This window comes from Pteropus medius, unplaced genomic scaffold (assembly GCF_902729225.1).
Source record: "Pteropus medius unplaced genomic scaffold, Ma_sr-lr_union100, whole genome shotgun sequence".
NCBI classification, from domain to species: domain Eukaryota; kingdom Metazoa; phylum Chordata; class Mammalia; order Chiroptera; family Pteropodidae; genus Pteropus; species Pteropus medius.
The window spans coordinates 7,223,464-7,290,585 of NW_024349799.1; the positions used below are offsets into that span (position 1 = coordinate 7,223,464).

At 50.1% G+C, this 67,122-nt stretch overlaps 3 protein-coding genes, 1 long non-coding RNA gene, 1 other non-coding gene and 3 pseudogenes across 24 annotated transcripts in view; 5 read left to right on the forward strand and 3 right to left on the reverse strand.

Annotated features, from left to right (window-relative positions):
* The window catches only part of GGNBP2 (gametogenetin binding protein 2), a 31,063-nt gene extending 30,801 nt beyond the window's left edge, over positions 1–262 (forward strand). For 9 of the 11 annotated variants that reach the window (XM_039885876.1, XM_039885877.1, XM_039885871.1 and 6 more), the window contains one exon: positions 1–262. This exon is cut by the window's left edge and continues 385 nt beyond it. The gene's annotated coding sequence lies outside the window, so the exon portion shown is untranslated. The other 2 variants (XM_039885881.1, XM_039885879.1) reach the window with 1 other exon arrangement.
* A 2,080-nt stretch (positions 263–2,342) lies between these two features.
* DHRS11 (dehydrogenase/reductase 11) lies at positions 2,343–10,756 on the forward strand. 3 transcript variants are annotated; one of them, XM_039885889.1, is made up of 7 exons: positions 2,343–2,717; positions 5,515–5,724; positions 8,079–8,173; positions 8,849–8,978; positions 9,587–9,679; positions 9,892–9,957; positions 10,082–10,756. In XM_039885889.1, exons 1-7 carry the CDS (start codon positions 2,358–2,360, stop codon positions 10,121–10,123), a joined length of 996 nt encoding a protein of 331 aa, XP_039741823.1. In that variant the 5' UTR covers positions 2,343–2,357; the 3' UTR covers positions 10,124–10,756. The 3 variants fall into 3 exon arrangements, with proteins under 3 accessions (XP_039741823.1, XP_039741824.1, XP_039741822.1); XM_039885890.1 differs by lacking the exon at positions 9,587–9,679; XM_039885888.1 differs by lacking the exon at positions 10,082–10,756 and having other exon boundaries at positions 9,892–10,047.
* A 764-nt stretch (positions 10,757–11,520) lies between these two features.
* On the forward strand, positions 11,521–17,722 carry MRM1 (mitochondrial rRNA methyltransferase 1). 8 transcript variants are annotated; one of them, XR_005658004.1, is made up of 7 exons: positions 11,522–12,328; positions 12,523–12,616; positions 14,257–14,389; positions 14,488–14,607; positions 14,817–14,973; positions 15,552–15,882; positions 16,644–16,759. XR_005658004.1 is itself a non-coding variant. In XM_039885886.1 (7 exons), the coding sequence occupies exons 1-7, from the start codon at positions 11,766–11,768 to the stop codon at positions 16,659–16,661; spliced, it is 1,119 nt and encodes a 372-aa protein (XP_039741820.1). In that variant the 5' UTR covers positions 11,526–11,765; the 3' UTR covers positions 16,662–17,722. The 8 variants fall into 8 exon arrangements, 4 of the variants coding, with proteins under 4 accessions (XP_039741820.1, XP_039741818.1, XP_039741819.1 ...); XR_005658003.1 differs by having other exon boundaries at positions 11,523–12,328; positions 16,640–16,806; XR_005658005.1 differs by having other exon boundaries at positions 11,523–12,328; positions 15,564–15,882; positions 16,640–16,806.
* Positions 17,723–18,390: 668 nt separating this feature from the next.
* On the reverse strand, positions 18,391–18,509 carry LOC120621212 (uncharacterized; annotated as a pseudogene).
* Positions 18,510–28,827: 10,318 nt separating this feature from the next.
* Positions 28,828–28,965, reverse strand: LOC120621320 (uncharacterized; annotated as a pseudogene).
* A 9,318-nt stretch (positions 28,966–38,283) lies between these two features.
* On the reverse strand, positions 38,284–38,402 carry LOC120621203 (uncharacterized; annotated as a pseudogene).
* Positions 38,403–57,690: 19,288 nt separating this feature from the next.
* LOC120621155 (uncharacterized) lies at positions 57,691–59,463 on the forward strand. The gene is made up of 3 exons (XR_005658090.1): positions 57,691–57,880; positions 58,271–58,401; positions 59,104–59,463. It is a non-coding gene; the product is annotated as an uncharacterized LOC120621155 (long non-coding RNA).
* Positions 58,921–59,055, forward strand: LOC120621369 (small nucleolar RNA SNORA70). Its single transcript, XR_005658135.1, has one exon. It is a non-coding gene; the product is annotated as a small nucleolar RNA SNORA70 (small nucleolar RNA).
* Positions 59,464–67,122: the final 7,659 nt, after the last annotated feature.

The following is a 67,122-nucleotide window of genomic DNA, read 5'->3' on the forward strand; positions in this document are numbered from 1 at the left end:
TGTCTTTAGTTGCGTGGCTGCGCAGGCCTGCCATATGATTTAAGCCATCTCTTTTCATTAAATGTTTCTCTTCCTGTGAGACTTACTAAAGCAACTTAGTGGCAAAAGTAATGTTGTACTTATACTTCTGTACAGAAATGACAATGAGCTGAATATATGGTTTTACAAAGTAGACATCCACCTGCGAAATGTTTGGATGTAATGTTAAAGCGCAATGTGCAAAATTTAAAATAAAGAATATTTATTAATATGCATAGTAAAATTTGGTGTACATGTTTCTACTTAATGTGTGGCAGTGTTTTAATATTTGCCACTTGTGGACTTGGTACTTGGCCAGTATTGATGTTAGAGAGGATGAAGAGCAAATGAGGATAGAGATACAGATCGTTGAAGACAAAATTCTTAACCTTGATCAGAATTGACAACCGAGAAAAGCAATTTCCAGTCTTCTGTTTGGCTAGAATAAATTTACTGTGATACCTTTAAATACTGGCTAGCATCTTACATTCCCATGAGACTTAATTGCTATTATTGAAAGTTCTCTGCTGCATAACACAAAGCACCTTAAATTTAGAGGTTCATGTTGAATTAGAAGAATAAAAACAAAACCTGGCAGAATTTCAAGCAAGGGTTGTCTGATAAGTAATTGCTCAGTGGGTAGAACTGGGATCAGAAGGCTGCACTGAGAGCTAACCACATTTTGGTCTGTGTAAGTGCATGTTCCTTATCTGGTTTCCAATAAAGTCACTATGGCATTACACTTTACTGCTTTCACAAGCTGTCTGTGAGTTACTGAAGGAGAGATTCCCCCAGGAGTAGCATTTGGCTGCCATTTAAAAGGTTGAGTCAATAGTTCAATAAACATATGTGTTTAGAGCTTTGTGTCTGCATGTTGATTAAATACTTGGTGGGCAGCAGACAGATTGCAGGACAGTCAGTATTCTCTGTGCAGATAGAGTGAGTTTTGTGGGCTTTCCACAGCTTAATCAGATTTCTCATCAGATTTCAAGTGTGGGAACAACAGAAGCTTAGTGAGATTTAATTTTTTTTTATAGTTGGTGGCATTTCTTTGATTTACCCCCTGGCCAGAAGAGTTGTCTTTTCAAATCTAAGTGTATAGGGTTTGGGGCAGAGGCGAAATGAGTCATTCCTCTCTGACCCTTGTTGGCTTTCATCCTGGAATCCAGAAAAAATGAATAAGGGCCTCCCACAGCCCTTGGCTCTGGGCCCAGTCACCTCTCCATTACCTGTTGCAGTCAAGTTTTCTCTGGAGATCCCTAAAAGCAAGGGCTGGTTTTGTTTTGTTTTACTCTGCCTCTGGGGCCAAACACAGGAATCCTTGTTGATTAAATAAGCCAGCCCCATTCGCTGCTTATTTCATTGCTTTCAGTGGAGCAATTCCAGTGGTTAATGCAGAGATGGTTTTTCTTTGGAAGGATGGCTATGTTAGGAATGCAGAAGTGAGGCAGGTTTCAGTGCTTCGATGAAGTATATCCTAAGTGATCAGAGAGCAAAGTGAGCAAGCCCCATAACCCAGGAAGAGGCAAAAGGGAGAGTGGAGTGAAGGCAGATGAGGAACACATCTTGTAGTCTGAAACTGAACAGAGGTCTAAACCATGCTTTCACCCCTTAGTATAGTCATCTATAAAATGAATTAATAGGTATTTCATAGGGCTGTTGTGCATATATTAGTTAATATATTTAAAGTGCTTAAAAGTACCTGTCGCATAGTCAGGGCTCAACGTTATCTAATGCTTTCATCATTGGAATTCATCATGATATTGCTCTAATGAGAGTGAGAGGGTCTAGGACTCTTGGAGACAGGCCATTGGGATAGAATTCCCCAATACACAAGTACTTGTGGTGTTTCCATTTTTAACTATCAGTTCTAGGTTAGTAGAGTTGAGAGCCCCTCCCAAGGTCACCCAGAGTTGATGGCTGAGGCAGGCCGTTTTCTCTAGGCTGAATCCTTCCTATCATCCACCCTTTGGTTTAGGAGGACGTTGGAGTCACCTTAAGTGCCCTTAATTTCTCTTCCTGGCCTTAGGGGTCAGGAAGAGGTAAGGGCTACTTAGAGGCAAGAGTACGTGCATCCTCGGGCCTGGAGCAATACCCCGCTGAACCCCGTTTTCCCCGCCCCAAGAGGAAGAGCTCACCAGAGGAAGGCCCACAAGCTTCCATGACCCTCCCACACCTGCCGGCGCTGCTGAAAGACAGTTCCCTGCGCCGGGGGCGGGGCGGGGCGGGGCGGAGCCGGAAGGAGCGGGACGAGTCCGCGCGGCGAGCGCAGGGGGCGGGACGGCCGGGCGCCGGGCGCCGGGGGCGGGACGGCGGGGCTGCGGCCTTCCTCTGGCGGGATGTGGCAGGTCCCGGAGGATAGGAGGGTGGAGTCCCGGCCTGAGGCCGGCCAGGTTGGAGGCGGGTCCAGGCGTGTCACGGACAGGGGCCGAGCGGCGGCGGAGGCTGCGGCGGCTGTGTCGAGAGGGCGGCCAAGCCCCTGCGACCTAGGGCAGAGTTCCGCTACCTTAGTGCCCAGCTCGCGGAACGAGGTGGGCGGGCGGCTCGGGACCATGGCCAGGGCCGGCATGGAGCGGTGGCGTGACCGGCTAGCACTGGTGACGGGGGCCTCGGGGGGCATCGGCGCGGCCGTGGCCCGGGCCCTGGTCCAGCAGGGGCTGAAGGTGGTGGGTTGTGCCCGCACTGTGGGCAATATAGAGGTAAGGTCTGGTCGGGGAGCGGGTCGCTCTGGGAGCCGTCGTTTCCGCTGGGGTAGGGTCCAGGTGGGGGAGGGGGAGTGGCCGGAGTCGCGCTGTGACGCTTCGCTCACTTGCCTGCCACCCCAGGGCCATTTGCAACGGGCTCAAGGGCAGGAGATGTGGATGCCTAGTAGGGGAGGCCTTCACCTTCGCTATTTTAAGTCCAGTCTTGTACGGAGCCTTTTCTCCGTACAGCCCCTGTTCTAGGGTACCAACTTTTTGACTTTTTTTTAAAACGTAGTCAATTTTATTCTCCTTAAACTACAAAATAGAGTCTTTGATTGTCCAAATTTTCGACTCCTGGGCATCTTCTCCTCTCCTACCTGCCTGCCCTGGTAGGCTGAGGAGAAGGGAACCAGAGATCAGGGGCTAGCTAGGCAGCCAGGGAGAAGGAAAGAAAGTCTTCTGGCTTCGGTGGCTAAGCTCGCTGCTGGATTACTTCCTCTCCTCCCCAGACCTAGCCCACAAAGCCAAGCAAAGTGGCTGGCCAGCCAGATGAGCAGAAGCTAGAGGTTTTGATGGTGATCATTTCCCAGCCAAGTCTGATGATGGGGAACTTTTTCTGAAGAGGCTAGTCCCTTTCCCCACCAAGTCTGAGGGGTAATCCCTACCCAGTGGGCCTAAGGGATTGACGATGGGATATTCACAGGTAGACCTTTCTCTAATTTCACTGTCCTAGATGAGACTGAGTAGGTGGAACAGGGCATTGAACATGTGAACTCTGAGGGGACAAAGCAATGTGGAACTGGAACTCCTGGTTTTTCCTCTTAAGGTGGGGCTGGGTTTGGGAGCAGAGTTGTGAGCAACAAGAGCTCAGAGACAAATGAAATGAAGTTGGCCATGTTGGAGCATGGAGGAAGAAGAGGAGATTTTTCCATGATAGGTCATTGGATTTGCCTGGCAAGGTCACTCTCAGGGGCTGGGCTAGTGCTTAACTGTGGGCATTGCCTCCACCATTGCTCAAAGTCCCCCAGCAGGGATAGAGTACGGAGTCCTTGGGTGGGGACAGAGGGAGAAGGTGTACAGGAAGGAGAACTGTTCCCTCCCCTGTTGCTGACGACCAAAGGTATACTTTATAGCCTCCTAGATAGTCCCAAGGTCACCTGGCTACACCTTTGCCCCACTCTGCCCCTCCCTGCTTTCTACCCTGAGGATCTCAGGAGGTTTGGAGCCTAGATGATCAGGCCAGGGATTAGAACACTGGATTCCCTAATTCTAAAGCCACTCTTGCCTTCTCTTCCTACTCCCTCACCCCAAACTAGTCAGGAAAAGGGGCTCCTGAGCCCCAAGGGAACCCTCATGCTGATCACGTAGCCCTATGATGACTCTTTTAATGAGAGGAGAATGCCTCCACTGTGAGGGGACCAACATGATTTCAGGCCATTTTTGAGGACAGATGAGGATAGGCAGGGAAGGCAGTGACAGGGAGAAATATATTCTCAGTCACTCCATCCTGGCTTTCCTGCAGGGGGTTTGAATCTGGCAGAGGAAGGGAAAAGTTGCCTGCCAGGGGTGGGGTGAAGTCCAGGTTTCTTTGACCACAGTCTGCTCTTACTGACTGATATTAAAACTGTTTTGAGTTTTGGCCTCCTACGGAGAGAATCTCTATTTCCTGATGTGGTCGTGAGTAGGCAAAATTGGGTGAAGGGGGTGCTTCTGAGTCCCAGAGGGCTATACCTTTTAAACTCCCAGAGAGTTAAAGAAGAAAAGAATTTCCTAGGTCACTTGATCCAGCCCCTTATTCCCAGCTTGGTTTGGGGGGAGGAAGGGCTCCAGGCCAGGGCAGCTGGCCAAGTTGGCTTTCCTCTAGGGCATCCCACACCCCTCAGCTCTCTCCCTCCCACACATGTAGTCACCTTCACGAGGCTTAGATGCCCAGTCACTGGCCTCCAAGGCTACATAGCTGTTTCTTCCTGCTTCTGAATGTCAGCTTTCCTCACAGCCATCTCTCAGTGGCTCTGCTTTCTCAGGTCTTTCTCTCTCAAGACTCTTTAGTGTGTTGGGGGCCTTGGTGATGTACAGGGGGTTGCCAGTGCCACCTGCCACCTGACTTACCTCGGTCTCCAGAGAAACTTTTGGGTGGAGGGTGGCACACCATGGGACTGAGAGAAAGAATATGTCCTGACTTCCTGATCCTTCCTATGGGTAGGGCGAGGGGAGATTGGCAGTTAAACTCGATTGAAAAGTATGAGAGTTCTCAGTGTGAGAACTATGAGCCACTGCAATTTGTGGAGGATGATAGTTCACATATCACCCCTTCTATAAGGCACTAGATGAGGTGATAGCAGAGAAGTACTTAAGAAGAGATGGGAGAGAACCAGCTCAGTGACTCCTGGCACTGGTGGAAGAAGCATGGGGTGGAGTGAGAGGTGCGTCTTACCTATGAGCAGAGAAGGTGTTCCTATTGAAGGAGAGGCAGACAAGAAATATCATTCCATTCCAGGATCCCTGGTCCCCTTCTTTGGCCCCCTCAGAGCCTCAGCCCCTTCTCAGAACTGAAGACTCGAGTTCATCTGTAAGGTTCCTTCATTGAAAATCTCAGCTTTCCCCTCCCTCACTCAGGGAGTGCTCTTATCCCCTGGACTTTGACCAAAGAGGACAAACTTTGGGGGATGGGCAGTCCCAATATCTATGTGACTGAAAGGTGGCCGCCAAAGGAGAGTTCTATGAGTGGTGACAGCGGAGGGAGGTTGTCTCTGGTTGGGGAGGTGTGGGAGTGAGCAGCTCACTCCAGTTAGACTCCTGTTGGGTTTCATAGGAGCTGGCTGCTGAATGTAAGAGTGCAGGCTACCCCGGGACTTTGATCCCCTTCAGATGTGACCTGTCAAATGAAGAGGACATCCTCTCCATGTTCTCGGCTATCCGCTGTCAGCACGGCGGTGTGGACATCTGCATCAACAACGCTGGTTTGGCCCGGCCTGACACCCTGCTCTCAGGCAGCACCAGCGGTTGGAAGGACATGTTCAATGTAAGGGCTGCAGGCCTGGAATGGGAGGCTGGGAGGAGAGCAGGGAGCCAGGGGCCTGTGAACCAGAACGCTGCTCAGGATAGGACATCTAGCAAGAGGGAGCTTTGGATTCCTACCTGGGGCACCTTGATTGTCCCCTTGCTTCTTTCCCTACCAGAGAGATAATGAGTAGACGAATGGCCATATCTCTTCCATTCTTCTTTGAGGCCCTGGGTGCAGTTCTTAAAGTTTAGGCTTATTTCTCTCTGTTGGAAGAAAGATTATTCGGGGGGAGAACTGCTGTTTATTGACTGTCCCCACATGTCAGCACTGTGCAGAGCACTTAGGAACATGGTCTTTTGGGAAGAAAAGGAACCAGGAGACAGAAGATGTTCTCACCCAGCCCTGCCAGTTACTATGTGGCTTCAGGCAGGTAGTTACCCTCTCTGCACTTCATTCTGGTCATATTTAATTGGGATGAACACACCTATACCATCAATATCTGGGGTCACAAACTCCCATGTCCCCTGGGGCCAAGTAGGTACGTGACTGAGGCTGGTCTGGTGGGATCTGCAGCAAGGGAGAGCACACGGCCATGTACAGCGGCATCCACTATGGAAGTCTAGCATCGTTGCTATAGGACAGTGTGGCCATGTGGCCAGACTTTATGATTTTTTTGGGAGAGATGGGGAGCTTGGGTTTTATGTGCTACCCCTCCCATTCACCAAAACCTCATCTCCATGAGAGGAAGGATTTTTTTCCTCTTACACCTCAGCCTGTAACTACTCAAGATATTTTTTTGAATGAATGAAACAATACAAGTTGGAAATGAATTTAAAATGTTTTAAAACTATGTGTGAACCAAACACAGTCTGCAGGACATAGGTTTTCAACTTCTAGACTGTATTATGAAGCAATATTAGGGTCTGAAAGTATCTGAGAAGTTGAAAGCAGTGTGTAAATGGGATACGTCTTTGCCCCCACAATCCTTTTCATATCTGCTCACAGTAGCTTTAGCACCTAACAGGTGCTTGGGCCAGGAAATGAACAATGAACACTGAAACAATCAGTGAAAACGAAGCACTATCCCTGCCTTCAGCCTTCTGGGATATCCAAGCTGTGGCCCTCATCTGCAGTAGGTGGGTCTCTAACCTGGACCTCAACTTGCCCATCTGTAAAATGAATTATATTAAATCCCTAAGGCCTCTTTCAGCTTGCCAAGTATGTGATTCTATTAGGGTCATCCTGTGAGGCATCTTCTCCACTCCCACCCCTAACTCCCAAGACCTAGGAGATTTCCTGACCCCAAGGAATCTGTTTCTCCTACACCAGCTGTCCTCAGGAGCAGACTTCTCTGCCCCACCCACCCACACTGCTAAGAGGACCAGAAAGAGGGCTAAAAGCCTCCTGTGTCCTGTCGTGAATGTTGAGGCAGGTTCGCACCGAGAGTGTTCTGTCCTGATGGCTAGCTTTGACACCTGATAAAGAGAAACATTTAATCTCCTAGCTGGTCCCTTCTCTTCTGGAGAGGCGAGACATGAGGACCTGCTGAAAGCTTTATCTCTGCTTGTCCTTCTGGGTGAGGTTAAGGGGTGGGGCTGGGCAGAAGCTTTAGAGAAGAGACACTTCTTCAGGGCTCTGTTCTATGAAGCATGAGGATTTGGGGTCACCCCTGTCAGAGTGAATAGGAGTGGGCTGGGCCAAGGAAGACAAGAAGTCCCTGAGCCCTTGGGAGGTCCTTAGCTATCCTGTGACAAGATACTCCACTCTCTAAATATTCTCTGTGCTTAGTCTTGTAGATGGAACAGAAGTTAAAGGAAAGAAGGTTAGGCCTTGTCTTCTCCACTGGTAATCTTAAGGGAGGGGACAGGAGAGGAACAGAGAGTAGCTGGGTAAGATGTCAAGGGGCTAGGGTCGGTGCTTGAGGAGAGAGATTTTTAAAGCCATTTTAGAAAGGATTTTAGGCTGTGTAAGAGAGGGCAGGGCCAGAGACTCTGGCCCAGAGAAGAGAAGGGTATCGGGAAGAAAAGCAGATGGTTCCCCAAGGCAGAGGTTCTGCTGTTTGCAGAGGAACCAACCAAAACAGGGAGGGTTCCTGGGTCATGGGTGGATTTGGGCGATTTCCATTCCTGTTTGCAGGAACTTGGAGGTCAGCCAGGGAGGAGCTGCCTCTGCTGTCATCTGGGGCTGGTAGCTTTAGGGGAAGGAGCACCTAAGGCAAGGTGTCCTGGGTCCATTGCTGGTCCCTGGTAGGATCTGAACACTGTTTTGGAATGTGCCTCCTCCCCACCACCCCTCCGGAGTGCTCTGTGGCTCCATCACCTGCTCAGATGGGCCCGAGCTGGAGACACCCCATTGCCCTCCCCGGCCTGCAGGTGAATGTGCTGGCCCTCAGCATCTGCACGCGGGAAGCCTACCAGTCCATGAAGGAGCGGAAGGTGGACGACGGGCACATCATTAACATCAACAGGTGAGGCAGATGACCAAGGGCTCAAGTGCAGATTACCACTCAGCCTCCAAGCTGGGCGATCTGCTGCAGCTCATTTGACCTCTTTGGACCTATTTCTTTGGTGGCAAATAGGGATTTAATATACTCAGTTAAAACCCAAATAACATAATTAGGGTGAGGGAAAGAACAGTGTGTGTCATGTGCCAGCCCCTAGTTGGCTAGAATGGGTGGCTCAGCCCCTTCTTTTTGCAGCTGAAGCTTGGGGGCTCTCCTGGCACTGAAGTTCTCCATTTGTCAGGCCCTGGAATGAACTCTACCTTGTGGTACAAAGAAAGACTACACAGTATCATTGGATAGCTCCTGGTCTGAGAGGGAGACATGGCCTCTGCCCCAGAGATCTCCTAATAGAACCATGGTGAAACATGCAGATGAAATTGAGAGATTTTTGACAGCCTGCGTGACCGGAAGAGTGGATTCTGTGGTCAGCAGAGGGAGGACTTCTAGAAGAATAGGGCGTTCCGGAGCTGCTTGAATAACAGAAGCTAAATTAGTGGGCCACAAAGATGGACTCTAGAGGTTCCCTTTTGAAGGCTTCTCTGTGGCATCTAGGTGGTGTGGTTGTCTGGTATAGCAAGGGGCATTGCTGATCTCTTGGGAGCATCACTCTCTTTTTTCCCCTTCTGTCCCTCTACCCAGCATGTCTGGCCACCGAGTGGCACCCCTGTCTGTGGCCCATTTCTATAGTGCTACCAAGTATGCCGTCACTGCACTGACAGAGGGACTGAGGCAAGAGCTTCGAGAGGCCCAGACCCACATCCGAGCCACGGTGAGGGTGTGGCCTGGCCCTGGTGGGGACTGGGTAGGCGTAGGCCCTCCCTAACCCCACCCATACTACCCAGGGAGCCCATGTCCAGGGTTATTGCCTAGAACCCTTGGGAGTGTGTACTGGGTACAGAGCTCCTGGACTCTGCCACTACTTGCATGGCCCTGCTCAGTACTTGAGCTTCCTCGATTCACTGACTTTGAGATGGGAGGAGGCTGGCCTGAATGGAACATTCAGGGAAAGAATGGTGGGGTGAGACTGAGGGAAGGCAAGGGATTATGGGAAGCTAGGTGCACAATGGCTGGAAGCCTTGGTCTTCCCCTTTGTAAAATGGAGATGATAATATCTATCAGGTTATGAGGTTTTTTTTTAGACGTTTTGTAAAACATATACCTGGCTTATGGTAAGGGCTCTGTAGATGGTAGATATCAAAGCTGCCAGTGGCAGCTCTGGAGGGAGGAGGCAGCTGATGGACATGGAGCAGCTATCACTTTGAAGCTGGGGCCTTGTGGCTTCCATACTTAACTTCCAATCTCCCCAAGGCCTGGCCTCTGATTGGGGTGGGGGTGGAGCAAAGCCAGCCCCTGAACAGGCCCTCTCTGTTGGCCCAGTGCATCTCTCCAGGAGTGGTGGAGACACAGTTCGCCTTCAAACTCCATGACAAGGACCCTGAGAAGGCAGCTGTCACCTATGAACACATAAAGGTGGGGCCTCCCTCTGGGCCTGGTGAAGCCACTCACTCTTAGGACAGAGGGAAGAGAACCTTGGCCTTCAGACCCCGCCCTTCTAGCTAGCCCGTCACCCCTCCTGGAGGGTTGGGGTGGGAATGGGGATGCTGGAGGGGACCTCAGTGGTGGGAAGGAACTTGGATTCATTCTTTTCTCATCTCGGGCGCCCTTTCTCCCGGTGCTCTCAGTGTCTGAAACCTGAAGATGTGGCAGAGGCTGTCATCTATGTCATCAGCACCCCGCCACATGTCCAGGTAAGTCTGGCCGTGGCTGTCCATGCCCTGGAGAAGCCCAACCATCCCCAGAGGAGGAGAGCAGGGAGGCCTTAAGGGTGTGGGAAGTGTGTCCTGGTTGCCTCAAGGCTTGTGCGTTCCACAGATCGGAGACATCCAAATGAGGCCCACGGAACAGGCGACCTAGTTTGCTGTGGGGAGCCCTGTCTTCCTTCCCCGACCCTCACGGCTTGGTTCCTGCCTCTGGATTGTAGGTGTTAATTTCTGGACTCCTGGATTCTACTTCCTCTCCCCACCCCCACCAGGGGTTAGAAAATTTGTTTCTTTCAGATTTTTTATCTTATCAAATTGTTTCCGCCACAAATGTGAAAAGTGGGCTGGAGAGAAGAGGTGGTGTCCCTAATTGTTTTACCCGTTAACTCAAAAGCAGTCACTCACGACAGGTTCTTGGTTCCCTTCTTGGGCTCCTTGACCTTTGTTTGCTGTCCTTGGTCTCTTCCCTTTGACCTGGGGAAGGTACTGTGGCCAAAAGGGGGGCTTCCCTCTATCTTCTCGAATCCCACCCCATGTTGCTCAGGGATGAGATGGCAGAGAGAACTCACCTATCTGAATCGCTATCAAGGACTATAGGCTTCCTCCTCTCCCTGTCTGACTACACCCACTGCCCCTTCTCTTCCCCCATCCCAGTTCTGTCCAATTGTGGCTTCTCAGCCCCCCGTGGGATCATCATTGTACTCAGACAATGTCAGCAAGATACCAGGGCCTGCCTCCCAATTGTTTTTCACCGTGATAATTAAAAAAGAAAAATCGCAACAACCTATCTTGGCTTCAGGAGTGTCCTTCTGTTCTCCTCCCTGCTCTGTGCTCAGGGGTGGTTGTTTCAGAATTTCTTCCAGGTGAGTGGGAAAGTGAGTGGATTTAGGGCCTCACTGCTGGAGCGTGAGTTTGGGTTGGGTTTTAAAAATGGGTAGGAGTTTCCCAGCCGGAAAAGAAGACAACAGGGCGTTCGTACAAGGCTCAGGGGCCCAAAAGAGCATGCAGTGTTGTGGGAACAGCACAGAACGTAGTGCGTGAGTGAGATGGGGCTGAAAAGGTGGCTCTTGCCTAGATCCTTGGGGGTCTGAGTGCTGAGCAAGGGGTCTGGCCATTACCTGTGGGCCAAGGGCATCAGTTGGCTTGTCAGCAGCCACAGGACAGGCACAGACTATCACTTAGAGAATCAGCGGCCACGAGATAGGAGGGTATTGGTAGGTCCTGGTTACTGGTGCTGAGGGTTTGACAAGACAGTGGAGGTTCAGAGGAGGGGCTGGATGCCATAGCTTCTGAGGAAAATAAGCTTCCGGTGGTGGACTGGAAGTGGGGAGGGAAGCACTACCACTGAACTGGTTGAACACATCCCCTTAAAGTGTCCTCTGCTGGTGCCTGAATGAATGCGACCCTCCAACCTCCTGGAACCTCCAAGCGCACAGAATGAAGCCTGGAGCAGGGTCAGCTCAGCGCTGATCACCGCGGTGCGGTGGAGGTCGCTGCTCAGTCAGGCCCGCAGGTGGCGCTGTAGGGACGACCCGGTGGCCGGGCCTGCGCAGTACGTCGCCGGGCAGGGGGCAGGACCGCTCGAACCCGGAAGCGGAGCAGCCCACGTGGGGTTCGGGAAGGGGCGATTACTCAATTCTAGGCTATGTTCGAGCAGGGAGTCTAGGCTGTTCGTTCCTCTGTCTAAGGAGGCAGGGTGGGGGCTGCTGTGGGGTCCCCTTAACCCGTGTTTGGGGCCGGGGAGTGGACCCCGTCGGCAGTGACCGCTTCTGAGGACGCAGCAGGGGCCATCGGCCATGGCGCTGCTCTCGGCCCTCCGGGGCGCGACCTGGCGTTGCTCCGGTCACCTCCTAGCGCGTCATTTTTCCCAAGCGGCGCGGCGCGGGGAGCAGCCCGGTGGGGAGTGGCTAAGTCACCTGAGACTGGATGACCTGGCGCCGACTCCGCGGTCCGCCGGGGGACGAGAACTTCTGTTTGGCCTGTTCCCGTGTCTCCTGGCTCTGCGGGCCGCCCGCCGCCGCGTGTCCCGGCTCCTGCTCCAGGCCGGCAGGTCCGGGCTGCAAGGGGAGCGGGCGGAGCTTCTCCGCGTGGCCGAGGCACGGGACATCCCTGTTCTGCGTCTCAGACGACAGAAGCTGGACGCTCTCTGCCGCTACCAGGTCCACCAGGGCGTCTGCATGGAGGTGAGCCCTCTGCGGCCCCGGCCCTGGACCGAGGCTGGGGAGGCGAGGCCAGGAGGCGACCCCCAGCAGCTGTGGCTCGTCCTCGAGGGGCTCCAGGATCCCCGGAACCTTGGGGCTGTGCTGCGCTCCGCTCACTTCCTCGGAGTGGATAAGCTCATCATCAGCCAGAGAAACAGGCACGGACGACCCTTATTTTCCATGTGCCCCAATTTCGAGGCACAGCCGAGTGCCTAACCATCTTGACCCTTTGGCGATCCCTCAGCAAAGCCTCTCTATCGCTAGAATTCTCATCTATAACCCTTGGGGGCCGGGAGGAGGGTAGGGCACGGAGCTTGAGATTACTCAGCCTCATGTGGGGCTAACTTTACAGCTGCCCGCTCACTCCGATAGTCAGCAAGGCCAGCGCGGGGGCTGTGGAGGTGATGGACGTGTTCTCCACTGATGACTTGGAAGGCTTTTTACAGGTAAGGGGGTGGGGGAAGTAAAGCAGAAATAAGCTAAGCTCAGCCTTCCCAAGGGCACTTAGCCAGCAGCAGATGGAGGAAGGGGAGAGAAGGGAGCTTGTTGGCATCACTTCCTACATCCTTCTAAAGAAGGATCCCAGAGTGTTTCAAATCACAAGTGGAGCAGAGTCTGAAGTTAAGGGCTTCATAGTGTCATTCGCTTTACTGCACTCTGTCCCCGGCCATACCTCTTTGCCCCTCCTGCGAATTTACCACAGTGCCTCATTGCCTACTAAGTAGGCCTTCGGTGTTTAGCTGATAGGAGGCCTGGGTTCTTTCAGTAGGGACACAGATTGAAAGGCTCTTTGAACAAGGACTAGTTCATGCCTTTCCTGTGTTCCCTCACACACAAAAAGCAAACAAACAAAAAAACAGAAAACATCCTCTCCCTCACCCCCCACGAAAACCCCAACTTCTGGGGACAAATCTAAGAAACCCCTCTCCTGGAGCGTGCTGGTGTCTTCGGCTGTGCTTCCTTTGATGGACACAAGGGGGAAGTATTGCCCTGCATTTGGCAGTTCCTGACCATACTCCTGTCTCAGTCCTTGAATCTGTTCTTGTATGTAGGCATTTCTTTTTTGTGTCATCCAGTCTCATGGCTTTAAATACCATCTATATTTGAATGATTCCCAAATGTATTTCTAGCCTGGATCTTGCTGCTTAACCCTAGGTTCATGTATCTAGTTGCCTACTCAGCAATTCTCTTTTGCTAATGGGCATTTCAAACCGAACATTTCCAAAGCAGGGCACCTGTTCCTCTTGCAGACTTACCAAGCTCAGTTGATGGCACCTCCATTCCTTCAATTGTTTAGGCCAAAAACCTTGGTGTCATCCTTGATTTTTACTGGTCTCACACTCTGTGTCTCACCCGTCAGCGCATCCTTTTGGTTTTACTGTGAAGTTATTTCCATATTCTCACCATTTCTTACCATCTCCACTGCTACCACTTTGGTCCAAGCCACCATCATCTACTGCCTGTATTATTGCAGAAAACTCCAAGGTGGTCTCCTTGGTTTTGCTGTTGGCTCTCAACACAACAGGCACAGTGATCCTGTTGAAACACAAGTCAGACCATGTTACTTTTCTGCTCAGAACCTTTCAAAGCCTTTGCATTTCTCTCCAAGTATAAGCCAGAGTCCTTCCAGGGGCCTTCGAGGTTCTACCTCATATGGCCCTTTGTTCCCTCTCCTGTCTCAGTGGCTCCCTTCCCACTGGACACCTTGCTGTTCTGCTGTTCCTCACACATGCCAGGTAAGAAGCCACCTCTCAGCCTTTGCACTTACTGGTCCCTGCCTAGAATATTATCCCCCAGATGTCTCCACGGTGCTCCCTCATCTCCTTCAGGTCTATTCAAAAGTCACTCCAGTGAGGCCCTCTCCAACTCCCCTTCTGTGATGCTGGGATTTTGGCCTGTTTGTTCACTGCCCTCTCTCCAGTGCCTATAACAGAGCTTGCCCATTCTAGGTGCTTAATAACTATTGACTGAATTGAATGGCTCAGTGAGGGAATGAGTCTGTATATAGCAAGATTGGGCTCCTTCTTGGCCAGAGCTCTGAGGAGAGTTAGTGAGCTAGAACATGATTTCTTCTTCCCCCTTCTAGGCCAAAGCCCAGCAGGGCTGGCTCGTGGCTGGCACAGTGGGCTGCCCTGGGCCTGAGATTTCCCAGTCCTCTGAGATCCCCATCACGAGTTGCTTGGAGTTCCTCTGGGACCGGCCTACTCTCCTTGTGCTTGGTAGGTAGATGTCCCTGCTTTTCCGTGCTCAGACATGCATTTCTTGAGCACCTGCATGTCCAGCTGGGACATCCCTAACCTGCCCTCATGCTCTACAGGGAGCGAGGGCTCAGGCCTGTCCCAGGAGGTGCAGGCCTCCTGCCAGCTTCTCCTTACCATCCTGCCTGGAAGACAGCTGCCTCCTGGACTGGAGTCTTTGAATGTCTCTGTGGCTGCGGGTGAGTCTGCTCTCCCCTTCTTGCCTCCTGATCACACATGTGTAGCTAGTTTATCCTAAACAAGTTTTTCAGTCTTTGTGTGTCTCAATTGCTTTTTGTGCCAAATGAGGAAAATACATCCATTTGAGGATAAAATGAGGAAGTGCCTGACACATGATCTTTCCTTTTCTCAGTTCTCTCTTTTCTCCCTGTCCTGTCTATCTGTACAGGAATTATTCTTCATTCCATTTGCAGCCAGAGGAAAGGTTTTGTGGGAGATGGGAAGAGAGAGCAAATTCACCAAGACTCCCAAGAGCCCTCAGCCACATCCGAAGGGCCCAGAGTGGCTCAGCACCCAGGACTGTCCTCAGAAAAAGAGAAAGAGAGGCAAGATGGGGGCTGACTTGGACTTTTCAATATGTGTGTGTGCTGGAGGGCAGGGGGTGGGTTGCATGTACATCCACGTGTTTGAATGTGCTGGAATCTCTTGCCTGACTGTGCACCCAGGCCCTGTTTATTAATCACTGTCTCTGGGGGCAGGAAGCTTTGAGGTGGTACCAGAGGAAGTTCCATTTCCTGTTTTGAGTTTGGACTTGGTGTTGGAGATGGCAGCCCATTAATTTCTAGAATGTGCTAGTTCAGAGAGTCTCTTTCCTCCTGGGTCCTGCCTGGATGTCAAGGAGAAGTTTAGGCATCAGAAGGGAATTGGGCAGCCCATTCCAGGGGTCCTAGTCCCCTTGAACCAGTGTGAGAATGTAGAGGGAGGCCTGGGGCTCTCTTGTGGACCAGATGGGTACAAATCCAGGCTCAAACCCTGCCCTACTGTGGGGGCCTTGAGCAGGTGGCTTCATTTTTATGTGCCTCAGGGCCCTCGTCTGCATCTCCCTCACTGGGCTGTTGTGAGGATCAAATAAAACATCACTTGGTGTCCAGCAGGCACTCAACCAGTGGACCATTCTGTCCAGTTCCTCCATTAGGTGGCAGCCTTGCTCTTTGGTCCACAGTCTCTTTGAGAAGCTCTCGCAGCCACCTGGGGGAGATTCCTGGCTGTGGCCCCCAGGAGGCAAGGGAAAGATTAGCCAACGCCCACCCCGACCCTACCCCGCCCACCTGTGGCCCTCCAGTCCCCCATGCCCGACCAGTGAGTCTTCGGTGGGTCCACTTCCACGGAAGGAACCAACGAACAGCCCTGGCCTTTGATTCTGGGAGGTGTGAGGACACGGTTGCTGCTACACCATCCATACTGATTTGGCGCTCCTCCCTCAGGGTCCCACAAACGGAGCAGAAGCCACCAGTGTAAGTAGTTTAGAGTCATCTCGGCTGCACATTGGAACTACCTGGCAAGCTTTAAGAAACAATTTACACTGAGACCCACTCCTAGAAAGGCCAATGAAATTGGTCCAGGTGCAGCCTGAACATCAAGATTTTTAAAGTCCCTTCCCCCCTTGCCCCTCCTCCCTCCGCCGCCAGATGGCTCTGATGTGCAGCCCAGGCTGAGAAGCCTGGAGCAAGATTTGTCAGTCTCAGTACTGTTGACACTCTGGGCTAGATAAGTCTCTGTTGTGGAGGCCACCCTGTGCATTGTAGGATGTTTAGCAGCATCCCTGGCCTCTACCCACAGATGCCAGTAGCACCCCCTTTCCCCCAGATGTGACAACCAAAAATCCCTCCAGATAAGGCCAAATGTCCCCTGGGGAACAGGCTCACCCTAGTTGAGAACCACTGCTCTGGAGCAAGAATCTGGAGGACGGCAATGCTAAGTTCGAATCCTGAATGCTGTGTGACTTTGGGCAAGTTCTTTGCCCTCCTGAGCCTCAGTCCCCTCCTCAGCGAAGGGATAATCCTGCCTTTCTGGGTTGCTGGGAGGATACAGAGGACAGTAGGAACTCGATGCTGCACACATAGTAGATGTTTGATAAATACCGCCCTTTTCTCTGTAACGTGGGTTTATCTTGGAATTCTAATGCCAATTTAGAACATTTGAATTTGGTTAAAAAGAGCCTAAGAATGTTTTAAAGTCAACGTTTTGTTTTGTTTTGTTTTTTTCCTCAAGAAAGGAAGAAACCCCTTCATAAACTCCATAGATCACCACCACATCAGTCTCACTTGGAGCTGTTTGTTCCTGACTGGCACACAGGCTCTGACTTCCACTGGCACGTGTCAACCTTTGGCGTACTACGCTGCTTCCTCCATCCCTGCCACACTCTTGGCTAAGAACCTAGTGTGGTTTTGAACCTTGGCTGCACCTTAGAGTCATGGGGGCAGGGAGGGGAATAGCTTTTAATATTCCAGATGCCCAGAGGCACCAGGCCGATGAAAGCAGGATCTCTGGAGAAGGAGCCAGGCGCAGGCATTTCTTAGAGCTCCCCAGATGCTGGTGTCCAGCCACGTTTGAGAATCACTGGCCCTGGAGCCACCCGCTCTTGTCCAAGAAATGTCCTCCAAATCATTCACACCCGTGCTTTTGAGAACATGCCTGAAAGCACACACCAGGCAACCTTTCATCCGTCCGTAAGGTTCTTTAGAAGATGCTGGTTCCAGCCCTGGCTCCACGGCTTCCTACCTAGATGGTGTCTCATCTATAGAATGGGGATACTGCCATTAATACCTGCTCCACCTACCCTCTCCACAACAGGGCAGTTGTAAAAATAAAACGAGAGCATATCAGTAAAAAGTGTCTGAAAACTAAAGGACTGTGCACCCAGGACTAGCACACAATAATCCAAACCTGGATGTGATGGTTCGGTTTATGTGTCAATTTGATTGGGCCATGGGGTGCCCCGATACTTGGTCAGACATTCTGGGGGTGTGTGCGAGGGTGTTTTGGATAAGGTTAACATTTACATTGGAAGACTGAGCAAAGCAGATTGCCCTCCCTAGTGTAGATGGGCCTCATTCAATCGTTTGAAGGCCTGAGTGGAATAAAAAGCCTGACTGGTAAGAATCCAGTCCTGCCTTTGGAACTAAAACAAGGGCTCATCCTGGGTCTCCAGTCTGCTGGCTTTCAGATGGGAACGCTATTTGCTCTCCTGGGTCTCCAGCTTACAGACTCATCCTGTAGAACTTGGGACTTGCCAGCTTCCATAATTGCATGAGCCAATTCTCTATGATAAATAAACCAGTATGTCAGTATGTATGTTTCTGTGTGTGTATCTGTCTCTCATTGGTTTCTGTTTCTCTGGTTTCTCTGGAGAACACAGACTAACAGACTTGATGAAAACGAACTCAGGTGTCCTTGTGTTCTCTCCGTGTAGGGGTACAGAATCGAGCTCTGCTCTCTAGGACCAAACCCAGCATGGAAAGTAGAAGTTGAGGCTGGGGGTACTTGGGGTCCAGAGCCCCTCACCTGCCCAGGGATTTCTCTGTGAGGTCTGGAACCATATCCGACCTGCTTTAGATATGCTGTTCATCAGCTTTTTGGGTCCCTGTGGTCTGGGCCATCTAGAGGGCCTCTCTCCTGAGTGAACAGCCAGGCACAGGGTGCTCTTCCCTGCTTCACCCACTGGGCAGCAAGCTGGTCAGCTTCTGGGAAGACAGGTTCATATGAACGAAAGGGAATTGAAGCTGTAATTACCTGCCTTGCACACACGGGTATGTAGTTAAGTCATGCAGACCAGCCATTCCCAAGAAAAAGCACCTGAGGCCCTGAGGCCCTAAGGCCAAGGCTGAGGTCTGTGTCTCCTAGGAGCGGCCACGGTGCCTGACACATAGACACTGCTCAGCAGGCGTGGTTAGATACATGGGGGCTGGGGTGGCTGTGGCTGAGGGGCTGGGTGTGGGTCCATCTACTAATTTTTTTTTTAACGCCTATAGCACATGGTATTCCCAGGCGGTCTCCCATCCAAGTACTAAACAGGCCCGACCCTGCTTGGCTTCCGAGATCAGACGAGATCGGGCACGTTTAGGGTGGCGTGGCCGTAGACGGGTGTGGGTCCATCTAGGGCAGGGTCAGGATGCAGCCAGAGGAGGGAACAGTGGCCAAGAGCATGGTCCTCGCTGGTAAGCAGTTTGCTTTGAGTCTAGCTCTGTGCCTTTCTAGTGGTGGACACGTCCCTTAACTTTTCTAAGTTTTAGTTTCCCTCTTCTATAAAATGGGCATAATGGCAGTGTCCACCTCAGGACATCATGGTGCAGGTTAAATGAAATCATGCATTTGAAGCCTTCAGGCAGTGCCTGGAGGATGGTGGCTGTTCTCACCGCATGGGGGCTTGGTGGGGGCAGACCACGAGATCAGGGCACTGGGGCTCTGCTCTCCTACCAGTCAGGTCTCAATTTCCCCATAGGCTCTAGGGCCCCTTTCAGCTGCAGCCCTCAATGATTTACCCCAGAGAACCACTGGAGAGTGTTGGGAAGGGGAGGGGTTTGAAGTAACATTTGCAGGATCCGCCTTTGTCAGGGCTCCTGGGCCAAGAGAGGAAGGGTCTCAGAAGGTTTGGCGGCTGGCTTGGTATTTCCAGAGCAGCTGAATTGTTGTCAACACCCCTGTTCCTCTCCAGGGCTGGAATTCTTTTTTTGGTGATAAGCTAAATTGCCAGTTTCCTCCACCAGGCTGGGGTCCTAAACTAGATACCCACTTCCACTCCTGCAGGGCCAGGCCGCCAGGGAGCCCCACAGTTTGTAAATGTAATCAACCTTGAGGTCTCTGGCGTCCACAGGTGCAATTAGCATGCCTATCCGCTAATCTCTGATTAATGATGTTTACAAACATGGGACCCCACTCAAGGAGCTGCTCAGCCCCTCCCTCCCTGACCAGGAGGCAGGGGTCTTCTGAGCACCCACCACCACCACTTCAGTCCTCCTCAGCCAGTACCCCTCTCCAGCCCTCCCCAGGCAATGGGCAGAGCTGTGGGCCCCTCCTTAGAGCCCTCCCCGCGCCCCACTCTCAGCTCAAGTGGAGAGGAGCACACAAGGGACTGAGAGGCTTGGTGGTAGGTCTGGGATTCTGTTCTTTTTTCCAGTTCTGGAACTTTTAGGACACATGATGTGCTGGATTTGCTTCCTTTATTCACACCAGCTCCAGCCCTGGGGCCACACACAAACATACTTGCCTTTGTGGAGGCATGGGCCCACTCCTATGCCCCCCAGGGTCGGGCTCCCAACTTGTCCCCAGATGGCAACATTTCCACCCCATCCGCCTTCCTGCTGAGGACCTCATTGGATCATGTCAGAGGCACAGTAGCAAAAGCATTAAGAATACAGACTTCCGAGTCGAACAGTCCTGGATCCAAATGTTGGCTCTACCTCAGGCCAGTCACTTAAACTGATTGAGCCTCAGATTGTCTATCTACAAAATGGAGATAAGAATAAGACCATGTATGTTTTTGAGGGTTAATGACGTATGAAAAGGACTTAGCACAGTGCCTGGGACACAGTAGGTGCTCAATAAATGTGAGGCTTCCTTGTTTTTATTGCAGTGAAAATAATAATGATGAAAGGTATCTGAAGCAACAAAGATGCCTAAGGACATCCCCTTTTCCCCTCACCCCACTCCCTGGGGAGAAGGGCAGGTCCCAGCTCATTACTAGTGGGGGCTGGGGTGGAGGTGTCAGATTGGAATCACTCCTGGCTCTGTTCGCAGCTTCCCTGTTTCATTAACACCTCCCTGGTGGGCTTCAGCTCATCCTGCTGGGGGAGGTGCTCCAGAAAGTTCTAACTGCCTATTCACCAGCCCAGAGCTCAGTGCTTCTCACTCCTAGGTTTGTGCTCAAAACCCACATAGAGAGGGTTTTATGTGGGGAGAAGTGGCCACCAGCCAGGGAGATGTCACTGTCTCCTTCCTCCTAAGTCCTAGAGGCCTGGACAGGTGGCATAGCACCTGGGGCTACCCCTTACTTTACTCTCCCCACCAAACTCTCATTCAGAGATTCTAGTCCCTCCATCCCCACTGCTTCCCAAGCTGGCCACTTCTTCCTTTCAAATCGGCGTGTACAGCACGGTTTTGGGTTCTAGTCCTGACCCACCTCTTCCTAGCTGAGTGACCTAAGGCAAGTTGCTTTTCCTCTAGGATATCCGTTGCATCTTCTGTGAATAGGGATACCAATACCTAAGCAGGGTAGCACAGTGCCTGGTAAGTTGTAACCCCTCACTCATGACAGCCATTGTTATTTTACAGATACAACAACTGCTCTGAGAATGATCTTTTTAAATCGCAGAATCTCATTTAGCCAACTGGGGTCGGGGAGCAAGGCCAGAGCCCCGAGGACCATTCACACGTTCAGAGAAGCAGGAAAGGGTGTGAGCTCTGCCCCAGTTTATTGTCCCAGTTTCTTCCCCGGACTGGGAAAAGGAGCGGGGCTGGTTGTTGAATCGGGACCAGGAGATTTATACTCCGGGCTCTGCGAAGGCTGCCTCTAAGCAAGGTTCCCCTCCACTGCACTCCAAGAAGGATTCTTATGGAAATGCCTTGTCCTTAGCCCCGCCGTGCCCTCTCTGTCACAATATTCTATTTCAGAGAAAACCCTTCAGCAGCTGCAGCAGTTCTGAAGGAGCGGCTGCGCACCCCGCCCCCGCCCCACTGCTGAACTTGGCCCCTTCTGCTTTCTCCCTCCACCTCTGCACCTCTCTCCCCCTTGGGTTCATGGCTTTTTTGCTGAAGTTTGTGGGTATCAGAATGGAGACTCCATGAAAAGTGGTGCCTTCCACGATTTATCTGAAACCTCAAAAAAATGTCAGTGGGCTGAACAGTTTCCTTTAGAAAGAAGAAACCAAGGTGGAAGTCAGCAGATAAAGGAGGTAGTCTGACACTGGACTTGGTCCCTTCTTGCAAGTAGCCTTACTGCGCCCCCCACAACCCTTTACAACTCCCCCTTGGCCCCCACAGGCCTCTGCAGACACGAAATCCTGATCCTCTTCCTTCAGACTATCAAGGAAGAAATTGGCTTGACTCATTTTATATTCCCAGGTTTCAGCACAGGGCCAGGCACATCCTGGATGTTTGAAAACGATGAATGAGTCCTGAGGTTGGAGACTAATTGCCTCCCTCTCCTCTTCTCTGTAGTGGGTTGAAGAGGCAAAGTTTTCAGCACATTTCCAGCTGGCCCTGACCTTCTACTTTCTGAGGAGGCAAGGCACAAATGAGCCCCCAGCCACAGCTGCTCGTGATTCTCTGAAACAAAAGAGCTAGTGGAGGGCTGAGGGAATGCTCTGTAGGCCGCCTCAGCTCTCCCCCTGCTGAGGCCCACCTGCATCTGGGCCTTGCACAGAAGCCCCTCCTATAGATGGGGGCACTAGCCATGGGCCAGGCACTGCAAGGGGCTGGATCTTGTTTAAATCGGAACCCTGGGATCAACATATACAACAGTCTCACTGTGATGGATATGGGCTCCAGAAGCTGTGTGCTTGGAGCAGGGTGATGATAATGATGATGACGGTCCTTACATTTATTATGTACTTACCATGTGCTAACAGTTGTACATGCTTCCTCTCATTTAATCTTTATGGTAGGCACTGTTACTACCTTAGGCTTAGAGATAAGAAATTGAGGCTCATAGGGATTGTGTAACTTGCCCAAAATCATGCTCTTGCAATCAGAAGGGTATGGGAGGGAGGGAGGTAAGAGAGAGGGATGGGGAGCTGGGGTTGGAAAAAAGGCAACTCTAGTCCAAGCATCTGTTGGGAGGCCTGCTGCTGAGGAGGCCAAGTCCGGTCTGCACACAGCCACCCTCCCCATGCAATACCACCCCATCTACTTCCCCACTCCTCCCCTAAACCAGCTTGACAAGCTCTCAGTGGGACATCCCAGTGGAGGGAGTCGGGGGCACCTCTGCCAGTTCCCCACTCAGCTGTGGGTGGTATGCCCAGGTGGGGAGGCCGGAAGTGACAACTCAGGGCTACTGTGGGTTGTGGCAAAAGGCTTTGACTCCCAAAGACACCAGACCTGGGTTTAAATTCTGTCTCTGCTGCCGTACCTAAAGGCTCAGGCCTAGGTCAAGTTTTTTAACCTCCGAGCTTAGTTTCTTCCCCCATAAAATGGCGCCAAAGACCTCTTTCTCCCAGGGTTGTGCTGGGGCTTAAGAGAAGATGCCCTTGGTACATGGTAGGCTACTTCAATAACTTCTTTGCCTGCCTCTTCTTTCTCCCTTTTCAGGGGTTTCCCTGTGTCTGCTGCCTCTTTGCCCTTCCTAGCTCAAGGTCTGGTGCCTCCCCTCCCTCTCCGCTATTCCTCTGTTTTCTGTTTTTTGATTACCTCTGTCTTGTCTGTCTGCTGTGGCTGGGTCACTGAAGTATCTCTGTTACTCCGCCCTTTCTGGGACTCTGTCTCCTCATCCTTCTCCTTGACTCTTCCCTGGCTTCTGATACCCCAGGGGCTGATCAATGGCAGCTGCTGGTTATCGATTACGTGGGCATCCAAGTGTGGCTGCCGGAAGCCAATATTGATGGACAGAATTGGTGCCCAGACTGGATGGAATGGCAGTTGGGGTGCCTGGGGCTGCTGGGGAAGTGGGGCTCCCCCTCTCCTGCCAAGACTAGAGAGTGGGAGTCCTTAAAGCTGCAGATCCTGCTAGAGATGGGAGTGAAGGGTGGGCCAGAGGGCCTCTGAGGACAGAAGGCCAAGGCATAGCTCACGCTGTCATTTAACAAGGAATTATTGGGCACCTACTGTATGCCAGCTGGGGGCACAGCAGTGAACAAGTCAGCAAAAATCAATGAGAGAATGCTCACAGCAACCCTATGAGTTAGATTCTTTCATTACCCTGTTGTAGAGTTGGGGACACTGAGGCTTAGAGAGGCATTTGGCAACTTGCTTCAAGTTAAGCAGCTAAGAAACGGTAGAGCTGGGACTGAAACCCATTTCTGTCTGAATCCAAAATCATTCTTTTTTCTTCTTTTTTGGTTCATATTGTTGTGCAACAAATCTGCAGGCCTTTTTCATCTTGCAGAATTGAAACTCTATACCCATTAAGTGACAACTCCCCATTCCTCTCCCTCAGCTCCTGACAATCGCCATTCTATTTTCTGTTTCTATCAATTTGACAACTTTAGATACTCATATGACTGGCTTATTTCATTTAGCATAATGTCTTCAAGGTTCATCCATGTTGTAACAAGTGACAGGATTTCCTTCCTTTTTTAAGGCTGAATAATATTCCATTGTATGTATATACTACATTTTGTTTATCCATTCATAGGTTGATGTACACTTGGATTGCTCCCATCTCTTGGCTACTGTAAATAATGCTTCAATGAACATGTGTGTACAAATATCTCTGAGATCCTGTTTTCAGTTCTTTTGGATGTATACCTAGAAGTATGATTGCTGGGTCATACGTTAATTCTATGTTTAATTTTTATGAGGAACATACTGTTTGCCATAGTGGCTGCACCGTTTTACAGTCTCTCCACAATCTCACCAACATTTGTCATTTTCTTTCTTTCTTTCTTTCTTTCTTTCTTTCTTTCTTTCTTTTTTTTTTTGATGGTAGCCATCCTATTGGGTGTGAGGTGTTACCTCATTGTGGTTTTGATATGCATTCCTCTAGTGATTAGTGACGTTAAACATCTTATGCTTTTGGCCATTGTATATCATCCTTGGAGAAATATTCACTCAATTGTTTATCAGGTTATTTGTTGTTTGTTATTGTTGAGTTGTGGTTCATTATAGTTTTTGGATAATAACCTCATATCAGATGATGATTTGAAAATACTTTCTCCTATTTTGTAGGTTGCATTTTCTCTCTGTTAATTGTGTCCTCTGATGCACAGAAGTTTTAAATTTTGATGTAGTCCCATTTATCTATTTTTTCTTTTGTTGCCTGTGCTTTTGTTATTATATTCAAGAAATTACCAAGTCCATCCAAAAAATGGTTCCCTTTAACCACTCTTCTCTGCTATCAACAATTCTGCTGACACCTTCAGGTGTGTGGGAGGGAATAGGATTGGATAGTTTGCATCAGTTGAGGGAATGAGGAAGTGGTTAGCCAGGTAAATGGAAGCCCCTTAGGTGGTGGTGGTGGTGGTGAGTGGGGTGGTGGGGGCAGTGGCCTTGGTATTCACATTACAGAGGGGCTTTCATGGAGCAGAACAGTGACCCAGAGGGCAGGATTTGGACCAGTGGGAGGCTCAGGACAGCAGATAGTGTCTCATTTAACAGGATTCCAGAGGGCGAATGGGGTACTTTGGAGGTAGTGAGCTCTCTGTCACTGGAGGAGCGAAAGCACTCAGACGACCATGCAGGTAGGATGTTGCATAGGGGCTTCAGGCAGAGGATATTAAGGTTGGGTTTATGGCCTCTGATCCCTTCTATTATTCAGTAAGAAGGCGGGGAGCTCAAAGCTTCAGCCGGTGGGGTGGGGTGGGTATGGTTGCAGCTGACAAATGTCCTCTGCTCTGTGCCTGGGGAAGTCTTTCGATTTGAGGTGGAGCTGTGGAAAAGATTCCCTGAGTTTCTGTCACCTGGAGCCTGAACCCGAGCTCTGACCCAGTTGGCCCAAGGACCGTGGAGCCTTGGGCTGGAAGAGTGGGGAGAGAAGGTGTGGCTCCTTCATCGCCTGCGAGGTGCTGCTTGTGAGAAGAATGGAGGAAGCACAGACTTAGAGCCTAGCAGACCTTGGTGCAGGTGCTGCCTCAGGCACTCACTGGCTGGGTGGCTTTGAGAAGTTTATTTAACTTCTCTGATCCCTGTTTTCCTCATCTGAGCAAGGGGCCATCTCTTGCAGGGTTTTCTGTAGAATGACGGTACCAGGTGTCTGGAGCCTGGCAGGTGTGCATTAAACTGTAGGTGCAGTTCAGAGGGTGGTGAGAGGTGATATCAATGGGTTAACTCTTATCACCCACTGATCAGAGTTAACCCACTGATATCACCTCTCACCACCCTCTGAAGCCAATAACCCTGAGTGAGCTGCATACCCCCCACCCTCTGCTGACCACTTCCCACTGTTCTTGGCTCTGGCCAGCCTTCTGACCTGAGTGGACCTCAGCCACTCATTCTTTCTGAAGGCTGGGAATTCAGACTCCTGGATCCAGAACCCAGCTCTGCTGTGGCGAACACCCAAGCTGGCCCAGGGGCCCTCTCTGGGCCTGGTGGGTGGGGCTGGATGGCATCTTGCTATCTTATCTGTCTCTTGGTCCTCTGTCTCTGCCTGTCCCTGCTGGCCCTGGAGCTTCCTCACTCGTGGTTGCCTAGTGGCTTCCAGGCTTGTCCTAGTTCATCCTCTCATACATTTCACCCAGAGATCCCTCCCCCATATAACTCCCAGCCCAGCTCATTGTGGAGAAAACTCAAATCTCATTAAAGACCATTGATTTTCCTCCAAATTTGCTGTGAGTACACTTTGAGGCTCCTTGACGTTACTGCCTGTTCCCACGTTCAGCCCCTCAGCCACCACTGTATCTTCACCAGGGAAAGAGAGGGACATTAGGCTGGCAAGCAGTATGGAGGGCGAGAGAGAGCTGTCTGCCAGAGCCCCCAGCCCACTCTGGCCCTTCAGTGTGGCAAGAGTCTGGATATGCCACTGATTTCTTGGGAGTGAGCATTTCCCTGTCTGGCTGCCCCCATCTCCTATAGGGTTTGGACAGAAGGGTGTGTATTTCTATGTCTGTGTGTTTGTATTTGTGTCAGGCTCTGATTGCATGTGTCTGTTTGTCCCTGGGTGTCAGTGGTGTGTCTCTATCTGTGTCTATTTGTCTCTGCATATGTGTGTACATCTTAAGTGTGTGTGTGTGTGTGTGTGTGTGTGTGTGTGTGTGTGTGTGTGTGTTTGCATGGATGCAGTGCAGGGTGGGAGCTGGGCTTGCAGTTGAACTCTGGAAGGGCCTTGATTTGTGTTAAACCCAAGATACAGTTCTCTTAACAAGAGCCAAGGGCTAGGTGGAGATCTGGAGGGACACAACTTCTATGTCATTTCCATATCACCTCTGCTGCCTCTTTGTCATCTTCAAAGTGGACACCTTGCTGGCTTTGTTGGGGTGTTAGATTTGGGGTTTTGTGGGATGGTGGAAAAGATTTGCAGCCTGATGATTGGATGGAGGGTCATGAACTCCCTTCCATAGCCTTAGTCCAAACTAAGAGCCCCAGCTGGCTGTTTTTAGAGTTGAATGGACATATAGTCACCTGTGAGTCTGGAGAGAGTGTGTTAGGTGAGAAGATTGGGCAGCGAGGATGCCAGGGAGAGGGTGCGGCATGGAGGGCACGCCTGTCTGCCTGGGCCATGTTCCTAGCATAATGTCATACATCAAGGTCAGCCTTAATAGGGAAAAAAGTCACAAACAGGGGCCCTTTGGCCTTCATGGGGTGAAGTGGCTTGTGGCCTCACTGTAGGCCAGGCCACTTACCTCTAACCCACTTGCCAGGACTGGAGGTCGGTCGTGGTGCTGTGGACTGGGCTTCAAAGCCCCAGGACATGGCTGAGATGCCTCAGGGAGCAGCCTCGATGGGGCCTCCTACAAATTTGGGGGTGGGTTGGTTTCTGGGTGTGTGGCCTCAATGAAGCCTTGCCTGCTACCCCTATCCCAGCTCTGCACAGGAGTGTTGTTTAAGCTAATGGTTGTGCATGCGTGTTCTCCCCAAGGCCTCTGCCGGGGAGCTGGGAGCAGCTCTCTGGGTTCTGGGGACAGGCCAGATTTATGGCGCTGGGAGAAATATTTAGGCCTGAGACAGTTTGGTTGTGTTAATTATGGAAATCTAAAGATAATCTATATTTAATGCTGAATTTTGTCAAATTTGCTAAAGAATTAGGAGAGCGTGTGCAAACAGTGACACTTCAATGAAGAACAAGGTGCAATTAAACTCTGAAATTTACAGTGGAATAATTGGAGAGCATGACAAATATAGTTATCAGTGGCAACTAATTAGGGGTCTGCTCGAGGTTTCTGGGCTTGATTAATCTTGCCTGGATGCTAATAAGTTATGCTAGGCAGCTGATACCATTTGTCCCCTCCTTCTTTTCACTCTCTTCCAGTGCACTTGAGGGGTGAGGAGGTGACCTATTCGGTCCATCCCTCTGTACAGCCTGGTCTGAAGGGGAGAATGGGGGCACCACAGCTCCTGTGCTGAGACCCCCCTCCCATCCCCAAGTAAGGATGGCATGAACACCTTGAGCTGCCCATGCTCAGCCATCCTGGGGTCTCACTGGTTGGTAAGTTCTCCTTGGTGTTGCACTTGAGGCTCATCGTGATTGGGGAAGAGGAGATTAGAGGCTGAGTTTTTGGGTCTAGTTGAGCTTCAGTGGGTTGGATTTGTCCCCTGGCTCAGTCTGACTCCCATCTCCATGCCTTGTGGGAAAGGGCTCTGAAAGCTCCTGCTCTGACCCAGGGTAAATCCCATGCACACCCTTCCTTGGCCAGACACCTACCTCTTCCTTCCCTCTCAGGCCTCTGCTAATCTTTGCTGCTGACTGTGGCCAAGTCCTTGCTCCATTGATTAAAACTGAGGCTTGAGTTGGAGTTGCTGCCAGGTCCAGCTGTGTGAAACTAGCCTTCCTCAGACCTGCTGTCCTTGTCATCCTTGAGGAGCCCACACTGAGGGGTCTCTGTGATTAGCCAAGAGGAAGAAGTGACCTCTCAAGAACTCTCCCTTCCACCACCCACCCTTTCCTTAAGTTTTCCTGACTTCCAGGTCTCCCACCTTGGGTCCTCTATGGCAATGGGACACGGACCCCATCCTGAGCAGCCCCCTTCCTATCTCCAGCCTTGGCTTAATGTCATCTAGCAAAAGACCTGGAGACTCAGATTGCCAGTCTCAGATGAGGTTCTTGCATCTAAAATGGGAAGTTAGATGAACTGCTATTTTCGTGACTGTCTTAGATACACCAGAACTCTCAAAACATGAGCTTGTGTGAGTGTGTGTGTCATAGGAGGCTGGGACTCCAATGTGGCTGGTCGAGAGGACTGCTAGGAGGGGATGCAGGAGAGGGACAGGGCCTCTAGAATGCCTCCTGTGGTATCTGAGTCAGAGTGGTCCTCCTCTTGGAAGAAGGGGCATTGCTTCCTTGAGGCCTCAGTTTCCCTTCCTGCTGATGGCCTGAGGAGTTTTGGGATCAGACACACTTGGGCTTGTGTCCCAGCTCTGGGGACCCTGGGCTGTTCCTAACCATGTCGTCTTGGTTTCCATCTTGTGGAACAGGGATAATTACTTCAGGGCACTTGTCCCCAAGGTCACTAGGACCTCAGTAAAAGGCTGGTAGCTGAGCAGAACCTCATTAAATGGGGCTCCCTCCCCACTCTCTCTTCCCCTCCCTTCCAGAGACCACCCCCCCTCACTTTTTCAGGGCACTCATGTACCTTTTAATTTAATTTAATTTTTTACGCCTACAGCACCTGGTCTTCTTAGGTGGTCGCCCATCCAAGTACTAACCAGGCCCGACACTGCTTAGCTTCTGAGATCAGATGAGATTGGCGCGTTCAGGGTTGCAGGGGCACGTTCAGGGTTGCATGGCTGTAGGCATATCTTTTTAATCAATACGAGGGCCATGACTGCAAGGGGGTTGGCGTGGGAACCAGAGCCCAGACCTTTGCCTTCCTTGCCACCTACATCAGACTGGGAACCACACAGCTCGAGGCCTGGTGTGCATGGTAACAACGGGCTTGTGGGGTCTCTAGCCAGGTCTTGAGGTGTTGCTGTTATTCACAGTGTGCTGGGAGGAGGTGGCTCTAATAGCCTTCTCACCTCCGCTCTCTCTATAAACAATATGCCTAAAATGCAAAGGAGATCATATCCTGCCCCTGCTCAGAAACCTTCAATGGCTCCTGTTGCCTTCAGGAGAAAGTGCACACTTTCTAGCTTCATGGTCAAAGCTATCTACAATTTGCCCTACTCTGGCTCCTACTTCCTCTTGGGCCTCTTGAAGTCCCTTTGCTCTCAGTCCCCCCACCCTTTCAAACTCCCTCAGCACCTGACAGTCTGAGGCTTTTATTGAAGCAGTTTCCAGTGTCTGAAACGCCTTCTCTTCTCCCATCACCAGGTCCACCCTCCAGGAGACCCAGCTTAAGTCTCATCACCTCCCGAAGCCTCCCCCGATGTTCCCAGTCACATCTGTCGTCCCTCCCCAACTCCTGTTGGAATTCCCTCCTGTTACATAGTTGTCCCTTGTGGCTGTGTCACACTCCCTCACCAGAGGGTGAGAGATGCAAGCGAAATGGACCCCCAGCATTGGCCGCACTCCTCCTTGGGCCTGTCTGTAGACTTCAGGGTTGGAGGATTTGGGGCGGGGAGGAGAGTGTTCTCTTCTCTGCAGAGCTAACACCCTTTGAGATTTGGGTGAAAATATAGAGCTAGCTTCTTATGTTTGCAAGTTGACCAGTCATCATTGACATCCTGGGTCCCCAGAGCAAGGCTTAGGTGGCCCATTTTACAGATGGAGAAACATGTCTTGGTCATTGCTTAATCATGCAGAGGCTGGCAAGTCACTGGTACAGACTGCATTGTATAAACTGAGTATTGGAGCAGATTTGCTGAGAGTGACGAGGCGCGGGGGCGGGGGGCGGGGTTGAAGTTGGGACACAAACCCAGGCCCCTCTGACTTTTAGGTTACCAGTTTTTTCCTCCACACCAGTTTTTCTGATGAATCGAGACCCTGGTCTAATCCATCCCTGTCATTGTCACAGTCTCTAGCTTTGAGGTAACTGAGAATGGTGCCTCAGGCTTCAGACTCCAGCCCTCAACTCCTCAAGTGCTGTGTCTGTGGACAGAGTACTAGCCCCTCTGAGCCACAGCTTTCTACAAAAGGGTCACCAGCTGCTTAGTCCTTTCTTTGCAGGGTTATTGTGGGATGAAATAAGAAGATGGGTGCAAACACTCCTATCCCCTATGACAGACCCCGCCCCCCCGCAGACTTGGGCTGGGATATTCCCCCAGGGACTCTTGGTCTGTCACCTGGAGCTGGGAGGGGGAATTCAAACACCCACAGGTCTTGTTCAGCCCTTCTCTGGGGGAAGAAGAGAGATCTGTGGGTCTCCTTTCTCAAGAGCCTCCAACCCTTGCTGCTACTGGAAGTGAGCGGGGCTCTGTCGCTATGGCAACGTGGGTAGGCCGCCTGCAGGGCCTTCCTTGCCAGCTCCGTTGACCTCACTTAGCATGATTACCTTTCGGCAAATAAAATAATTGTGTTAATAAAGAGGCTGTTCGCCCCCTCATCCTCTACCCCGCTTGGCCTGTTCCCCATCCCCACTCTGGAGGAAAGAGAGGTTCCCCAACCAGATACCTTGCCTCACTCTTAAATAAGTTGTTGACTGAGACCTGACTGGGTTTTAATTTTTGCCAATTTTAACCATCTCCCACCCTCCCCATCTTGCCTTCTGCCTCCCTGCCCCAATGTCTTTGTCGAAGTTGCACAATTTCAATAATACTGTTCTTCCTGTCTTCCTTCGACATAGCTTTCAACACCCATTGGGACTCTTGAGCTACCATAATAATGAATTCTGTTTCTCGAGGGCCTACTGTGTGTTACATCCTGTACAAGAGCCTTAAAAACTGTCCCCTCTTTAATCCCTATAACAACCGTGCAAATCAAGAGCTTCAGTACCATTTTACAGAGGGGAAACTGAGGCTCTGAGAGAGAAAATGGTCGTTTTGACAGGGCTAGAAACCTGGGGTGGGCCAGCCCAGTCTGGAGAATGGGTTCTCCTAGCAGGGTGTGGTCATTTGACCTGGGATATTTAGTTCAGCTCCTGGCCGATACACCTTTGCCATTGCTCAGCACTGGGCTGGGCTTCAAGAGAGGAACAGGGCCTCCAGGTTGAGAGGAGATGGACATAGCCATAGAAAATGGACAGGCGAGATACAGTGTGACCAGTGCTCTTAGACCATGAGAACGATAGAGACCCAGCTCGAGGTGCTGTGGAAGCAGATGCCACCGCAGAGGCCCTGAGGGAGAGAATGAGACTGGCAGTTGTGGAGCCTCTGGTTAGTGGCTGACTCTTTGCGGGTGTCACGTGTTATCTCACATGATGCTTGTTACAACCCCATTTTACAGATGAGAATAGTAAGGCTCAGAAAGCTTAGGTGAGTTTTTCAAGGTCACACAGCTGGTACAGAGAAAGGATTCAAACCCAGATTTGCCTGGCCTCCCTGCCTGTGCTCAGTGCTTGTTTGACTTCATCACGCTGTCTGCCAGGTCAAGGATGGAGAGAGGAACAGAGAGACAGGGAGGGAGGGAGAAAACCACGAAACAAATCCAGTCCCTGTAGACGGGGTGGGGCTTCTTGGATGTCTAATGATGCCTTAGCCACATTTTATTATTTGAGGCACTTGTTAAAAATGGACTTGCCAAAGAGGGCTTATCAAAATTGTGGCTAATTTGGGAAGTTTCCTTTTTACCAGTGAACATAAAATAATGTAATGTGATTAGGCTATTTGAAAGCTCATTTTAAGCCTCACAAATAATTATGAAGTCAAGGTTCTGCAGGCGGTACTGTCCTTGGGATAGGTCAAAGCTTTCAAATTATGAGGGACTGTTCTCACTGGATTCTGGGACCTCTCTGTGGCTGGAGGAATAGTGTCATCTGGACATAACATCAGCAGTCTGGATTTGAGGCCCTTTGTAAATATGACTCCCAGGCTAGAGATCCTACCTCATTTTCACCCCCCAGCTCCGTGAGAGGCCCTGCCCCAGACAAAGTGGCTGGACATGGATGGCAGGGCCAGGCAGGGGCTGGTGTGCCTGCCAGGTACACTAGGTGGCGCCCTGATATTGCTCAATCATTTGAGCATCTGGTTGTACAGTAGTCAGAGGGTCGGGTGGGAATGACTTTGAGGGGAAGCCAGCCTCACTGGACTTGACACCTTGGCCTAGGACTAGGCGAGGAGGCACTGGAGGTGGCAGAGGTCAGGCTGGAGGTCAGGAGCACTGTTCCTCCCACTTGCGACTCCTGGTCATCCATGGAGTTCCAAGTAGTGGGGGCTGAAATGGTAGCGGAGGAGGGACAGAGAGACCAAAGGAGCTGTGTTTGAGTGGAGGTAAGGGTGTGAGGGCAGAACCGCCCAGCAGTGTGTGGGTGACCCTGAGCCAGCTGAGGGCATGGGGAAGGCTGTCCTCTCATTGACCATTGAAGTCGGGGGTTCTAATCCCAGGGCTCACTTGGAGGTGGGGCTTGTCCATTTACTTGCCTTTGGACCCCTGGGCAGGTAAGAGGCTGGGGAGGGGAGTATGTGGAATGCCTCCAGCTATTAAAGGAAGCCTTGGGAGCTGTCTGTGAGGGAACAGCTTTGCTCTGAGGGCCAGATGTAGGAACAGGACCCAAAAAGCTTTGGATTCTTGTTTTTGTTTAGCTGTGTCCTAGCCATGTGACTGTGAGCAAGTCACCCAGACCCCTGCCTCATTCTCCGTGAAATGGAGATAATTCTCAGTATTTGGGAAGCTCAAACGAGATCGTGCACACAGAGATGCTCGGTATGCCGACATGAGGCGTCTCTCTTGTTCTTCCAGTTTGCAGACGTGGCATCTTGAATCTCTTTCCTGCCTGCAGGCCCAGTAAATTCTATGCTGTCGACTGATTAACGCCTGGGGGTGGAGGCAGCTAGAGTTGTCAGTGTTCCAAAGGGGGCCTTTGAAACCTCACCCTATGGGGGACCATCATGGAGAGAGCCCCACCCTCATATTTCAGCATTTTCCCTGTTTAGAAAAGCAGGGCCACACCACACACCTGTCCTGTGTCTCACTCCCTGCAGGCCCCTCTCTGTATGTCTGGGGTTCTAAGGGATCTAGAGAGAAAGGGGAACCTTTCTGGAGGTGGCAGAGAAAGGTTCCCCTTTCTCTCTAGATCCCTTAGAACCCCCTTGGGGTAGAAAGAAGTAGAGGGGCAGACCTACTCCAGGCCTCTTTCCCAGCAGGCTGCTTTCCCACCTCTTTTATATCTGGTACAGGTGGGAAAATGAGGCAAGGGGGAACCATTGGGACAAATCACAAATCTTCGACTGCAGATAGGCGTTGGGGGTGAGTTGGTGAATTGCCTTTCTAGCCTCCTTTGGGGATCTGGGGATCTGTGACCCTGAACTTCCAGGGAAGAGGTGTCAAATGGTTGGCTGGAGACACAGGAGTGAGGGGAGAGAAGGGCAGGAATAGTCAGGGGAGGAGTAAGTCAAGGACAGGGGCAGTGGGATCAGACTTACGCAGTCAACAGAGATTCTGCAAATGTTTAGCGAGCACCTTATGTGGGCCAGACACTGTTAGGTACTGGGGACTCAGGGGACCCAACAGACAAGGTCCCCACCCCGGGGGAAGGTTCATGGAGTCAGGCTGCTTGGGGCTGGACTCCAAGTGGCTTCCCCAAATTGCCTAACATCTCTAAGTCCCTGTTTCATCATCTGTAAAATGGGACAATAATGGGATAATAACTCCTCATGGGACTATTGTGGATGTTAGATGCATGGAAAGGGCTTAGCACTGGGCCTGGCGTTGAATCAATGTGAACTGCTGTGGGTTTTGTCAGTGTTATTATGATCACTAGCTCTGGAGAGTGTGACCTTGAGTAAATTGCTCACCTCCTTGAACCTTGGGTTCCTCATCTAAGAAATGGGTTCATAACGTCTGCCCTGCTCACCTCATAGGACCCTGTTGTGAGGTTTAAACCAATTAAGATAATGCATGGGGAAGGGTCAATTTAAAGTGTGTGTATATGTTTGTGTGTATCAGAGACCCCAGCATCTGTGCTTTATCTATCCTGCAGGTGGCCTGAGCTCAAGTAACTTGTCAGATGCATGTGTGGTGGCCTGGCAGTTCATGTGAGTGCGTCTATTCCTTGTGACTGGAACTGAGGCACTGGCAGAGGTGTGGAATTGAGGGCCAGGCCGAGAACTGCAGCATTTCTCCAAAGGCCTGGGGAAGTCAAGAAATAAATCTCAGAAACGGTGGAGATTAACCCTTCTCCACACCCTAACTCTGGGCTGGGAGCTGGGCAGGGCTGTCTGCCAAGGTCAGAGGGTCCTCTCTCCCCTCTATGAGCATCATCTTCCCTGTGAACCTCTCTCTCCTCCACCACCTTCTCCCTCCAGGCCTAATTCCTGCTGCCAAGCTATAGAACAACCTAGGGAAAAATAATACAGTGGGGCTCTATCCCAGAGGTTTTTGATGTCTGTACCTCCCTGGTCACCTCCATTAGTGCCTGGGGGCTCCCCGACCACCTTTCCTGCCTAACTAGGTGGCTGAGTGGTAGAGCCAGCCAGAGTTCACCTTGGACAGGGGCTGTAAAAAGCAAAGGACTAGGAGGGGAATCTCCCATCGGGGAGAATTAGGATCTCTCCCCCATGGAGAGAGCTAGGTATGGGAGGCAGTGTGGTAGAGTGGGAAGAGCATGGGTGTTGGGGTCAGCCAGCCCAGGTTCCAATCCTCTACTAGCTGGGGGTGTGCCAGGCAAGATGGGATGTAATAGAACCTACTCCGTGGTGTGGATATGCGACTTTCATAGGATAACTGTGTGAGGTGCCTCAGACTGTGAGTCCAAGCTTCATCAATAGGGTCCGTTAACTGGGATTTGGGCAATTTTGTGGCCTCCCTTCTTCCTGCCCCAATTGCTTAGTTCATTGATAGATTGATTAGGTGAAAGGCATCATGGGAATGAACAAAATGACAGTTAGGGGATAGGGTGTGAGCAGGAAATCCCAGAGTCTGTTTCCTTTCTAAAATAGCTGAGAAGAAAAAGAGCTTTTTTTGGCTGGGGGATTCCAAAAAGGCCTCATGAAAGAGGGAGTGATATTAAACTAGGTTTCTCAGGTGGCTCCAGCTGACTGACAGGTGGAGAAGGGAAGAAAGACCTGATGGAAGGAACGGCATGGGCAAAGGCCTGGAGGTGGGAAGGCTGGGCGCACATCCACGAAACTGCAAATAGGCTGCTTTCCTAGAGCAAAGGGTGAGTGAGATAAAACTGAAAGGGAATTGTCCCAAATTCCTGGATTATTCAAGCAAAAGCAGAATGCATTGGGAAGAGAGCAGGAGGCTGAATTATTTGCACACTTACTAAAATGTTCTTTCAAATCTCTGGATTTGCTCTGTTCCCTCAGAGTGGCCCACCTCCATTTTTCCTTCCCCTCCAGAATGACAGGCTCAAAGAATGACAGTGGAAAAATACGTTCTTATATAAAGAACATTCCACTCCTTTCTTCATCCTCTCCCTCAGCTTCGCATTGTGTTGTAACCCTATTCTCACTTCTCAGAGAAAGAAGGTGGTGTAGGAAGATTGGTGGGGGACAGGTGGTCCCCAAACTGTCCTCAGGTAATAAGGAGGGATGGCCTGTGCTGCAGGGGTCTGGGGCCATGGTTCATCCTTGGGTCCCTCAAGGCAGATACGCATGGGGGAGGATCCTGTTCTCCGCCAGAAATACTTATGTCTAGTGACTTGTATTAAACCGGGCTCACAAGCCTCTTCTTTTTGGACACCGAAGGAAGGAGATGGTGTTTGGGCAGCAGAGATGGAAGAAAGAGAGAGAGGAGGAGAGGGGGTAAGAGGAGAGAGGGGAGGTGGCGGCAGCTAGCTGGCAGAGCAGCTTATTTTATTTTCTTGTTCCGGGAGCAGGCTGGCAGCGCCTGTCCCTAACTGACAGCAGGCAGGAGGCAAGAACGCGGGCTAAGGGAGGAGACAGGGTGGGCCCATTCCCCGCCCTGCTTTGGCTCTCTCTGCCTCTCTTTCCTCCTCTGTCTTGACGAGAAAAACCCCATGTGGCTCCTTGGGCTCCTCTGTGCTTCCTGTGAGCTGCACAGAATGGATGGGGATGATTTTCTTCCTTCTGATTTTAGATTTCTCATGCCCGGTTACTGAGTGTGGCTTTGGTCTTCTTTGGGGGACTGGTCCCCCAAAGATGAAGAGCCTAATTTCTCTCTCCCTTCATTCTTCCAAAACCTAGCCAGCCCTTGATGGGCCACCTATCCTCCAGGAGGAATCTTCAAGGCTCCAGAGCCCCTCCTCCCAAACCACGCCCTGTCTTTTTTCTTAAACGGACTTAACTCCAAAAAGGATCTAAAAAACTTTAATTTCTAAACATTCACATTCCAATCAGTATTTTCTGGATTTTTACTGCCTTCAGGGGCATTTTTGTTACTGAGGACCTTACAGGTCCTGAGCACGGTGACCTGACTTAGTCCTCCCACAACATTGGGAGCAGGCGGTGATCTCTTTACAAATGAACGGCCGAGGCACGTGTACAGCATTCACGGCCACATCCAGATTTGAACACGGTCCTTCCCTGCTCTGGTGCAGGGCTCTTTCTCTGGGGCAGCATCTCTCCTGCTTGCGTTTCCTGCTTTCACCTGACATCCACTCACGGACACATTTTAAGGATGGCAGAGCCCAGTCTTGTCATTGTAATGGCCACATAGTGTCCTGTCATGCTGATGGCTTGTCACTTTGGTTACTCCCTCACTGTTGTGTATGTGAGGGTGTCTAATTTCTTACTGTAATAAATGCAACTGCTGTAACTATTTTGTTCAAATTGCTTCCATTGTCATCGTCATCTCTAGTACGTTCATGAGTGTGTTCAGGAGTGGCACCTGGGGCTCTGCCTCTCAGCCAGGGTTGGGTGCTGCTCAGTGCTTGGAATCTTGACCCAGAGTATAATCAGGGCAGAGATGGGTGGCCACCACCTCTTGAGGAGGATCTGGATTCATCTCCACCCAGAGGAGGTTACAGCGACCCCTTTGGGAGCTGCACATTAGTGCAGTGTAAATTCTGTGTGTGCAGGCGACGCTCAGCCCCGACTCACTTCACCGACATACAGCACGCTCATCCTCAGCATTACTAGAGCCACCAGCACGTCAAAAACCAAGGGCTGACTTGACCCAGAGTGTAAATCTGCCTCAAACATTGGCCGGGGAATTTAATATCAGCCAAATGGCCAATGTCATCAATAGCTGGCTTAACACAGAACTGCTAATGTATTTCCTCAAACAAGTAACTAGATTTAGAGACTGAACATGGTTAAATGGCATAACCATAAAGTTCAGTCTTTAGCCATGATATGTCTGTTTAGGGCAAAACATACATTTTATGAATAAAATGGTTAATTTGAAAAAAGGGATCAACTACAGGAAGAGATCCTTATTCCAGTCCCAGTGGAAGGGAGGTTGGCGGTTCAGGTGGTGAATTCAGTTGAAAAGTTAGATGGCCCTCTGGGGGCCTCTTATGAGGTGGCACAAGAGGGAAGCAGAGGGCATCCATCACTGTGGAGGGACAAGGAAGGGACAGATCTTCCCAATCCAAGAGGAGGTGAAGGCACAGAGCCGGAAGGGACGTGCCTGGGGTCAGGATTGGATTCCTGTGGAGTTCTAAGCATCTGAGCCAAACTGCCTCCTGGTTTTGCAAAGCATGGATATTAATAAGGGTGATTAGTAATCATGACGTGTGAATAATAAGGGGATGGTTAATTGTCCTGGTTATGATGAACAGCAGTCACTGGGAGAGGGTGGGAGAGTTGGGAGCCCCCGGCACACACACACACGCTCACGTGTGAACTATTCTTGGCTGCTGCTTATGAGACCGCAGAGCCAGCCAGCTAGAGGGTTATCAATATTTTTAAAAAATCGAACCTAATAAGGCAGAATTTAAAAATTCATTTATAATTTCCTTTTCTATAATTACAAAAGGACATGTGTTCCCAGCAGAAAATTTGGAAAATACAGAAATATTAAGGAAGTAAAAACTACTCTAAATATTTTGGTATCTATCCATCTGTTCTATGTGTACATAAATATAGCCATAAGCTATATTTAAAACAAAACATAATTAGAATTATGTTCTGCACGATATTTGGTAACATTTTTTTTTTTTTTTTTTTTACGCCTACAGCACCTGGTCTTCCTTGGTGGTCTCCCATCCTAGTACTAAGCAGGCCCAACCCTGCTTAGATTTCAAGATCAGACGGGATCGGGCTTGTTCAGGGTAGCATGACCATAGTCTGGTAACTTTTTTTTTTAACTTACAAATATTTCATATACACTTCTCTATACCATTAAATAGTCTTTGAGAGACTGATTTTTTAAATGAGGGAAACAATACTTTGGACAAAAGGAAACTCACTAGGAAAGAAGTCCATCCTTTCTCACCTCCTCCTTGGAGAGGTGGAGGATTTTTAGGACCACAGGAGGGCGATACCAAGATGGGCAGGGTTGCCCAGCCGGCCCCTGTGGATTGGGAGGTGTGGCATGGAAGCGGGCAGGGCTGCTTCAGAATCTGAGCTTCATGGAGGAAAGTATCTTCAGAAAACATGTTTTTTCTTTTTCACACTCAGTTGAGATTAGACAACAGCCAGATCCTTCATCGGGCACAACTAGAGCCCAATGCCAAGTTATTACGTGGTCTTAGAGACATTTTGACAGTTCTGAGCCTCCGTTTTCCCATCTGTATGTAGAGGAAACAGGCCCTCTCTTTTGCCTGCCTCCTGGAGGGCTATCGCCGAGGGCTGAGACACAAGCCCACTTAGGAAGTTGAAGACTATTGACTCTGGGGCTCCCATCAAATAGAAAGAGAGCAAATCTCTAGGTTATGGAGCAGGGACCACCTGTGTGACCTGAGGGAAGTACATTTTCTCTTCAAAATTGACTTTCTTCATGTGGAAATTGCGGAACTGCACTTGGCAGTGTCTAGTACCCTTTAAACTTTCAGTTTTGAACTTCGACTTCCTCTGACAGGCCAAGTTGGGTCCTGCTACAGACCTTCTGGACATCTGGCCAGTGCCAGGGTGAGGGAGGATCAATAATGCCACTGCTTCGGGGGCCTTGTTCTTGGGAAGGTTACAACTGGAGCCACATTGCCTCTGTCCCTTGGTTGGGCCATTGTGGAGAGAACATCTGGTTTGATGGCGATGAGGGGTTTTTTCACCCTTCCTAAAAATGGGAGAGAAATCACGTGACAGCGACTGTTGACCTGATCTCAGGAGCTTTCCCACCAACACAAGAAGCCTTAGCTCCACAGAGCTCTGAGGTCAGCTACTTCTACCTCTGCATTGCTTGGTACTCCCAGCATTCATGGACTGAGTAGGGGCTCACCATAGGACCCCCGGAACTTGCATACTTGTCACGTATTATTAGTATTCTTATGTAATTTTCATTTATTCATTAATTCATCCATTCAGTAAATGAGAATGACCCCATGATCTATTTCATTCATAGCATTCCCCCTACCTACAAGCAAGGGGCTTCACTTCCCTGTCCTCAATGTCCTCATCTGTAAAATGGGGCTATTATAATGATACCTATCTCGTAGTGTTGATGGAAGGAACAGAATGAAACAGTAAGTTTAAAGTGTGCTTAAAACAATGCCTGGAATATAGTCGATGCTCAATAACTATCATCTATCATTGTGGTCATCGTCATTACTGCTACTACTCTTATGTGTCAGGTGCTGTGAATAAAGAGATGACTAGGATGACTGAGACACACTTCCTGCTCTCAGGGAGTGCAAAGTCAGCTGCAGTAAGCCTTCAAGTCTGGACAGTGTGTGCTTTGGGAGTACAAAGAAGGGAGCTCCTCCTTCTGGATGAGTAGGATTTTGAGAGGCAGCTTCTTGCCCCTTCCCCCACCCCCGCAGCTGTAGTTCCTCTAAGATGTGGCCCCGCAAGACCTTGCCCAGTGTGCAGTGGTCCTGAAGTCCTTAAAAAGCCAGACCAGCTCCTCCCCCAGTTGCCCCCTGCTGCGGCAGCACGCTGGCTGTTTGGAGAGGTGACAAAAGATTAAAATTAAAGCTAAATTAAAAAGAAGATTCCCATTTCCTCTCACCACCGCACTTTCCACCTTAATTTTATCGCATCTTCCTTCTCGTTTTATTGACTTTTAGAAGCATTGCCACAAGATTTAGTGTGGAGCAGGAGGGGAGGTAATAAATGTGGTCCTCCTCTCGCCTCCAATTAATATGCTGTCAGGGCTGGGGCAAGTGGAAGAAGGGAGCCCCTTCTGGGCGTGAAGCCCGAGGAGGAGGGAAGCTCCAAGACCACAGGGGTGGGGGAAATACCCCAAGGTAGGGGTAATGGTTGCTTTTGGCTTTTGTCTCCTCCTTGGACCCGTTGCCTGGTGACCCAGAGAGGAGAATCAGTCCAAACTGTGCTAATCAGGCCAGAAAACAGAAATTGGAATGTACCGGCTCCCTGGTCTGGCGTTCCAAACAACTCCAGAACTCTCCCTTCCCCCAAACTCCACCCGCATTTCCTGGAACAACGATCCCCCACCCACCAAACAGATCTTTATTTAATTTTATTTTGTGTCATGCTCTGTTGGTGCAAGGTGGTTTTTCTTCTCTTTCTACCCTCCCTCCTCCTCTCTTTCTATTTTTTTTTGTTGCCCCCACCCCCAGCCCAATCTCTAATATCATTTTCACCAATACACAGTGACACTATATGTTTGTAATTTTTTTTTGACCCTAATGACTCTGGTTTCCCCTCAGTATTAAAGTGGAACAAGACAGAGGTAAGTGGCAAATAAACGGTGGTTCCTATTTACCCTGCCAATTTCGGTTGATGGTGGAGAGGCTGACTTGAAATTAACTCTGTTGCTGTCGGCTGTGTAGAAATGTCCGCCCGGCACAGAGAGCCCCCGGCAATCTGCGACCCATTACAGCCCCTTTGGGTTATCCACCTGGGTTACACTCGAGCAGTGGGTGAGTGGGTGTGAAGAGCTGGTGGTATTTCTTTCATTTTTTTTTTTAAACAGGCCCCACCCACTTCTTGGTCTTGGCCTTTCATCTCCTTAGGCCAGTGGATCTACCATTGTGGGCCAGAATCAGCATCACCAGAGAACTTGATAGAAATTAAAATTCTCCAGTCCTCCTAGACCTACTGAATCAGAAACTCTGGGGGTAGGATCCAGCAATCTGTGTTTTTAGAAAACAACTTTATTGAGGTGTAATCCACATACCATAAAATTCACCCATTTTATGCATACTATTCAATGGTTTTTAGTAAATTTATTGAGTTGTGCGACAATCGCCACAGTCCAGTTAGGGAGCATTTCTATCATTCTAGTAAGATCCCTGGTGTTTGCAGTTAATCTTCTTCTTGCCCCCCAGCCCTAGGCAACCACTAATCTACTTTGTTTCTACAGATGTGCCTCTTCTGGATGGTCTTCTGAGTCTGGCTTCTTCTACTCAGCATGTTTCGTTTTAACAGCTTTATTGAGATATAATTTACATACCATATAATTCACCCCTTTAAAGTGTACGGTTCAAATGCTTTTAATATATTCACGGAGTTGTGCTACCGTTACTACAATTAATTTTAATTCATTTTTATTACCCCCGAAAGAAACCCTGTACTCCTTACCTGTCACCTACAAATTCCCTTATACCCCAACCACAGGCAATCACAAGTCTACCCTCTCTAACAGATTTGCCTATTTTGGACACTTCACATAAATGGAATCATGTAATATGTGGTCTTTGTGGCTGGCTTCTTTCATTATGCATATTTTCGAGGTTGTGGCATATATCAGTAGTTCAGTCCTTTTTATTGGTGAATAGTATTCCATTACATGGATATGCCACATTTTGCATATTCACCACTCAATGGACTTTTGGGTTGTTTTCACCTTTTGTCTATCAGAATAATGCTTTGACAATTCTGTACAGAATATTCTGTATGCGCAAAAATAAGAAATTAGTATTTTAGTCTGATCTTGCTAAATTTGAAAAGCACTGCTCTAGGCCTCATCCCCTGTCTCCCTTCTAGATCTTTTCTTTACTCTCCCATCTTCCCACATCAAGTCCTCTCCATCCAGTTCCTTCCTTTTTTCGTCCCTTGCACAAACATTAATGCAGTACTTCCTGTGTGCGTGCCACGTTCAGGGTAGGGTGGACGCTGGGCTAACAGGAGAACAAAGTACTGGTGCTTCTCACCCTCCTTCTTGTCTTTCTGAAGAGCAGCAGACTTCAGACTCCCTCCTGCACCCCAGCTCTGTCCATCCAGACAAACTGGTGGGAATCTGCCCTTTTCATAGCTTCCCAGATAAACCAAGCAGGCCTGCCGGCCCAGTGGCTGTGGAGTCTCACACACCCAGTTTAACTTACGTGTTGGAAAGTGATTGTGAACGTCTCCTTAATCTATGGCTGCCTCAGCTTTCTCAGCTGGGAAAGTGGAGGTGGTAATGCTGACTTTCAGGGAGGCCTGCAGCATCCCTGGATGGTGCAGGTTCCTTGAGGTGCCCCTAGGTTCCCACTCAGCACCCTGCCCCGCCCCCCCCCCCCGCCGCCGCCACTTCAGTGGCCTCCCATCCCGCCCCTTTCCCACTGAAGTAGTTTCCAACACCCAGTAGGGCACTCGGGGGACTTTAAATCCCTCCTGTTTTTACATCCTGCCTTGTCGCCTGCTCCTCATCTGGCCTGCCCTCCCTCCCTGGAACCCACTGCCACCTCCTCCGCTCTTCATTCGGAAGCTCATCTCCAAAACTGCCCTGTTCCTGGTCAGTGCCCCAGCGCACTCCTGGCTTCCCTTCTCAACCTTCCCAGGAGTGGGGCCAGGCATGGGGTGCCTTAGGCATGGGCCATGCTCAAAAATCTTTGCAAACGTAAGGTCTTTTGAAACCACTGGGGTGCAACCTGGCCCGGCCCAGGGTGTACAGTGCGCATTTCATCCCATCCTGGGGTAGGGTCTGAATACTCACACTCACCGGTGTCTCAGGAGCCCTGACACCCTCCCCGAATATAGGAATGTCCCATCCAGAGTCTCCGCTAGTGTGAAACCAACACTTGTGGTGCCAGCCCAGGACAACGTTCCTTGGGGTGCCCCTAGGTACCCACTCAGCCCCTGTCTAGGCGGTCCCCACCTCCCTGGAGTCTTGGCTCATGCCCCCCACCCCTTGGTCTCCTTCGCTCCCCCTCTCCTCTTCTTCCCCTCTCACCCCGCCCCCATGGGGGCTGGGAATCGCTCCTTTTCCTCCCCAGCACCCCCTTCCTCTTTTCCCTTCCTCTCCCGGCCACCGCGATAGTGCTCTGGTCCGCACCACCCGCGCAGCATTAAAGCTGCTCATTAGTGTGTTTGTTTTTATTGGAGGCACAATAACCATAATGGACGCTGGAGCGCTCTCTAATTACAGCTATGAATATTCATAGCGTGGGGGTGGCTTTCAGCAGGGGGACGCCCTGGGGAGACGCGCCTAGGATACTGGGTTCCGCCGACGCGCAGGTCCAGCAGTGCCCAGTGGTCCAGAAACCGGAACACTGGCTACAACCTTCCCTCTGGTGCTATTTCTTTCTTTCTCATCCTTTCCTTTCACCTTGACTGCTTGGCAAAGTATCTTAGTGGGTGATTTGGGATCTAAAGACAGGCCCAACCACACGGCAGCTCTTCCTACTTTCCAGCCCTCTACCTAGGTCTTCCCCACGGGCTGCCGGTGTCTGTCTGTCTGTCTCTCTAATCTTGATCTCTTTTCTTTGTCTCCTCACCCACTGCTCTCTGCCACATAAAGTTCTATTACATGAACTCCTGGCAGGGACAAGAAGGTAGGGCGCCATAAAGGGGAGCATGTGCCTTGTGAATTAAGAGATTTAGTCACTTGTGGAATGACTTTATTTTATAGCGACTTCCTCCCTGACTGAATGATGTTGCATGCATTGGTTGTATTTATAACTTAATAGCTTTTCTCAATTTTATTATACTTTTTATGATACTTGTGGTTTTATGGGACTTCATAATTTTTCTCAGATTCATTAAATTCAGCTCAGGGTGGAGCTAATGACAGGAGCAGGTAGCAGATTCCAAGATGGCAGGCCGGCGGGTAGGGTGCCACCCTCTGGCTCAGGCACGGGGCCTTTTCCTGACTAATGGTGGTGGTGGTGATGGGTCTCTGAGGTGATCTTGGCTTAGTGTTCTCATCTGAGGCCTGGGATTTCCAAAGAGAACCTGCCTGAGAGACTCCTGGCTACATCCCACCTTTGGTCATGTCTGACCTGGGCTTGTCCTGGGCCCTCTCTTATTCTTTCCAACACTAATTCCTAGATCAGAGACACTTCCAGTCCAGATGTCCAACCTCCTTATTGTACAGATGAGGAAACCGAGACTCAGAGAGGCCATTACAAAAGAAGGGACAGGCAGACTCATGTCTTCTCACTCCCAGTCCAGGCCTCTTTATTCTCCTCTCTGCTGGCTCCCAACAACAGCTTCATACTCTTTAGCTTTGCCCGCAATTTCCTTCCTGCCCCCAAGGATTATATCCTGTTAAGAGCTTCGGAGGGAGAGTATAATCATAATAGTTAACATTTATAGAGCACGTGCTTTGTGTCCTCTAATCTTCACAACAGCCCTGCTAGAGTAGCTACTAGTATTTACCTCCATTTTACAGGTGCAGCAACAGAGGCGCCATGAGATTAAACCATCTGCTCAGGGTTGCACAGTAAGTGGTGGTGCTGAGGTAAAGAGACTCAAGGCTCCTGTACTTTACAGTGACCAAAGTGATGCAATCAAAGCTAAGTGGATTATTTGCAAAACTTGCCGATGTTTTCTCTCTCCAGAAATTTTCTTTTTGGGGGAAGAGGAGATAGTTGGGTCAGAAGAGCAAGTAGTCTGGAGGATAAACCAATCAGAGCAGGGGCTCTTAATTTCAGAGCTGCAATCTTGGTTGAGAGAGAAGGTCGGAAGGCAGAAGAGGTGGGTCAGCTGAGGGTGGAGAAGATGGTGGGTGCCAGTGCCCTTCTCTCAGTGTCTCTGAAGGCCTTGGAACCCCTGGCATTCGGGAGGGTAGCAGCTACTGTTTGGTAGATGGCTGGCTTTACTTGTGTCCTTCCCCCTGCCCTGCTCAGAGTCTCCCAGGGGCCTGTCGTCCTCTTCTGTTTCTGAGGCTCCGATACATTTAAAAATGAAGAAATGCCAAACGGGGTTACGAAAGTGTCACCTGATTTACATTCCACAAATTAACACTTTAACTCACGAAAGACAATGCATATAATTGTGCTGTTCACAAAATCATTTCAAGACTGAGGAAATTAGGAAGGTCCGATGAGCTTCATGACATCAGGCTTTCTCATCTCCTGTTTCGTTCCCCGCTGTAGCTCCTGCATCTCTGGCAGTGCTTGGTGCACAATTGGAGCCCTAGGGTCTTTGCCGCTCCCCTGATGAGTGAATGGTACACTCTGGCGATGCGGCCAGTTGAGACTCCAGTTTAAAGCTGTAGAAGAAAGCCCTTCTTCTTTCAACCCCGTTGGAGTGTCCCTGTGGCTGTCAATACAACCCCATTAGGAGATCATGACAAAAGTGTAAATTGGAGCCTTTGGTGGCTGTGGGGCCAGCGTACTGTGGCCATCCTGCTCTCCTTCCTCCCAACTCTTGCCCCATATTGGTCTTTGTGCTCCCACACTGTTTTCCTTCCCAGTGCTTCTCAGGATATGCCTCCCTCTGGAAGTCTTCCTGGGTTGACCTTGCCAGCCCATAACCTCCTGACCCTGTTGCTCAAAGTTTCATCTCAATCAGAGGCTATTGGACCTTTGGGCTGTGGACCTGGTGGAGAAAGTAGCCCTGGACTTCTGATCCCCAGATGCGCCTACACTACCACGAACAGAGACTCTGTCCTGTTTATGTCTGTCCTTTTATTTTTTTCCCAAGAATATGGTGATGAGTAAAATTAAAATTCCTCGAAAAGTGTGCCTGGATTTATTGTAGCTTTGGGTCATTAGGCACTTTCTCAATTTACAGATGTTTAGAGGTAGAACCACTAGTATGCTTGTGAGTGCCTGTGGTCAGTGGGTGTTGAGTAACTTTTGAATGTTAACAAAGGTCTTTGGAATCTGAAGAGTTGGGCACCTGCTTCAGAGGATGTTATCTTGCTCTGTTCACAACGTGTCAGGATCACTACTCATGTAAGATGGTTATGGTGTAACGTGTATATGCTCAGAAAGAGTGTTCAGTTTCTCTGGTGAAACTGGCAGGAATAAGCTCTTTGAAGGCAGTGGTGGAAAGAGTGTAGAGCCTGAGAGCCTGGGTTCGAATCCTCGTTCTACCTGTTAACTAGTGGGTCATCTTGAGCCAAATCAGCCTCCCCAAGCCGGTTTCCTCACCTGTAAAATGGGTGGAATAAACCCCAGCTCCCTCAAGTGGCGGTGATGACCAGGAAAAGCTTTATAAATGATAAAGTGCCAAATCAGTTGTCAAAATGGTAACCATTACCCTTCAAATCCCTCACGTGCACACAGTGGGCACTCTACAAGTCTGTTGGATGAAACAGGAGGTTCAGAATGACCAGCCAAACAGAAAAGAAAATGGTCTTCCAGCTCCCACCTTAAAGCTTACCTGCCAGGGTGAGGGCTGTGCCCCAAGCTTACCCTGCTCGGTGCCTCCATTACAGACCTCGGGCACAGGGCCTTCAAGGTGCATTTGTAATTTTTATTGTTATATCTTTTAATTTTATTTTGCTCTCTCTGCTGTCTTGAGCAGGGGAGATAGGGAGCTGGTATTTATGGCTGCTCCCTCGACCCACCTCTTGGAATGTATGTATCAGTTAATTTAATCTCCCCTGGTTTTATTTAAACTGTTTTTCCTGATTCACTCTTCATTCTCCATCCACAACTCCCCTCCCCTCTCATTCCACCCTCTTTTCTGTGTCTGTTTCTGGGCTCTATCCCTTTCCTTCTCCTTCTCCCCCTTCCTCTTCTTCTCCTCCCCTCCTCTGCCTTTCTCCCCTCCTCCATCCTTCTCTTCCTCCTCCTGCCTTGCCTCTGGGTTCTGAGAGGATGAAGAGGCCTCTTACACTCAGGTTGCTACAGAATTTTCCTAGATATTCTCTCTCTCTCCCTCTCCCTCCGACCCACTCCTCTCTCTCTGCCCCAGTTGCCTGATTGACATTTACAAATTACCCAGCTGAAAGTGTTCAATCCCTGACCCGCCTGTTTCTGTTCAGCAATGAGTGAGATTTGCAAGCATTTTGTCATATAATTACTGCAAATCCCTTGAAAATTTCCACAACAAGGCCAGATGAATGGTAATTTGGGGGCCTCCAGCCCCTCGTCGCCTCGCCAGTCAAAGATGTCTGAGGCCAGAAATGCAAACCAGCCACCAAGTCCTTCAGATTTATTTATTTATTTGGGGGTAGGCGGGGCTCACTGGTCTTTTTGTTTATTTCCCCTGGAGATTTCTGGGAAAAACTTTACTGGCGCAGACACACACACACTTCTCACCTTCCTTCTTGTGGTACTCGTGCTGTAAAATATTTGAATTGGGAGATTTATTTGCTTTATACGGATATATTTGTGCTGATTTTATTGTATTGACTGGGTGCATTTTTTTTCTGCGTTCCACTACAGTTTTATTGTGTACCAGTCTCGGGCATACATCACCTGCATTGTTTTCTGCAAAAATTACACCCCGTTTCACTGTGTCTTGATCGGACTTACTACATTAGTACCTAAGTGGGGAGATTTGCTACAGCCGTAGATGCTCACCTGATGGGGCTGCCCTAGGCACTTTGGGCTGGAGGCATGGGTACTTGAGTTTCTGTAGCTGTCCTTGTGGCCCCTAGACCTAGGGAGAAGGATGGACAATGGAAGAGGTGATTGGAGTTGGCCATGGGATAAAGGTCAGTGGTCATGGGATTGAGGGTGGAAGGGGCCACAACTGAGCAGTAGGTCAAGAAATATATGGGGTCCCCAAAGAAGGGGACACTGTTGATTTGTCTGCTTCTTGCCAGCATTTGCTGGATTCATCCTGGGGCGCATTCATTGGCCTTTCACAGTCTCCCATGGGGACTAATGAGTATGATGGAGACCATGAATTACATGTTTACCACAGGCGGAGGGTTTGGTGTATATCTTATGGCGTAGTTCTCCCCGTTTACAGATGGAGAAATAGTAGCATGGAAAGACATTGTCACTCGCCCTGGGTCACATACTTAACAAGTGATGGGTAGAGATCGGAGCCCATGACTGCCTGACTCCAGGGACCCGTCATGAAAGCCCAGGGGGAAGGAGGCATGTACCGGGGGTGGTGAGGATCTTAGAAACCATCTAGTGCACCTTCCTGATGAGAGATGGGGAAACCGAGGTCTGGGGCAGTTAGCAACTTGCCCAAAGCCAAGCAGGCTGTCGATGATCAAGTGGAGGAGCTTTACTTTCCTTCTTCTCTTGGGACTATTTAGAGGGTCGGGGTCTGCCTGGCCTGCCTGGCCACTCCATGTGTAAGTTTCTGTGTGAGTGAGCGAGATGACTGTGTAGGGTGTATGTGCGTGCGTGTGAGTGAGGTGATTGTGGGGTGAGTGCGTGTGAGTGTGCATCTCTGCACGTCAGGCAGAGGGCAGTAGGAGCATGCCATGGCCTGATTTGGTGGGTGAGATGGATCACCTGAGGTAGGCCTGGGTCCCAGCTGTCCCTTAAGGTGGCTTCACCTTCTAGTTCTGCCTGGCGGTTCCTGAAGCAGTGTTTTATGGGTGGCTCATAGATAGATTTGGGTCTATCCCATTCTCAAGATTTCCACAGGCCCCTTCTGATTTGCACCCATGTGCCTGGGTGGTCAGGCAGTACACAGGAAATGCAAAGGGCTGCTTTCAACATCTCAGCCCTCCCCCTACCCTATACCACTTAAAAAAAAAAAAAAAACTCTGAAGATTATATAATTAAATTAAAAGAAAATATGTCTTCTAATAAACTGTATTTCCTCATGGCAAAGTCCCATTTTGAGGCAAGGTTGTAATATCATATCTAGAAATGTTTTCCTTTGGGTATTAGCTGTCTCTTCCAGTTAATTGTTTCTGCCATCATATCAGGCACTTGTAAGAGCAGCACCACCTCTAGGAGGGTCCTCTGGAAGGAAGCTGCTGAACGGCTACGGTTGGGACATGTTTGAGGGTAGGAGTCTGCCTAGGCCCAGCGGGATCAGCTGGCTGGTGGGGATCAGCCCGGGAGATGCTCTGGATACAGGGACCCCTGCACACGGAGTCAGGGAGGCCTCTGCAGGCAGTGTCTCACCCTTCTGCACATCTGTGTGCACACCTGTGTGCATAGATGTGCTCACACTCACAAACATCTAGGCAGACAAACCTGCACATTCAGACATCCACACAATTGTGTGAACAAATGCACGCAGGCTCTTTCTTGTACATGGTAGGCACTGCTTGAACACATGGGTATGCAAACTGTCAGATAGATAGATAGATGATAGATAGATAGATAGATAGATAGATGATAAATAGATGATAGGTAGATGATAGATAGATGATAGGTAGATGATAGATAGATAGATGGAGATATCCTGTAGCTACAGAATCAAGAGACCAGATTCCAGCCTTTTCCTCCCAACAATGACTCTGTGTGACCTAAGGCAACTCCTTTCCCTCTCTGGACCCAGTTCTCTCTCATTAGAGGATTTATTAGCCCCGGCTCTCTGTGAGTCTCCCTTTCTCTCCTCCTGGTTGTTTGTTTTTCTCTTACTCGGGGTTTCTCAGAAGGAGGGGTCTCTCCCCTTCCTGACCTTCAGCCCCTGCTCTGTCTCATGGCACCCAGGGTCCTCACGCTTCCTCTCACCACTTTCAGTCCCAGAGGCCTTTCCTCCCAATGCCAAGAGCCCCGTGGTGTCCAGAGGAGAGCCTCGTGCAGACCACAAGCATGGGAAAGCAGGCAGTGTGTGAACTGACCATGGCTCTTCCCTTTTCTCAACAGCTTCCAAGGCTATGACCAGACAAATCTGAAATTTGGGTTTGGCTGGGAAGCTTTAAGGGGTCTCCTTTCCCTGTGGATCTCTATACAGTGTACTGGCAAGGATGGCTCATCCCAGCCAACTAGGAGCAACAACGGTGCAGGATCGGCAAAGGCCAGAGGGGCGGCAGAAGGAAAGAAGCAGGAAGGAGGAGAAAGCAGGGCCAGCAGGGAATGTTGGGGATTCTCAATCCCAAGGTCATCTGTGCCTCCCTTAGGAAGAGGAGCTTGACTCAGTGTCCCCTGACAAAGCCAGGAATGGAAGTATAAAGTTTGGGGACAGGTATCTGTATTGGTGTCCTAGACAGATGTACATAGCATCTCCTTCTCCATTCCCCCTAAATTAACACCCTCAGTGGCGGGAAGAGAGGACAAGGGGAGAGCAGGATGGTAACCAGGGGCAACCCTTCTCTCCCTCCCTCATCCCGAGTTAATGCTATTGAAGAGCTCTCCAGGGCCAGCGAATCACCCACATAATTATCCCTGGAGGTAATGGGCTTGGAGAGGCAGGTGGGTGGGTAGGCTGGGGCTGGGGAGGGAGCTCAGGATGGGTTCATTGAGGCTGGGGGAGCAGACAGATCTCCCCTTTGGTGGGAAGTAGATAGGGACAGGATGTGGGTGCTAGGAGGGTATAGGTTTCAGCTGCCACCCCCACCCGCACCATGCCTGCTTCTACAGGATTTATTTTGAGGCCTCCAGTTTGTCTCATTGTCTAGTTTTGGAATTGTGTGTGTGTGTGTGTGTGTGCTTGTGATGAAGAGGAAGAGAGAGAGAGAAGAGAAGAGAGAGAGAGAGAGAGAAAGAGAAGGATTGATTCAAGGGTTTTCTAGTTTAGGGAAGGGTAGGGAGAAGAGATGTGAGCCAAAACTGGCTGCATACTTTTCAGGTTCTGCTCCTCCTCTTTAAACTGAGGTTCTTTCCTCGGAAGAAGGTGTATGGAGAGGTGGAGTGTGGGGTCAGACTCCTTCTCTTCCTGGATTAAGGAGGAAAACTATAAGGTAACGGTTTGCCTCCTCACCCCCAGGACACATTTCTATTTAGAGCTTAGAAGGAGTATGTGTATGTGTGTGTGAGAGAGACAGACAGATAGACAGACACAAAGAGAGTCAGAGAAGTGAGGGGTTAAGTTGAACGGGGCTTTCCTAGGAGGTGGGGAGAGGGTGATATTTGAGGATGGAGCTAATTCCTGGGCACAAGGTCCCAGATTACAAGATGAGATTGGGGAGCAGTGTCCAATGGCTGGTCTATGTCAGCGTCTGGATGCTTGTCTGTCTCCCGCCAACCCATCCCAGCTCCAGCACAAATTTGCATTTAAATAGAGATTTTTTTTTTTTTTAATGAGAAGGACCCAAGGGAGCCCCCAGACTATTAAGTTTTCTTCTGGGGGCTGTGCAGAGCCTTCTTCATTTGCCCCTCCACCCCAGCCTCCCACCCCTCCTCTCTCAACTATCATATTATTCAGTGGCCATATATTCTGAGGGCCAGATGAGGCCCTGGGTCTGACAATCTGAGGGCACTTGTGGGGACAATGGGCCTGCCGCTCCTGGGAAGATAGAGGGCACATAGTGCTCAACCCCCATACCTTCTTTCTCTTTGTCTGCAGAGGCCCAAGCACCTCACCCTCAATTCAAATCTCTCTGCTGGCCCTGGGGAGTAGAGGGGCCTGGACTAGGAGCCCTGCTGCTGGCTGCAGGCAGTAGTGGCAGAATCTATGTTATCATCATGTTGAGCAAGATAAATTAATTAGGAGGCAGGAGATCCAGTCGAGTTCTAGATCTGCCTGTCCCATGTTGTATAACTTTGGGCAAGTCACTCAAACTCTCTGAGCCTCAATTTACTCATCTGTGGAAGGGGATACTAATAGAATTCTCCTCGTGGGTGAGCATGAGATTAAATTAGATAATAGGGTAACTTGTTTAGCGCAGTGCCTGGCACATGGTCGGCCCTCACTTACCAAAATGAAAGGACTGGGTAGAGCGAGATTGCAAGGAAAGAGTCTGATGCTCTAGTAGAAGGAGCAGGATTAAAGATGTGAGGCCAGGGTTTCTTTTCCCGCAGTCCTAGCTATACGCTGTGAGGCATTCCTGTCTATGGTTTGAGCTTTCCTCATCTGTAACTTGGAGATTCTGAGTTAAAATCCACCTCAAAGGGTTCTTGTGAGCATCAAATGATACAGTCCTTGGCACCCAGTAAGTACTCAGTCAAGGTTAGTTCTCCTTCATTTGCCCTTCCACAGGGTAGGCAGGCCAGAAAGGTGTTCCAGGGATGTGGAGAAGGTCTGGGAGGACTGGGGCTGGAGAGGCCCTCAGGGATCTGAAGCTCAAGGGGAAAGGCTGTGGGTGGGCTCTAGGGCCCCAGTCTGGGGAGCTTGGGGTTTGAAAGCCCTTGATAAGAAAGAAGGCCAGCTCTGCCCTGTCCTCCATCCTCCCTGAGATGGCCTCTAGTGGGTGGTGACACGGCTTTGTGTGTGTCAGGGGGTCATGGAAGATGAGGGTGTCAGCGTACCTGTGGCTGATGGCTGAGGAGCTTGGAAGGGAAATTGAAGGAGAAAAGGTCAGCTTAGCTCCCATCACTAGTCGTGGAAGAAGGAAATGAGACATGACAGGTCCCTGGCCACCTGGGATGGACTGAGAGGGAGAAGGGTGGGCATGGGAGGTGTGTGGAAGTGGAAGTGTATGTGTATATGTGTGTGCGCGTGTGCGTGTGTGTGAGAGAGAGAGAGGGAGGGAGAGAGAGAGAGACAGAGAGAGAGATTCACCTGTTAATCCCCATTCACCCCTCACCCCCAACCCCGGGTGGGATGCTAGCAGGCCCAGATCAATCCTGGCGTCACAACTAGGAGAGTGACAGTGACAAGTTCTTTGATTAGAAAAGCCTCTGTGGTTTGACTGACCCCCCCCCTTCTCTCCCTCCTTCTCTCTCTCTCTCTTCTCCTTTCCTACCATCTTTTCTCTTCTTTCTCCTTTGTCTCAATTTCTGCTTCTCTTTCTCTTTTTTTTTTTTTTAATTTTAAGGAAATAATGTGTCATAGACATAGGTGAAGAGACCCTCCTTCAGGGCATAGCTAACTCGTAAGGTGCCCCTGTGAGAAACAGGAAAGGCGACCCTTCTGGGAGGACCCGGCCCTCTGGGTCCTGGTTGAGGGCCCTTTCTGTGAACAGTAAAGGGCATCCTTCCTCCTGGTGGACACAGCCTCATACCAGGGCATGGCTTGGCCAGCAGAGTGAGGGCTAGACTTTAGGTCTCACTTGCCTTCCTGTGCAGTGAGCAGCCTGCACACCCGTATTGGGCAGTCCTCCACCTCGGCCCCTCCCACCTAGGGGCCACTTCTATCCTGATGCAGTGGTGCATCCTTCACATCCATGTTTTTTAAATTTCTTCTCTTTTCGTACCTCCTTCAATTCCTTTCTCTTCTTTCTCTCCTTCTCTTCCTAGAACAAATCTTAGACACAAGTTTTTTTTTTGCATGTCTGTGTGTGTCTTTTTGTAGCAAGTCTAGTATGTGTACATTATTGTCTCTTCATGAAATCTGTGCCTTTGTGTCTTTCTTTTAGGGCATGGCACATAATAGGTGCTTAAAATTGTACGCTTATGTGTGTTCATGTGTGTCTCTCCATATATCTCAGCTCTCGGGAATGCCCCAGCCATTCCCTCACCTGAATTTAGTAGCGACAGGGAATTAGAAGGGGAACTCACAAGGCTGAGGCCTTGTATCTTCTATTCTTCTCTTAGCTTCTTCCCTATGATACCTGATCTTCCATAGAGCACCTGACAAGGGCAAACTGAGGGCCAGCCTTGCCCTGGCTGCAGGGGCCTCCAGTGGGCCTCCCCTCTACTTTCCCTCCCCAGGCCTCCTAAGGCCTCCGAGACCAGGGCTGGCAGGACAGGGATGGGGGAGGGGCTAGACAGGAGGAGGTGAGGGAGCCTGAGGAAGCTGGGCAGGGGCTGGCGGCCCCTGGGACCCCTTTCCACAAGGACAGAGGCGGCACCAGCTGCTCCACAGAAGAAATATTCCCCAAAGTCAGAGTGGTCGTCTTGTATTTTAAGTGGCCCTTATTTATCACCGTCCTCCTGGGCTCCCTTTCGTGGCAAATGATGATAAAAGACAGCAGTGAGGGGGGCGCGGGGGCTGTTCCCGGCTGGCCCTGCAGCTCTCGGAGGTGGCAGCACCAGGGGAGGCGCGGACATGCAGCAACACATGGGCAAAGTGACACACGCAGACAGACACACCAACACACACACGAGCAGAATGATGCGTACATACGGATACGGACACACGGTACCAGACATGCCAACAGCCTGACACACACAAACACACACACAGTGACATGTACACAACAACAACATGCTTACAAATGCTGAACAAGACATATATGCCCAGTGACACCCACGGCTGTGACATACCCATAGTCTGACATATGCACAGGGACACACTCACATGCACATACATACACCAACATGTGTACAGTGATAGACACAGAAACATGCCAGCACTTACTCATGTGGCACACATGTGCACTCAGCAAAACAAGTCTGCATTCACATGCTCACTTCGGGTACTCACCCACTCCTCATGCCTATCGTGTGTGTATAACCTTGACCTTCAGTGTGTCTCTACGTGTATCTACCTTAGACAGTCTCTGAATGGGTGCCCTTAGATTAAGCCACTTTGTCTGCATGGCAGCCTACACTTGTGTGTGTATTCTTCTCCATATACATGTGTTCACACACATGGTTATGCAAATACACTCATAGTCCTCTTGAAAAAAACGAACATTAACCCTTACCTCACACCATACACAGAAGTTAACTCGAAATGGATCATAGACCTAAATGTAAGATGTGAAAACAGTACAACTTCCAGAAGAATACATAAGACCTTTGTGACCTTGGGGTAGGCAGAGATTCCTTAGGTAGAACACACTTGTAGCCTGGAGTTTCATAGGTTTTGAAGTTAGAACAGCTGTCTGTTCCTCTTTCATTACATAACTGGCTGTGTTTACCTTGGGCAAGTTACTTGCTTTCTCTGGGTCAGATGCCTTTTGTACACTACCTACCTTTCTGGATGTAAAGTCCAGAGAGCTACTGCATGCGAAATGCCGTTTAAAAGCAGTGATGCACCATATAAAGATCAGCTAAATAGAAAAAGTCAGTTTTGTGTATTGTAATGATTCCCGCACTAGGCATACCCTCTAAGCAGCAGTCCATAAGCCAAACACCTTCCTGCCTTCTCACTCAGGGGAGCTGGGGGAGGGGGAGCGTGTTGACTTTCCCCCCACTCAGGGTAGCTATCCCCCACACCAATCCCACAACTTTTTCCACATTAGCTGCCCAGTTGCCAATCAACCTCCCTCCCTAGCCTCAGCCCATTAGTATAGCTCCCTGGGGGAATCTATTTTTTAAAGGTTATTAGCAGATTATTGGTTCTTTATCAACCTCAGGCCTCAATCTCCAATCTCCCAATGAAGCCATTGTCGCCTAATAAGATGTACTTGATAATCTTGGCATGAAGGTAGCAGAGGGCCCGGTGGGGGTGGGGGCAGCTGGAAAGAGGGAAGGGTTAACAGCACCGCCGCAGCCCCCACCCCCTCGGTCCTCGAATAGCTGAACTACTGTATGTTGTAGTTTTCAACTGCAAATCATCTTTAATAGCAGACATCACGGGATGGCTCATTACATTAAGCTATTTTTCATGCTATCTCCTGTAATATCCTCTAATCCAATGCGTTTCAAATCACCTCGGGCTAAAATAAGAGACATAGCGATGTAATAGCCTAGTGTATTAGTGGGTTAATTGCCCTGTTGTACTCTTTCTAGTAGCTATCTCTAGAATGACTTCTATATTAATTGTAAATTGCTTAATACGTTTAACTCCTTGCCACCGCCCTATCCCCTAACGAAGGAGGCCACTACCCAGTAGCTTGATGGGAGTGTGTGTGTGTGTGTGTATGTGTGCGTGCGTGTGCATGTGTGTGTATTTTGTGGGTGCTCCTTTGCAATTCTGGTTCCCCTCTGTCTTCTCAGCCTGAGCTGGCAGGTAGACTTTGAACATCTCAGACTAATGAGGGGAGAGGAATGAGACAGCATTTATTGAACACCTGCTATATGCCAGGTCCTTTTCACCAAATGCTATTTCCTTGGAGCTTCACGAAACCCAGAATAGTGGCAGTATTCTCCCCAGAGGTCATGTGATTTGTTCAAGGTCATGAGCTAATGCACGATGAAGCTGGATTTGTACCTGAAGGCCTCTAGAACCATAATGCCTGAGAGTGGGGGTATGACCCTGGGGCTTTGAACACTAGATCAGCTGTGGTTCGTAGGGTTCTGGGGTGTTTCTGGTCTGGAGGAGAGAGACACGGCTCTTGATCTGGGAGAGCCCTCAGTCTGATGGGGAAGACAGAAGCCTCTATTCTAGGGAGCCCCCAGTCTGATGGGGTGACAGATCCTTTGCCGAGGGGGAGCTCCCAGGCAAGTGGGAGATGCAGCCCTCGCTCTGAGGAGCACCCAATCTGATGGGAGGAATATTACGCTCTGTCCTGGAGGAACCCTCAGTCAGATGGGGGAGACATCAATTCCACCGACCCACACAGAAGCAACAGAAGTAAGGTGCAAATGAACAAGATGTGAGGCAGAGCAAATAGACACTGTGTGCTCGGAGGATGAGGGCAGAACTGTGAATAGACACTGTGTGCTCGGAGGATGAGGGCAGAACTCAGACCCCTGGCATGTCCAGTGCCTCAGGGCCAGATTGGGGCGGGCCCAAGCCGTGTGTGTGTGTGTGTGTGTGTGTGTGTGTGTGTGTGTGTGTGGTGTCACTGGTTTCCTCTCCCTTCCTAGGCTGATGTTCTCTTCATTGCCCTTGGCCAACCCCCTCCCACAACTGGCAGGTGGGGGCACCTCAGGCCAGGGTGGGATTGAGACCGCTCCAGCCTCACGGTTCTGGTTCTCAGCGACAGCCCCCACTTTGCTCCTCCTTTTCTAAAGACGCCCCCAGTGCTCTATGTGACCACGACCTGGGGTCTCTCCTGTACCCCCCTTCTCTTTTCCTTCTCCTCTGGATGATGACACGTGGAGAACCCTGAAGAAGAGAGAAGAAACCAGGGAGGGAAAAGGCGGTGAAAGAAGGGAGCAGGGCTAACGAAACCTTGTCAAAACTGAGTCACGGCGATGAGTTAAATGTTTACCTTCCAAAGATTCACACTTTTAACATGCACAAGCTCCATGCATTAGGAGTGATATTCACAATGTAGTTACTGGATTAAAAATCATTCAGGTACAGCGAACACCAGTTGGGCCAGGGCCCCAAGTTTAAAATTGTAGTGGCCTAAGGGTGGACTCTTCATTCAAGCCCATTGTCCTGACTACCTCATCCTGGGATAGAAAACTAAACTTAGGGCTCTTGGTGAGTTTGGGCTGGGACCCTGTGGCCTCCTGGTCCCTGAGATAGGTCCTTGAGACGAATAATAATAATAATAATGGTGGTAGTAGTAATAGTAGTAGTAGTAGTAATAAATAATAATAATAATAATAATAATAATAATAAAAGGAAAAAAAGAAGGAAAAGGGACAGGAAAGGGAAGGGAGGAAGGAGGAAGGCGGAGGGGGCGCAGCGGAGGCGGCTGTCCCCTTCCTGGGGTCTTCAGGGTAGTGGGGGGCTCTGCGGCGAGGCGGCTTTGTTGGCGGCCGGCTGGGGAGCAACCTTGAGCGCGGGCGCGGAGACAGTGATTTAGGTGCTGGCATTGGAGCGTGAAGGTAAATGGCCACATTTCACCGTCAGAAGGTGAGCCGGAGGAGCCCGCCCCTTCCCTTCCCCCAAGGCCCCGGAAGCGGTGCGGGTTGGGGGCTGTCGCCGACACCTCCCTAGACCCCCGGCCCAAACCCGGAGTCCCTGCGGCTGGGAGGCGGCACCCCTCGGTCCGCGTGAGAGGAGGGTGTCCTAGCCGCCCAGTCCCTCCTTTCCGGATGAGGTCGTCTTTGGGGAAGCTAAGCGCCTGGGACGGCCCAGGATAGATCCCTTACCCTGAAGGGAAGTTGAGAAGGGAAGGTCTAAAGCCTCAGGCACTTGGGCGACTGTCTGCTTCTGGCAGGAGGGGAGTGGGTGGGAGGCACCTCCTGGGTGCCAGTCGATGTGCAGGGAGTTCACACACCCCATCTCCTTAACTCTGCACAGGGCTGCGGACGCAGTGCCCGCCTTGTGCCCACAGTACAGATATGGAGACTAAGTGACCTGCTGGAGGCTGCGGGGCTGGGAAGCGGTGAGGAGGCTGGTTCTGTGCTGTCCTGGTTCTGAGTCAAACACTTGTGAGTGGAATGTTGAGATGAGTAATATGATCATTTTGTTATTTTGCCCAGACAGAGAGGCAAAAACACAGCCAGGCTGGGACATATGTACATTGCTTGAACAGGGTCATAACATGGCGGGATTGCCCCCAGCCTATCACTTTCTAGGCTTGGGCAGGACTTTAGGGAGTAGGGAGGAGGTGGGAGAAGAGTAAGCGCAGGGAATGAGGTCCTGGCCAGGGAAGCCTCCAGCCCTGCGCGCCTACACAGCGGCCTCCAGTGGGTGGAAGGGAAACAGCCCCTCCGCTCCAGTTGGGGCAGGTTTGTTGTTTTTATTCATAATAGCTGCCTTTTATTGGGCACCTACTATGTGTTAAGTATACTTTTAACATGCCAGCATCGTGAAGTAGGTATTGTTATCTCCAATTAAGAAATGAGAACACCGAGGCTAGGCCTCGGATCCAAGACTCTGCTCCTGAGAGGTGGCGGAGCTGGGGGATTGGATCTGAGTTCCATTGACCTTAAAGAGATTCTTCTCCGCTGCAGCCAATTAAGCCGACCGTGCTCTTTTCCCCATAGGGGCCCGGTGTGCAATGGCCGCAAACAGCAGCATCCATGGTAGTGTATGCAGCCTATTGTTTGTGTGGGTTGTTCTAAGGGACCTTGGAGACAGTTCTTTTCCGGTGGATACTCATGTCTGACCTCGTGCTATTTCCAATCTAGACTCCAGACGAGTATGCGGGGTGCCTTTGGAAAGCCCCAGGGCACAGTGACCAGAGTCCACATTGGCCAGGTAATCATGTCTGTTCACACCAAGCTGCAGAACGAGGAGCATGTGATTGAAGCTCTATGCAGGGCCAAGTTCAAGTTCCCTGGCCGTCAAAAGATCCACATTTCCAAGAAGTGGGGCATTACTAAGTTTAATGCAGATGAGTTTGAAGACATGGTAGTTGAAAAGAGGCTCATTCCACATGGCTGTGGGGTCAAATATATCCCTAATTGTGGCCCCCTGAACAAATGATGGATCCTGCACTCATGAGTCTTGGTGCTGCCCTTCCCCCACTCTTCCATTAATAAATCCCCGTTTCTGTCAAAAAAAAAAAAAAAAAGAGAGAGAGATTCTTCTCTCCTGGAAGCAACCTAAGTGCCCACTGATAGATGACTGGATAAAGAAGATGTGGTACATATATACGATGGAATGTTACTCGGCCATAAAAAGAATGAGATCTTACCATTTGCAACAATATGGATGGATCTGGAAGGTATTTTGCTGAGTGAAATAAGTGAGACAGAGAAAGACATATACCATGTGATCTCACTTATATGTGGACTATAAAGAACAAAATAAACAAACAAAACAGAAACAGACTCATAGATACAGAGAACAAACTGATGGTTGCCAGATGGGAGGGGGAGTTGGGGACTGGGTGAAAAAGGGGAAGGGATTAAGAAGTGCACATTGGTAGTTACGCAATAGTCACAGAGATGTAAAGTACAGCATAGGGAATATAGTCAGGAATGCTGTAATAACTATGTATAGTGCAGGTGGGTACTACACTAATTGAGGGGATCGCTTTGTAAATTATATAAATGTTTAACCTCTGTGCTTTATGCCTGAAACTAATAGATAATAATACTGAATGTCAACTGTAATTGGGGAAAAAAAAGAAAAAAAAAAGATTATTTTCCCTGTGGCCCACTGCCTCCCTTCAGCACTGTCTGTGTCCTGGGAGTGGGGAGCGACTGCTGAGTCCTAGGGGAGCCCACCCAGAGCCCTCTGCGGAAGGAGGCTGGCACTTACTTCCTTCGTGTGGTTTTCCCTGGGCCATTTCTCCTAAGGAATCTGGTGGGATTTTGGGTCAGGGCAGAGGGTAGTTGGGTAAGGTAAGTGGAGATCTGAGTTCTCAGTTGCTCTGGGGGCTCCTGGCTGAGAGTTGCTTTTAACCCTGGGCAGACAAAAGAGGGTCACTCTGTGGGCCTTGACCGGAGAGTCTGTGGGTTCTAAGGGTCTCAGAGGAAGTTGCCCCAGATGGGGCCTAGGGTGGGAGAGCAATCACCTCCCATGATCTGATGCACTCCCAGAGGGGCTGAAGACACCAAGTAGAGACATTATGTGGCGGTGGGAGGCAGGTGTAGACATCATCCCAGGGAGTCCATCCTCCCTAGGACAGGGCCCTGGTGGGAGCCAAACCAGCCACAGGACCCAGCTGCACAGCCGGCTGAGGTTGTGGGGAACTGAGGCCCAATATCAGAAAACTTTGGTTTCTCAGACCCTAATTACTATGACAACTTCTAATACTTGCCATTTATTGAATACCCACTATGTGCTCCAAACTGTGCTGTCTTCTCTTAATCCTGACAGCTACCATGTACAGTGGGAACTATTATAAACCTCATTTGACAAAAGAGTGAACAGAGGCACAGGGTTCCCTGAGCTGAGAATCAATCAGGTCGACTTTCTACTCCCATGGGGCTGGGGCAGGAGGGTACAGAATGTAGGGAGGGGGCTCCAAACCCTTTTAATCTCAGCATAGGGCCTGGCTCCTGGAAACCCTCAGCATACACATTACTGTTCTTGGCTTTCAGTGTGTAGAGGCATCAGGTCGAGCCACCTTGCCTTCTAGCCCATTATCTCTGTGCTCCACTTTGAGAGCCAGGAGCCTATCTCCTTACCTGGGGTCTCAGGGTGTACTTCTTCTTCTCAGCTTCTTCTGAATCTGCCTTTGCACCTCCATCTGGCCCTTGATCTGGGGGAGATGCATGTGGGAGCATGTGTGTGTGTGTCAACATGATAGAGAGGGAGTGGGTGGCTTCAGAGTTGTCTCTTGGCTATGGCTCAGTGGAGTGCAGGGAAAGATATCTCAAAAAAGACCTTTCCAGGACAGGGTGCAATCCTAGGTCTGGGATTTTTCCAGCCTTCACCAGAGAGGGAAGCTTTAGAATCCCCCAGACACTCTACCATTTCTGAGCTGGGGCAGTTATATGGCTAGAGGTGTGTCAGGCTAACCATTTTTTCCCTTCATCTATCTTCACACCAAGAATCTGTCCTCTTTCTGGGTCCTCAGCCCTCTGCTGCTCCCACCCTGGTTCTTAGAATCATTGATTCACCCAGTGCCACACTTGGCAGGCATCCCAGGTTCCAGTTGGTCCAACCGCATCTTTTGACAGAAAAGGAAAGAGAGGCACTGAGAACGGGAGCGACTTGTACAAGGTCACACAGCAAGTCAGTGGCAGGTCTCCCGTCTCCAGACGATGCTGGGAAAGGCAGCCAGATGAGAATCTCGCAGAGCCGCCCCAGTTTGGAAGGACCCTGAGAAGTGAGGGGTGCCCCCTCCCTCCTCTTTCCTGGGGTTTTGTCAGATTGAGCACCAAGCGAATTGTCTTAATGCAGCAAACTGTTCATACACATGTAAGCAAATATCTCCTCAAATTATCTCTTATCACCAAACAGGCTGTGATGCTCACTGGCTGGAGGGCCTAGGTTGTCTTTCAATCCACTGATGATGGGGAGGGGGCAGGAAAGGGGGGCTGGCTGACACCAAAAATAAACCAGTGGAGCGGGGATGGTTGTCGCAAGGGGCAGAGCGAAGTTGTCAGGCAGCGAGAGCGTGTGAGGCGGCAGGACGATAATGTGGCATGACACTTCTGAAATGAGCGGCCCGTTGCCATGGTGAGCAGCCAGGAGGGACCGGCTCTCCCGAGGCTGAAATAAAACACGCTTTAAATGATGTTTGATTAGAATTTAGATCATGTAACCGAATACCTCAGTTCTCCTCTTCCCTGCGCTTTTCTTCTTTTCTTCTCAATTCTCCCTTTCTTCCCTTCATCCCCTCCCCTCTCTACCCCGGGGGCAGATAGATACACATACACTCATGCACATACATTCACAGAGGCACACACCCACATGCACATGCATGCACACTCATATGCACACATATACCCTTCTCTTCTCCTGTCCTCTCCCCAGTTATTCCATGCCTAGGTTGGAACTTGTTTCAGAAAAATCCAGCTCAGAGCAGATGTCGGGGACCACTTAGGGGACCACAGCACTGGTCTCAGGATCACTGGCTCGAGTATCTGCTCTTCTGCTCTAATAACAATAATATTAAAACAGTTTGAATGGTCCTAAGCCTCTTGTTTGTGCAGCCCGTTATCCTTCACAAATCTCTTCTAAATGCAAGCTCATATTTATTCTCACTCTAACCCTTTGCCTAGTTTTGATCATACCCATTTTCTAGATGAGGAAGCTGAGGCTTACAGAGGCCAAATGTCTTATCCGAGATCACGCAGCTGTTAGGACGTGAACCCAGCACTTCTGTAGGTTGCCCTTAGGGTTCTTGGGAGAAGCTCCTTCAGGAGGAAGGAAGCACGGCCAGCTCTCCGTCCTCTGGTCCCTCAGATGTTTACTTGTACAGTGCATTTTGAACACTTGCTTTGCTATTGGTTCTGGGCTGTATGAACCATCCATAGGATGGGCAGAGGCCTTGACCTGCTTCTAGAGACTATGGGACACACTTTGGGGTTTTCTGGGTCTATGGCTCTATGTTTTTGTTTGGTAATGGATTGATGTTATATTTGTGGTGGTTTTCTTGGGGGCGCTGCCCAGGTGGGCAAGCGAGCCAGACCAAGGGATGGAGGGCACTGCTGCTGTTTATCTAGAGTGGGTATGGGGGGGCAGGCTGGTGTGTACAAACAGGGCAAGCAGGGGTCCTCCCTGGAATCTCCATCACCCTTGGTGCCCTGGACCTTCTGGAGGTCCTGGGGAAGTTATTGTCATCCTATTTCTGGGTCAAAGAGACACAGCTTGACCTAGTGTCCATCTTCCCTAACAGACCAGTATCTCCAGATTGTCTCTCTCGTTATCAGCCAATCCATCCATCTGTTCTGTCACTTAGGCCATCACATCCTTGTTCAGCACTTGCAGTGGGCCAGGATTATTACTACAGAGGCAGCCCTGGTTTCCGCCTTCACAAACGTGGGAGTTTCTGGGCCAGGGGAAGGTGACCTGGAGACAAACACCCAAATATGTGCACAAGCGAACACACCGAAAACACACACACACACACACACTCACACACACTCACACACACTCACACACACAGAATCTCCTTCGGTGCAGGATATGAAGTGCTCTGATGGAGGAGGGAGTGAAGTGCTCTGAGAACATCAAAGATAGTAGCCTCCTGGTGTCTGGTGGAGAGCCAGGAAGGCTTCTCAGAGGAGGTGAGGTTTGAAGAAAGACTAGGAGTTCTCCAGGTGATCAGACAGGAAGGGACAGCCCACAGGGAGAGACCTTGATGTGCAAAGGTCCACCCTTTCCCAATAAGCTGAAAGTTACTTGGAGGTGGGGACTGTGTCTTTCCTCAGGCTCTAAGCTTTTGAAAGGCAGGGATGGAGTCCCTGTGTACCTGCCCCCAGACTGACGGTACCCTAAGGGTGGGGGGTATTTTCCATTTCCTTTGTCTTTTGCTCCATATCAAAAGGCATTTATTCCTTTGCACACCCTGTTAAGGCCATGAAAGCAGGGACCATTCCCTATATGTATAAGTGTCTTGCCTCCCGTAGTGTCTGGCACGGGACCTGTCATATAAAAATGGGTCAACGTTTATCAAGTACCTACCATGTGCCTGGCATTGCACTAAATGTTATTAACTCCTTCAGTCCTACAACAGCTCTGTAAGATAAGTACCACCATCATCCGTGTTTCACAGATGGGTAAACTGAGGGCCTGGGCGGTTCATTAACTTGTCCAAGGCCGTACAACTAGTAGGTGGCAGAGTCAGGATCCAGATGTAGGCAGCCTAACTCCAAAGTTCACATTCTACCCTTGAACCCTTGTAAATAAACTTGATCTACCTGTGAGTGCATTGAGCCCTGCTTCCCTGTGTGAGCTGGAGGGGCAGCACTTGACCAGCAACGCCTCCCTGGTGCTTTTGAGGGGAAGAGAGAAGCCACAGGTTGGTATCTGGTGTCACCGAAGGGAAGGATGGAGGCTGGGAGGAGCACACAGGTCCCAGTCAAGGTTAGGGAAGGGTATAGGAAGTGGGGCTGCTAAGATTGACTGGAGTGAGAGGGTTGCCAGGGATAGTATGAGAACCAGCCAATGGAGGCAGCTGACACCTGGAACCAGGCCTCCCCCATTCCCTTCCCTCCTCTGTCCCTGTCTGGTCAGCACTTGAATCCAGCCCTTCACTTCCAGCCCCCCAGCTCCTGCTCTCGGCTGTCCTTCAGTTCCCCTCACCTGGACCTCTGCAGTCTTTCTAACCAGCTTCCCACTCCAGGCTCTCCTACCTCACCTTCCTCCACTGGCCATCAGTTAGCTTCCTTCTTATGCTCCAAAACCTTCCATGGCTCCCCATGACCCAGGGACTAAGCCAAGACCAACCCTTCACCCCTACCCAGCCTGCTTTCAAGCCCCAACATGAGTGGATCCCAGCTTGCCTTTCTGGCCTTGCCTCTCTCAACTTCTCCTGTTCCAGATTGGTCAGTTCTTGATGCCCTTTCTTATCTGTGCCTATGTAATTCAGAGTGCCCTCCAGGAATAACCTCACTTCTCCCCTGGTCAAAGGCCTACTAATTCTATTTTCTTTTTTGGACTCAGCTCTAGTCTTTCCTACTGCAGAGCACCTTCCCTGACCACTCCTTCCAGACAGCATGTATCTTAGTTAGCTTGAGCTGCCATAATAAAATACCACAGCTTAAACAACAGAAATTTATCTCTCAGAGTTCTGGCAAGTCCAAGGTCAAGGCACCAGCTGATTTGGTTCCTTAGTCCTAGGTCCTGATTCCTGGCTTGCAGATGGCTGCCTTCTCCCTGTGTCCTTACACGACAGAGAAAGAGGGAAGGAGAGCCCTGGTCTCTCTCTTCTCACAAGGGCACTAATCCCATCATAGGACCCCACCCTCATGGCCTCCTTAAACCTAATCACCTCCTAAAGGCCCCACTTCCAAATACCATCACATCAGGGGTTGGGGCTTCAACAAAGGAATTTGGAGTGAACACAGACATTCAGTCCATAACAGCACACCTGTTTTATATAGTTCAGATTCTCGTGTAGTTTATCTGTTTCAGGTTACTTCTTCAGTTTGCCCGGAAGCTCCTTGACAAGAAAACTGTGGATAGCAATAATCGTGTGTTGACATATCCGACAAGAGCAACTCCTTACTACAGGACCAAAAAGAAGTTTACACCCAAGGATCCCCAGGGTTTACCCTTCTTCTGCCCCTAAGGAAGTTTCTGTGTTTTGATCTCTTTGGGCCCCAGTTGCTCTGGGGGTGGGTAGTGGGTCTAAGGAAAATTGGAAGAAGCCCAGAATTCTCAGATCCATTTCCTTCAGAAAAGGCAGAGCATCCCTCCTGGGTGTAAAGGATAGAAGAGAGTAAAAGACAGAATGGAGGGCAATGGGAGCCAGGCACCTGTAGGGGCTGGGTTTGGTGAGAGTTTAGGGGAGACTGAGGCCCTGGAGCTGAGCTGTGGGAGATGGAAAAAGAGGACTCTAGGACATGTTAATTTGTCTTAGGAATGCAAATGCCCTTTGAGATGTTCATTAAAACTTGGAACTCCATTTCAGCAATGGACTAATGCCGTCTTTGAAAGTAGTGTCCACTGGAGATGGGCCACAGGGTGGCCCAGAGTTAGGTGGGTTATGCTGTCATTAGGGACTGCCGACCATGGGGCAGGAGCTTCCTTCATCCATATTGTCTCTAGTTCTCATGGTAACACAGCAAGATCTGAGCTAGGAGTGCCATTTTACCACGAGAAACCTAAGTTTTAGAGAATTTAGGAACATTGAGTGGAGAGAGAGAGAGAGAGAGAGAAGAAGGAGGGAAAGGAGTGAATCTGGCCGTGACTTAGACCTTTGGCCCTTGATCTCTAACCCCAGAGCTATATCTTAGGCTGGGGCCACTGTGGTCATTAAGCTCTGTGTTGTGGGAGATGAGGAGGCTCATTAGGCTAGAAAATGATTCTATCAGCTCGACTCCGTCCACAGGGTCAAAGGTGGCCCAGGCCCAGGCCTCTGTAGCCATCAGAGCCCAGGTGACAGTGTGATTTGTGAGCACAGGAAAATCCTCCCGTGAAGCCTTGAAATTTCACAGTAACACTGTGAAAGGGATCATCAATATCATGTTGGCTCTGTCTTAATTACAATGATAATTTTCTGTCCATGATTTTCAGGAGCTTTTTAAGAAAATCGCCTTTCCTGTTTTCCCCTGATCTAAGCATCCTAATCTGTTTCTTGAGCTCAGGACAGCTCCAGCCTGGAGGGGCTCCCCGTTCCTTGGGACTGGAGCTCCTCTTTTCTTGCCTCCAGGCTTTTGCCTCAGCCACGCCTCTCAGGTTGCCCTCCCCGTCCTCTCCTTCCCCATCTTCTTCCCAAGGAAAATGAGAGCGGCTTGGAAAGGGGAAGTGATATGGCCAGGATGTGTGGTAAGAAGGGGATCCTGTGTCTCCGCCCCTTCCTCTGAAGCTCACCCCCACAGGACACCCTTCTCCTGAGAAGCTGTCCCTGGAATGACTCATCCCAGGGCCAACCACGGGCTAGTCTGGGTGTCTGTCAGTCTTGCAATACCTGGTTTATGTCATACACTGTGCAAAACCGAGGAAGGGTGGTCTTTGGTGTACTGCATTTATTTTTTTAGAAACAATTTTATTGAGGTATAATTTATATAACAAAATTCATCTATTATCATATTCAATTAAAATTTCTTTTACATAAAGAGTACAAATCATTACAGAGAGTG

What these genes read in the sequence shown, in the direction of transcription:
- DHRS11 (XM_039885888.1), top strand. Translation starts at nt 2,358, where the DNA reads ATGTGGCAGGTCCCGGAGGATAGGAGGGTGGAGTCCCGGCCTGAGGCC. An exon ending in GCACTGTGGGCAATATAGAG is followed by an intron (nt 2,718 to 5,514) that starts GTAAGGTCTGGT and finishes TGGGTTTCATAG; the next exon opens with GAGCTGGCTGCTGAATGTAA. An exon ending in CACATCATTAACATCAACAG is followed by an intron (nt 8,174 to 8,848) that starts GTGAGGCAGATG and finishes CCCTCTACCCAG; the next exon opens with CATGTCTGGCCACCGAGTGG.
- MRM1 (XM_039885884.1), top strand. Translation starts at nt 11,766, where the DNA reads ATGGCGCTGCTCTCGGCCCTCCGGGGCGCGACCTGGCGTTGCTCCGGT. An exon ending in GAATGTCTCTGTGGCTGCGG is followed by an intron (nt 14,608 to 14,816) that starts GTGAGTCTGCTC and finishes CTATCTGTACAG; the next exon opens with GAATTATTCTTCATTCCATT. An exon ending in ACGGAGCAGAAGCCACCAGT is followed by an intron (nt 15,883 to 16,643) that starts GTAAGTAGTTTA and finishes TCCTCAAGAAAG; the next exon opens with GAAGAAACCCCTTCATAAAC.